Here is a 71,427-nt window from a genome sequence, read left to right as displayed (position 1 = left end):
TAATTATTTGTCATTTTTCAAGCCACGAGATGTCTTCCTACGTTTGTCATGATAAATTATGTATCAGGAATGTAGGGTTTGGGAATTATGGCAGTTTAAAAAATATATATGAATGCGAATTTCAAGCTGTCCTCCACTCTTGCTGTGACATCACACACTCTAGTTAATGTTAAAATGTGAAGAAAACCTCTAAAACAAGGTCTGAACTATGTTTAATATCTCTAAAAGTAAGAATCAGATTTAAAAGTTGTTTTACACGAATTATGTCAAAGATGTGTAACTTTTTAAAGTTGGAATGAGGTTTCTGTGAAAAGTGAAAGTATGAATGAACAGTTAGCAGTTGAAGTCGCATGAAGATTTGTTGAAGTCTGACGATTTCCTCCATTGACTTCAATGTTAAAAATGATATGTATTATGGGATGTATCTCTGGAATTATGAAAGTTATGAATGAGAAAAGTAATAGCAATCGATTCCCGACCGAGCTGAACGTTTTGATGTTTGAACGGAGTTTCTGCGATGTTCAATGCGGGATGAGAAGAGGGCCAAAATAACCCGGCGGAATAATAATAAAAATGTTGTCCGTAGAAGAACAGTTAGTTGGAATGCTGTTAACAGCATTCCCACTAAATAAAGGTTCATTTATTCGAAAGACTATTTTGTGAGACATGATGGGGATTAGGTGATCGACACGTGTACACGTCACGGGCCTCATATATACAGTCTATGGTTGGGGCAGACATTAGAATCGCGAGTTTTACCGCCATCTTGTGGCCAAAAGGTGTAACTGCAATATCCTTTCGAAAAATGTACAACTACAACGGACACATTGTGAGACATTTCACGATAGAGGCAGCTTAATAGCGCATTTCAGGACTGGGCGAACAATAACATTGGTACTGACTGATGCTCCTGAAATTATTTGCTAGCACTGTAGCATTGTTAGCTCTATAAACTGTTACTCCTGTTAGCCACCTAACTCATGTTTTATCCAACTCGTGTCGGAGGATAGAGATTTTTAATTTAAATATATTAAGTGGCAAGACGTGTAACCTCTTATTTAATTAGTTTAGTTTGTTTGCTGTTACATTACCTTTTTTATTTTATAATTAACCGGAACAGAAGTGGTTTCTATACAGTGATGAGCTTGACGAATTTTAAGTCTTGCAGTTCTAAAGTTTGACAACCCATGTGTACCAAGCAGAAAGGTTTATGAATAAAGGCATGGAAGTAGTTGAAAGCATACAAAGTTATTACGATAAAATATTAAACTGCCAAATAATCAATATGTTCTTTAAACATTTTTAAACATGCAGATTATCATAGCATACTATTTGAATACAGTAGTAGAGTATTACAGAAGGTTCTACTTGTGCTCCAATGTAATCTATAATGCATGCAGACCCTCCTTAATGGAAACAATGGCTCCCAATCTTGATATATTTTTCAAAGTTCTTGACAGAGTAGTTTTATAAACACATCACAGTATCACAGTGGCAGCTGCTACTCAAAATCCTGCTCTGTGATTAATCTCATTTTCAATATTAGTCCAACAGCAATGATTAAAGAGAGCTGAGCCTCTGCATTGAATGGGCTTCTTGATTGTCATGATGACGAACGACCCACATTGCTGAGTCCTTTGTGCTTCACATTATAAATTAAGAGAAACTTCACAGTCTTCTTACTACTTACCTTTTGTCTTCCAGTGCAGAAAGACCATCTTCCATCAGCTGCAGGAGTGTTAACTTACACCCACTATCACAATGGTAAGTTCATCTGCTTTGTTTTGTCTTTAACTACTGCCTTATGAACAGTTTGCAGCCTGTAATTGGTTGAATACAACTCTAATACTATTATGACAAACAGCCTTCTGTAATTTTCCCAATAAATTGTTTAAAACTTTAATTTCTGTGTTTCTCAGCTACTTGAAATGAAGCATCTGAGTCTGACGGACGGAGACAGGCTGAAAGTGAAGGGGATCATTCAGCATGATGCCGAGAGGTAAGCAAACCAAACACACAAAACATATTTAGTACAAATGTTAAAACTTGAATAAATTGTTTTGTTGCAACTTCAAATCAGTTGCTCTCTATAGAATGATGGGTGAACAATAAATGCACAACATATTTGTTTAGTAATCCTCTTAAGGATAAGGATCTTAAATTCTTGCAAGTATATATAGGCTCATCCTACAAGTCAGTGCCCTAGCCTAGACTGAGTAACATAGGACATTTTAAAGGGGCACTGGATGTTGTACGGATGTTGTTTTTATCACCTTCTTCTGAGTGTGGAAAACAAATACTTTTGTAAGTACGTTTTTTTTCTTCCTGTTAACTTCAGGTCAGTTATTTTCCTAAAACCCTTATCTTGCAGTGTTATAAAACATTTGATACTATACTAAAACATCTGTTTAGTATTACAATACTTCTTTAAATCTTTAAGGTTACATTTCCACACCTTTTTTAAACCACATTCATTAAAGTAGCCTTGTGATTAAATAATATTGAACCTCTGTTTATAATCTTTGATCGATCCAGATTCAAGATCGAGCTGGGCTGTGGTACGGACGACATCGCGCTGCACTTTAATCCCCGTTTTGATGACGACGCTGATGGTTCCGTTATTGTTTGCAACTCAAAGACTGGTGGGTCTTGGGGCAAAGAGGTCCGGGACACACACAACCCTCTACACCGGGGAAGAGAGGTCAAGGTGAGGAACACTGATGTTCATATCAGTATGTAGTGTCTCTACTTCATGTCTCCATGCTTAAATGTTCAACAAGCTCTTTATTTTTCTCATACTGCCTGTGCTGCAGCCCCTCTTTTCACCCTCTGTCTGAAACCAGAGCCCAGTCTGCTCTGATTGGTTAGCTGGCCAGCTCTGTTGTGATTGGTCAACCTCTTAGAGATGTCCCGCCCCTTAGCCTATCATATACAATGTGTTGGAGCACTAGCCAATAGATAATAGCTAGAGTTACATATTGACATTACTGAGTCCAATGGAGTCGTTTTCTCTTGAAGTGCATTTCCTAAACCAGATTACATCAACCATTTCAGTTTTTTTAGGAACGTTGTTAGATTTTTCTCAGATTCCTTTCTTATAATCTTTTCTATTTCAGCTGGAGTTGATGCTTGCTGGAGACATGTTTGAGGTGCTGCTTCCTGACGGACAGCAGCTGCAGTTTCCAAACCGTGAGAACGTGGACGTCATCAACTACGTCCAAATCGCAGGAGACTTCAAGCTGACTTCCTTCAAGATCTGCTAAAAGACACATGGTTAAAGATGAGACTTTGAGACAGTTATTGTAAGAAATATTGTTAAGGGGTGTAGATCTTCAATGTGAATTTGAAATATATCTTTATTGGAAAATGTCCCGTTGTGCTCAAGAAAATAAAATGTTTAAATTCGAAGGATCTTTTGTTTTTTTATTTGAGTTGTTGTAGCTTAATTCTGGGTTTGGAAACAATATTTGAACCAACTTTTCAACTAAAGAAATACAGTATCAGTGCACTCATGAGCAGCAAATGAGACAACAAATCAACACTGGCATTACTTTACTATAAAACCCATGCAAACATAGTATGAATTGATAGAAATAACTTGAAGTGTAATGAATGGGCGTCACTTCGTTAGAAAAAGTGGTAGGGACGATTTTCCAGATTCAACATCAGCATAGCAGAAGACAAAATATGTCCCTCTCCTTGATGCTGAACCTCAAGCACCTGCATGAAAAACCAAGGCATAGACCTCTGAACCACCAATGTGTTTAAAAAAAAACGCCTAACTATAGGTCTTGATTCTCTTCACCTGGTGCCCTTGGGTTTGTCCTACCCTGCCCAGCTGTGTCTTGTCCTCTGATTAGTTCTGCATGTATTTAAGTTCTGGTTTTCTGTTGGTGGATTTGGAGGGATTCTTGAGTCAGATCTGGTATTTTCCATTCAAACCATTGTCTGTCCCGCAATTGGGTCCTACCTGCTCTGCTTATCCCTGACAAATTGTTGCGGTAATTTACATACGTTACTTTTATTATTCTACAGGAAATGTTGTATTTTACTGCACCATGATATTATGTCTGCAGTGACCGAGGTATTTTAAAAAAAAAATCATATTTATGCTACATGATGTATGGTAGATAATTTACAAAATCTAAAATGAGTGTATGAAGTCTAATAGATTTGTTTTTGTAAAGCAGTATTGATTCTGTTGAAGCAATGAAGCCTCATCGGCAGAACAGCAGAGATTTGTTATTGTTCTGATTAAAATAATACTTTTACAATATGATGTTTTATTATATTTTCTCTGGCCTTCAAGAAAAGATAAGTGGAGTTACACCAGTTCATTTATTAACAATGTACAGAGGTTTATCACAAGCGTAATAACTGAAATGGTCACAAAAAAACATGTTCTGCATAGATAAATATACATGTAATATAAAGGTTTATTCTAAAGACTCTTTTGTGAGCCATGATGGGGGTTAGGTGATCGTCACGTGACCAATTGGGGTACTCGAGCTAGCAGTTTTTTCACCCTTTCGTTGGGGCAGACCGGGCAGACATTAGAATCGAGACTTTTACCGCCATCTCGTGGTCAAAAGGTGGAACTGCAATATATGAAATGAATAAAGCCAGCGGCATTACAGACATGACAGATCGCTAACACTTCCGGTGAGTACTTTCGAAAAATCGAGTGGTCGAACTGAAGCATTTCGAGACAATTATCGGTCCATATTCCCCTAATGTCCCAGTGCCAGTCTTAAATTGAAACTACAACGGACACATTGTGAGACATTTGACGATAGAGGCAGCTTAATAGCGCATTTCAGGACTGGGCTAACAATAATATTGGTACTGACTGATGCTCCTGAAATTGTTTGCTAGCACTGTAGCATTGTTAGCTCTATAAACTGTTACTCCCGTTGGCCACCTAACTCTCACGTTTTATCATAACTCGTGTCAGTGAATAGAGATTTTTGATATAAATCTATTAAGTGGCAAGACGTGTAAGTTAACCTCTTATTTAATTGCTTTAGTTTGTTTGCTGTTACATTGCCTTTTATTTTGTAATTAACCAGAAGTGGTTTCTATACAGTGACGAGCTTGAAGGATTTTAAGTCTTGCAGTTCTAATGTTTGATAACCACGTGTACCAAGCAGAACGTTTTAGGAATAAAGGGTATAGAAATAATTAAAAACATACAAAGTTATTAAAACAAAATACACGTAAACTGCCCAAACTGTCAATATGTTCTTTAAAAAAATGTAAACACGCAGATTATCATAGCAGACTATTTGATTAAAGTAGAGTGTATTGCAGTAGGTGGTGCTTGTGCTCCAATGTAATCTATAATGCATTGCAGACCCTCCTCAATGGAAACAATGGCTCCCAATCTTGATATATTTTTCAAAGTTCTTGACAGAGTAGTTTTTATAAACACATCACAGTATCACAGGGGCAGCTGCTACTCAAAATCCTCTCTGTGATTAATAAAATGTTCAATATTATTTAGTCCAACAGCAGTGCTTCACATTATAAATTAAGAGAAACTTCAGTCTTCTTACTACTTACATGTTGTCTTCCAGTGCAGAAAGACCATCTTCCATCAGCTGCAGGAGTGTTAACGAACACCCACTATCACCATGGTAAGTTCATCTGCTTTGTTTTGTCTTTAACTGTACTGTCTAATGAACAGAGTATGTGTTTGCAGCCTGTAATTGGTTGAATATAACTCTAATACTATTATGACAAAGGGCCTTCTGTAATTTGCCCAATAAATTGTTTAAAACTTTAATTTCTGTGTTTCTCAGCTACTTGAAATGAAGCATCTGAGTCTGACAGTCGGAGACAGGCTGAAAGTGAAGGGGATCATTCAGCATGATGCCGACAGGTAAGCAAACCAAACACACAAAACATATTTAGTACAACCTTTTAAACTAAATATGAGAATATGGTCATATGCATTAACAAATGTATTCTGGAAAGAAAATACTTTTAAAACTTGAATAAGTTGTTTTGTTGCAACTTAAGAGAATGATGGGTGAACAATAAATGCACAAAATATTTGTTTAGTAATCCTCTTAAGGATCTTAAATTCTTGCAAGAATGGCTCATCCTACAAGTCATTGCCCTAGACTGAGTGACATAGGACATTTTAAAGGGGTACTGGATGTTGTTCGGATGTTGTTTTTATCACCTTCTTATGAATGTGGAAAAAAAAGACTTTTGTAAGTATGTTTTTTTTCTTCCTGTTAACTTCAGGTCAGTTTTGTTATTTTCCTAAAACCCTTATCTTGCCGTGTTATAAAACATTTCATACTATACTAAAACATCTGTTTAGTATTACAATACTTCTTACTGGTGACTGATGTTGCACTCTGATCATTCCTGTGTTTTCTTTGAGAGCTCTATTTCTGTTCACAAAAATGTTCAAAAAGAGGTAACCACAAAGCGATATTTAACTGAAAATACTAGGGAAATGTTTACTCAGAAAATTTTTTCCACACTAACATCTCAGTAAAAAAGCTAGTACATCATTTGAATTCAAACATTAAAAATGTTATAGATGCCATTGCTCCAACTAGGGTAAAGGAAGTGACTGGGAAGAAAATATCTCCATGGAGAAAGGCTATGACCGTGAGAACAGAAAAAAGAGAGTGTTGAAAAGCTGTACGCAGGTGGCGAAAAACAAATCTCCAGGTGCACTTTGAAATCTATAAAGAGAGACTTGGCCTTTAAACACAGACAGTGGCAGAACTTCAGTGTTAGTATTGTTAGATCTCAGTGCTGCGTTTGACACTGTTGACCACAACATATTACTAGACCGACTGGAAAACCGGGTGGGACTTTCATCAACAGTTCTAAATTGGTTTGAATCCTACTTAAAGGACAGAAACAACTTTGTTTTTATTGGTAAATACAAATCTGAGTTGACAAATATGACATGTGGGGTTCCTCAAGGCTCCATCTTGGGGCCTCCTCTCTTTAACATCTACATGCTACCACTGACTCAGATAATGAAAAACAACAAAATAAGTTACCATAGCTATGCGGATGACAAAGACATTTACATAACCATTTCACCAGGAGACTATGCTCCAATTCAAACACTGAGTAAGTGCATTGAACAAATCAATGACTGGATGCGTCAGGACGTTCTCCAATTAATTTCATTTAATTTCAAACCTTTATTTATACAGATGAATCCCATTGAGATCATTGATCTCTTTTTCAAGGGAGACCTGCTCAAGTAGTTCCACATGAAACATAAAAACATAAATAGAACAACAAAAGGAAAATCAAACAGATAAAACTGAGGAAATGGTTTTTGGAGCCAAGGCCGAACGTACAAAAGTGCAATGTTCAAAACAACAGATAAAGCCAGAAATCTAGGTGTGGTCATGGACTCTGACCTGAGTTTCAACAGTCACATTAAAACAGTTACTAAATCAGCCTACTATCACCTAAAGAATATATCTAGTATGAAAAGATTAATGTCACAGCAGGATTTGGAAAAACTTGTCCATGCTTTTATCTTCAGTAGACTTGACTACTGTAATGGTGTCTTTGCAGGTCTCACTAAAAAATCTATTTAGAAAGCTGCAGCTGATTCAGAACGCTGCTGCTCGAGTCCTCACTAACACTAAGAAAGTGTTTCACATCACTCCTGTTCTGAAGTCTTTACACTGGCTTCCTGTGTGTCAAAGAATAGATTTCAAAATACTACTGCTGGTTTATAAAGCACTGAATGGTTTAGGCCCAAAATACATTTCTGACCTCCTGCTAAATTGTGAACCATCCAGATCTCTCAGGTCTTCAGGGACGGGTCAGCTTTCTGTCCCTAGAGTCAGAGCTAAACATGGAGAAGCAGCGTTCAGTTATTATTCTCCAAATTTCTGGAACAAACTCCCAGAAACCCGCAGGTCCGCTGCAACTCTGACTACTTTTAAATCCAGACTAAAGACTTTTCTTTTTGCCGCTGCTTTTAATTTAAACTGAGCCGTTGTGTTCATCAGTAAAGTGGAACTTTTGTGTGAACTATTCATATCTTAAACTGCACTGTAACTTTTTATTCATGTATTTTTTCTTTTAATTTTTCTTTTAATATCTTTTCTTTTTAATGACTGTTTTTAAATGCCTTTGTCTGAATGTCTTTCCTTGTTGTAAAGCACCTTGAATTGCCTTGTGTTGAAAGGTGCTATATAAATAAACTTGCCTTGCCTTTAAATCTTTAAGGTTACATTTCCACACCTTTTTAAACCACATTTCTATTAAAGTAGCCTTGTGATTATATAATATTAAACCTCTGTTTATAATCTCTGATCCATCCAGTTTCAAGATCGATCTGGGCTGTGGTACGGACGACATCGCGCTGCACTTTAATCCGCGTTATGATGACGACGCTGATGGTTCCGTTATTGTTTGCAACTCAAAGACTGGTGGGTCTTGGGGCGATGAGGTCCGGGACACACACAACCCTCCACACCGGGGAAGCGAGGTCAAGGTGAGGAACACTGAGGTTCATATCAGTATGTAGTGTCTCTACTTCATGTCTCCATGCTTAAACGTTCAAAAAGCTCTTTATTTCTCTCCTACTGCCTGTACTGCAGCACCTCTTTTCACCCTCTGTCTGAAACCAGAGCCCAGTCTGCTCTGATTGGTTAGCTGGCCGGCTCTGTTGTGATTGGTCAACCTCTTAGAGATGTCCCGCCCCTTAGCCTATCATATACAATGTGTTGGAGCACTAGCCAATAGATAATAGCCAGAGTTACATAGTGACATTGCTGAGTCCAATGGAGTCGTTTTCTCTTGAAGTGCATTTCCTAAACCAGATTACATCAACCATTTCAGTTTTTTTAGGAACGTTGTGAGATTCTTCTCAGATTCCTTTCTTATAATCTTTTCTATTTCAGCTGGAGTTGACGCTGGCTGGAGAAGTGTTTGAGGTGGTGCTTCCTGACGGACAGCAGCTGCAGTTTCCAAACCGTGAGAACGTGGACGTCATCAACTACGTCCAAATCGCAGGAGACTTCAAGCTGACTTCCTTCAAGATCTGCTAAAAGACACATGGTTGAAGATGAGACTTTGAGACAGTTATTGTAAGAAATATTGTTAAGGAGTGTAGATCTTCAATGTGAATTTGAAATGTATCTTTATTTGAAAATGTGCCGTTGTGCTCAAGAAAATAAAATGTTTAAAGGTCCCATGTCATGCTTTTCTGGTTATTACCCGTCCCCTTGTGTCATGAAGGAACTCAGCCTGAGCACACACACAAACCCCCAGCCAGGCTGCGGGTTTGTGTGTGAGCTCGGGCTGGGTTTAGCTGTGTCTCGCAGACGGCCACTGGGCTCACGGGGAGGGGGGCAGGAGCTACAATAAGCCGTTTAGGACAGAGAGAATACACATACTATACAGAGATGCTGTATGAGAAACCAATGTGAGTTTGGAAAATTGCACAATATACATTTATTTTAGTATAACAATGGAATTATGATCAGTAGAAATAGCCATGACATGGAACCTTTAAATTCAAAGGATCTTTTGTTTTTTGTCTTTGAATTGTTGAAGCTTGATTCTGGGTTTGGAAACACTAAGATGACTTTACTTTTCAACTGAAGAAATAAAGTATCCATCCTTTCATGAGCAGAAAATGAGGCAACAAATCAACACTGACATTACTTTACTCCATAGTATGAATTGTTTTACATTAATTTAACTGTAAATGAACACCCCTTTAATTACTTTACAGTAATGCATGGGCATATGTCTGCAGTTACTGCAGTAGGTGTTTTGTTGAAATCATAACAGATAATTTACAAAATCTAAAATGAGTGTATGAAATCTAATAGATTAGTTTTTGTAAAGCAGTATTGATTCTGTTGAAGAAATGAAGCCTCGTCTGCAGAACAGCAGAGATGTTTTATTGTTCGGATTAAAATAATACATTTACAGTATTTACAGTAGTGTATGTTTTCTCTGGCCTTCAAGAAAAGATAAGTGGAGTTACACCAGTTCATTTATTAACAATGTAAAGAGGTTTTTCACAAGCGTTACAAACTTTGTTCATCACATTTTATGTTCAGCTTCAGACTGATGAGTCTTAATATCTTATTTATGTAAAATACATTGTTTCGTAGTGATGACTTATATACAGTTATGAAAAAAGTATAAAAATCAGAGTTTTCCAGTGGTTTTAATCAACTCTTACAAGAATAATTAATACAGGTTGAACAAACTTCACTCACTTTCAAATGTTTATTACAGATACAACACATTTTTTTTTATTGAAGGGGCCCTATTATGCTAATGTGTTATATTGTGTCTCTACTGGGACATGTCTCCATGCTTTAATGTTCAAAGAGCTCTTTATTTTTCTCATACTGCCTGTGCTGTTTCACCCTCTGTCTGAAACCAGAGCCCAGTCTGCTCTGATTGGCTAGCTGGCTGGCTCTGTTGTGATTGGTCAACCACTTAGAGATGTCCCGCCCCTTACCCTATCACGTGAGAGCTAGCCAATAGAAGCACATAGTGATGCCACTTTGTTACAAAAATAACAAAGGAGTCCAAGAGAGAGGAAAGGGAAAACCCCAAAAAGCATAATAGGGCCTCTTTAATGATAATGAGAAGTATGATGCAAAAATGATCAATCCCTCCGATATCGTGAATCTTATAGCAATTGCAATGTCAGTCAAAACAATCGTAAATGGTTATTTTTTACAAATGGTGTTAATATGTTGTGAAAGCTCCAATATCCACCACACAATATTGTATTAAAATCAAGCTATTTGATCAGAAATATCGCCCATCTAAACTTTGATCTCTTCCTCCTCTTCAGAATCCGAATCTTTTGGTGTTATGCGTCCTTGGGAGAAAGCCGGAGAGGCGATGTTGTTGTTGTTGTTGTTGTTGTTGTTGCTTCTCATTGTTCCCTTGGTGAAGGATCCTCCACAGTAGTGACGAGACAAAACATCCGCCGCCTTCTGAAACCTCTCCGCCTCCATCGCAGGCTCCACTCTCTGAGGAGACCCGGCACACACATCTGGAGTCCTCACTGACCTCCTCTCCTCCTCTTCCTCCTCTTCCTCTCTCCATTTCCTACTGGAGCGCCTTCTGCTGCTCATGTTCCTGCTGAAGGAGCTCATGGAGGGGTTTGGGGAAGTCACCTCGGGGCTTTGCACAGGTGTTAAAGAGCCTTCTTCCTCTTCTTCTTCTTCTTCTTCTTCTTTTTCCTCGTCTGCTCCCTGGCTGTAATTGGACATCTGGAAGCAGCTGGGGTTGTCGATCCAGCTCAGGACCTCAGACATTAGAGAGGGGCCGAGGTCCACGGTGAAGGAGGCGAGGGAGTCAGATCGAGTCAGGGTGAAGCCTCCTCCGTCGGGGAGAGAGCCTCGTCGGGCGTCTCCGTCCTGAAACTGTCTGTCGAGGCGAGAGAGGCGAGGCAAGGTGACGAAACCAGACTGAAGACCTAGAAACAGACAGAAGAAAAGTCACTGCAATGATCTGAGAAATGTGCCACAACATAAGGAACTCATCCAAGGGGAAATAAGACACAGCCGTTAACTGTGCAAATGTTTCAGAGTCAAAATTCACAAACATGATAACATACAATATAAAATACATGATATAGGATACTATACGAGGATATTTTGTCTTTCTTCTCCAACAAACATTTAAAGGTGGGGTAGGTAATTTTGGAGAAACCAGCTTGAGTGCGCTAGAATTTGAAAATACACAACCGGGGAAAATCTGCCACTTCCTTACAGAGCCCCTCCCCCAACACACACGAACGCGCACATGACCAATGAGGGCACGAGATAAGTTTGTGCACAGATGGAAGGCTGACAGGCAGGTAGGCCATCCAGTTATTTTAGCCGGGCCGGCTCAGATGATTGGTCGTGCTTTTTACAGCGCTACGGCTTACACAGATGTATTTTTTGTCAAAGCACTTCAGATATTCATTGCTATCGGGATGTTAAGAGCATTCCATGGAATATAACAAAAAGTGTATCTCGAGCCGGTTTCTCAAACGTACCTACCCCACCTTTATATAGATTTTTCTCCAAAATATCCAACTTATTGGTAAAGCTCTACTCCAAGTTTTAACCTCCATCCAGAAACCTATAAACTCTCAACAAAACGACCACGAGGACAGAATTAGAAGCCAATACTTTCATCTTTATTAATCTTGTTCTCATTTGTTTAAATAAATATACTTACCTACCCCACCTTTAAGAGAAGAAACAAGGAGACAGACATTACAATCACTTTGTTTAGACAATATATGTTGGAGACCCTTTAACGTGACCAAAGCACTCAAAATAAAGCTTCTCTGGTCCAAACCCATAAGCACTAAACGGTTATGGGTTTTATTCTGAAAAGACAGCTTTTTTCAAACCAACATGGCTCAGTTCTGAACTGATTTGACACAAGATGATTTGCTACCATTATTGTTCATTGTAATGCTTGCTCAAACAGATACTGAAGTGTAATCGTTCTCTGGATTTCATAAAAACACAAGGTTTTTACCCAAGACTTGTGTTAAAAAGAAACTGACCAAGAGGAAACAATATTGACTAAAGCTGAGCTACTGGCAATTACATTATTGAACCACATGGTGGCAGTATCTAACATCCCAGTAACTCTCAGCTGAAACTCCTCAAACTGCTGAGTTTCAGTAAAAGTTACAGCTGTCAGTGACTGACAGCAGAAACCAGGAGGAGACATGGGAGTGGTATGATGACAGTGAGAGAAGAGAGGGGAATTACTAGTGTTTCATGATGGGAGTCAAAGAATACCTTTCTGATACTGATTCTGATAAGGGATGGGAGTCCTGCAAAGACCCTTAAGAAACACATTGAAAAGTGTTTTATTTGTTTTTTTTTAAGCGTATTTCTCAACATTTCAATATTATTCTTAAAATGTTTGACTTTTTCCTGCTGGAGCTTTTACCTCTTAAGGTCCTTTGTAGGATACATTACAAATAACAAGACAGGCTGTTGCACCCCCGCTGTCTCACGGAGAGATACCGCAGGTCCTTCCTTCCTGCAGCGGTCAGACTATACAACCAGCACAGCCCCTATTAGAACCCCCCCCCCCCCCCCCACACACACACACACACCACAACACAGACTATATCACCCCTCGCTGTTAAATACCAACCAACTATGTGCAATATGTGCTATATGTGCAATATATGTATATATACCGTTAACACTGTGCTATATACCTGGCTGCTAAATCCTAAGACCTGTTACAGGATCTATATCTTAATCTTTTACAGAAGAGTTGGGCTTTTTCTCTTGTTCACACCGACACTTCTTGATTTTTCACAATTTTTGCATTTATTTTCAAGACTAACATCTGGGAAGCAATGAAAAGTCAACATATGTGACAGAGTAATTTATCAAACAACAAACAAATATATCAAAAGACGGATGAAGATAATGACGTAATGGCAAACTGATAAACCCACTGATAATAGAAAACTCCCATCATGCTTCACTTCTCTGACATCAATTATTTTGGGGCAAATTCGTCATGAGCTGGCTGGGTGAGGGATCTGGAGACGGAGCGGGGATTTCCACTCTGCACCCTGCTGCACAATGCACTCTGATTGGTTAGCAGATATAATGACCGGTGTGTTTATGCTGAGCAATGACACACACACACTGATGGCAGGAAAAAGCCCATTAAGTGTCTTTCTTTCTCCCAAACCAGCTGTGTGTGTGTTTATGTTCGTAGACCTGATTGTGTACAGGTGTTACCATGGTGAATGTGGATGAGTCGGAAGAAGCCCGCATGTTTGCTGGTCGTCCTGGAGGAGAGTGTGTGTGTGTGTGTGTGTGTGTGTGTGTGTGTGTGTGTGTGTGTGTGTGTGTGTGTGTGTGTGTGTGTGTGTGTGTGTGTGTGTTCCCTGACTTTTATTTATAGTCCTGTTTGCTTCGCTGCAGAGTGAATAGTGAGAACTGTAATGATATATCATACTGTAACACACCACCAGTTTTTTTTTTTCCCTCATTCAGGGTGAGTAATGCGTTGCTGGTCTACCGCTACCACTATGACTTCTTATTTTGCCGCTAAGTTTACTGTAACGTAAAGATAAATCAACCAAAGTAAATATATATTCTTCAAACTAAATGCCTCTTCCTGTGTCTTGACATTTCACATCACAAACAAAAGCCGCCACATGTTAAAGGGATGTGGTGTACGGTGGCCAACAGGTGCAAACGCGTAACGACCATAGAATGTATAGGTTACAACGGCCAAAACATTACGAGAAACGAGCTGCAGTTTAAAAAATGTGCCAAAAAAAGATCTTCAAAAAAAAGAAGCTCAAAACTTTCGGGACTCAATAAGTTGGCCAACTGTGTCTGTTGGCACATTTAGTCTGTTTCATAATATTGTAAGTATTTTGTCAGTATATTTCAAATGACTCATTTAGCTACGTTAGCTAGTTAGCTTACAGCAGATCTGCAATAATGCCGGAAGGAATCATGCGATCACATTGTTAAAAAAAAACAATAAAACGTACATTGAAGTTACGTTTTCAGTGACAAAAGGAGAATCTATAATAATACCACTTGTGACGGTGTTGCAGCAAAGACTGTGCTGTAACTTGAGACAGCCAGCAATGACAGGAATGTGTTCTGTTTTGAATAATGTCATTTAATAAAACATCAACATATCAAAAAAGTTTTCAAAGTCCAAATGTATGTGTGATTTGACCTGTTACCGTGGTTGAAGCAACAGGTCCAGCTGAAAACTAAATTAACTTATACATTATATTCTTTCTTTGGCCAAACTTCTTCAATAGGTTTAGCTTAACATCAGCTGAGTATACCTGAAAAGTATACATTTTTCAGTTACCTGGCATGTAGCCCTCACTGCTGTTAGATGCTAATAGGATATTTCCCCCCCCCCAAACCATCCTTTCTTGAACTGTAATGCTATACAATTGGTATTTTTTTAACTATATTTAACCGGATGAAGGATTTTAGTCACGGACGTCTGGATCTTGAGTTGTCAGAGCAACAAGCTGAGCTAGCTCGGTTAGCAGCGCAGAACTGGAGAAACACATGAAACGACTTTATTCAGTGTTGTCACCTTTAAACACAGGGTCCATTTGCTTTGAAGATTTGATTGTGATTGGTGGTTTGCTGTCACTCACTCAAGTACCCTTGACATGAGAGCCGCGCAAGTTTACCTTTTGTAGCAAACAGCAAAATAATTGTAACATGACGTGTTTGAGTTAATTTGCCTACTTAATATCGCAAGTCCTAAAAAAAAGAAAAAAAAAAAAAGAATTATTTCGTCACGTCCTGCGATGTGAATATCGCGCATGCGCATATCGCGGTTATCGTCACGACACGATATATCGTGCAGCCCTATAGGATATGTAAACACACACACACACACACACACACACACACACACACACACACACACACACACACACACACACACACACACACACACACACACACACACACACACACACACACACACATTATTGTGACATAATATCATGCCCTTTTGTCTACCATGATTATACACGTGATACCCGTTCACTTTTCTGAGAGCCTTACTTTTTTTCAGCTTGATTTAAATGAAGGTGATTTTGCTGCTCAGATGCTCAACACAAACCCCCCCACCCATGAAGGCAGTGATGAACCTCATTATCTCACCATATGTGCTGCAGAGGGAGTCGTCCGTGGAGCTGACGGAGCTGGGGAACTGCACCCTCTGGTGGCAGCCGTTTGACGAGTCCATGTTGAGCTGGGGCAGCGAGATGGCGTTCTTGATGATGGGCGAAACATCTGGTGGTGGCGACGACAAATCACGGGAGCTGCCTCGAGGTCGCACAACTGAGTTTTTCCTTACATGCCGAAAAGTGCGCGTGAAGAACCCAGAAGACTTGGAGCTGGTGGAGGAGTCGGGACTTCCTGGCTCACGTGGGCCTCCATAGTTGCTGAGGAAGGAAGTGTCGCCGAAGACTTCTCCTCCGCGTCCAACGTGCATCGTGTGTCTGAAGTCGCCCATCGGCGGGCTGATCATATCCACGCAGAGTTCACTCTTGAAGCGACGTTTCCCCTGAGAGCTGGACCCAAGGCCTTTAATCCCTGGCAGTTTTCCCAGACTCATGGTGGCAGAAAGTTGCGTAATTTCCCTTTTAATTTGAATCTGAGCTCATGTCAGTCGTCCAGGGTCCACTGTAAAACCAAAGAGAGAGAAAAGAACATTTTTAAAAGCAGGGACAGTGAGAGGAAAATAAATATGTGGTTGCTAAGTCGGGAGAGAATGTGTTTATAATCCATTCTCCACACGGCTGGAGCCAGGCATTCATCCTGTGTCTGCCCCCGGTTTCTCTTTTTGATCTGCACTGAATGATGCCAGTATGCATGCAGAGTCAGTCAAGTCTCCTTCTACAGCTCCCCTCTCTCATTCTGTCTCTTTCTCTAAACGCTCAGCTTGCTTCTTTTACACAACAGCAGCTTTCAGTTATGACAAAGTAACAAAGAAGGAGAATTGATAAAGCCATACTTGGTTTCCTTTGGTTACTTAAGTGTATGCTGTTAGAGAGTTTGGGCTATCTCGACTTTTTTTAAGATTGGTTTCTGGGAAGGACTGTTACTTTTGTACGTTGCAATAATTAAAGGGGCCAGCTATTTCTCAGCTTCAGGTTCATATCAGTATGTAGTGTCTCTACTTTAAAGAGTCCTCTCCTGCTGATGTTCAGGTGTATATCAGTATGTAGTGTCTCTACTTTAAAGAGTCCTCTCCTGCTGATGTTCAGGTGTATATCAGTATGTAGTGTCACTACTGGGACATGTCTCCATGCTTTAAGGTTCAAAAAGCTCTTTATTCTTCTCATACTGCCTGTGCTGCAGCACCTCTTTTCACCCTCTGTCTGAAACCAGAGCCCAGTCTGCTCTGATTGGTTAGCTGACAGGCTCTATTGTGATTGGTCAACAGCTTAGAGATGTCCCGCCCCTTACCCTAACACGTACTATGTGTTGGAACGCTAGCCAAAATAAAGTGTTACATAGTGATGTCACTATGCTCAGGAAGTAAACAAAATAATCCAATGGAGGCGTTTCAGGCAGGGGGGGAGAGTGTGGGAGAGAAATTCTGTTTGGAAGGAACTTTGGGATTTTAGTCTTTGCAGACGATTTACACGCACAAAAAAACCTATACAGTATAACACACAACAGGAAAGGAAAACCCCCAAAAGGCATAACAGGGCTTCTTTGAGTTACATTTTGTTATTGTTACATATAAAAGTAGACTCAAAAAGTACAATATTGTCTTCCAAAATGTAGAAGTATCAAGTAGCATAAAAGGAAAGTCCAGTAGCAACTGCAAACAAACTAAACTATACAACTACACAAAAGTGATTTTGTGTACTGTCTTGAAAGATAGTATCATATATTTCAAGATGGAGAACAACTTGTTTACTTGCAAAACTAATTGGGTCATCTCACCAGAAAGCATTGCAATATTAGTGGGATTGGACCAGCAGACTACTGCCACTCAATATCACAGAGGGATTGATAACTGGGGTAAACTAGCTCCAATGACGGCGACGTTATTGCTTACGATAGCATTTATTTTAACCAAAAACAGTGTGTGCATGGCAACACGATCAAATACAGTTAGCTCATCTCAGCCCCAATCACTGCCACCTGTACTGGTGAGATCACTTATAAACCCTGTTGCACCAATACGCCATGCAGAGGTCAACATAATGACACACAACAAATAATAACACAATATAATCCTGCCACCGGGCCCCGCTTCTTTGTGCAACATGGGCACATTTCTACCATTGGATTCTCCTATTTACTATTATTTAAGTTTCAGGTTGGAGGATTAGTAAATGGGTTTACGTCTGAGGCGTCAGCTCTCCTTACTCACGCATCCCAGACACACGCACTGTTCTCAAACTGGGAATAAACCCAATGGATAAAATGGAATGGAAATAAAATGATTAATTTCACGAACATAGAGCTTTTACAATCATACACTTTTAAAGAAAAAGCTGAGATTCAAAGCAGCTGTATGTTTAGCTTACTTGCAGCGAGTCCTTTCAGATGTGTCTTCAATAGATCTTCTTGTGTGTCTGATCCGATTCTGCACTTGTCTTCCTCCAAAGTCTTGATCTTGGGGTCCACTGACATGCACCGTCTCCCCCTAAAGAGGTTTATCCATGTGTGGCTCCACACTGTCCACGGGACATCCTGTCACCGGGCCCCGCTTCTTTGTCCTCCGTCCTTTAGTCCCTCCACACCCGAGAACCCAGGGCTTTGAGAGGCAATCCGAGCCAAGGAAAAACCAGGTTACGCTTTCTTGAGAAAAAAGGGCATTAATGTAAAGTGACGTAATCCAGGGACTGTTTTGTCTGCACCACGCTCGTAGAAGAAAAAAGAAAAAAGGCTCATCCAGGATTGTCCATGCACTGGATTAGCTGCTAATCCCTTATGTCTTCCCTCCCTCTCTGACTCCCTCACTTGCTTCTTCAATCCACTTAGTTTCCCGGTGGGTTTCCAGGTAGGGGGGCTCCGGTGTTTTTATTCAGTGCAGCCAGCTAGAAGAAGAGACAGACAGAAAGAAAGGGAGAGAGATGTGAGTTACACACTGCTCCAAACACTGAAAGCAGGAGTGTTCAGGCGCACGTAAAAGTGTCGGGGAACTAAGAGTTTGGATTGATGGATGCTGGGAATCTCTTTCTCTTTCCCTCTTGCTTTCTCTTTGCGAGGAATTGGTTAGCTTGAGAAATAAAACATGAGTACAACGGGAACTTTGAAGACTCTTTTGTGTACATACTTTGTCTGACTCAAATGATTGATCACTCATTTCAGTACAAACACTTTGCATTATTCCCTTCCTGACACCCCTATCTTCAGAGATGACTGTATAGGGAACCAATCAAAAGCTGACTGTGTTTTTATTGTCGAATCCTTAGATGCAGTCAACATTCATTTCCTTATAATAAGTTAAAACATTTTTCTATTGCCATTTACATTTTGTTTTCTTTCGAGCACATATTATACACATTGGCTGTTTTTCTTATCTGGTTTGGAAATGCTGGTTCAACAAAAAAAATGTAAGGCCTATATACAGTATGTCATCTTGGATGGAGAAATAATTAGTTTGTCTTTTTAAAGACAAAAAAATTAATTATGAAAAAATAATCGAGACAATTTGGTCATAAAATGTCATAATAAAAATCTAAAATTATTATTTGATATTCGAAAAATGTGAAATAAGCATTGCACTGAGCTGCTGAGAGATCTAACTCAGATTATTAAACAACAGAAATCCAATCAGGTGTTTCCTCGGCCCCCTAAAGGCCTATCTGTTTTTTTCTGTCTACAATCTTATCAAATTATTTCTGTTTACTAAATAAATGACACCAAGGCAAAGCCAGCACTGGTAAGCTGGGAACATGTGACCTCTCCAGACTGCAGACATGTTGGATTAATGTCGTAGGAATCAAGGTGAGGCTGCCACTCTTACTGGGCACTGATTACCTTCCCTAAATCTTTAACTAATCCCACTTTTTTTAACAGGGCAAATGTTCAAGGGTGGCCTTCAACAATAGCGTCCACTGTCTGTAAACTACAATAAGGAAGGAGGGAAAATTAAAGTGAGGGTGTGGCTAATCAACATGAATTTAGGAAAGGTGGATTTTAGACGTTGCCTGACAACTCCTTTAGCTCCGTTACATTTAGCTTAAGGGAGTGATTAGTGCGGGGCACGAAGAGGTGAGAGGCAGATGAACATTAGCAACAGACGCAAACAGATCATCCAAACACCAAGCTTTAAAACAATCCCATCGGAAAGATTCATCCAGTGATTGATTAATATCTTTAGATGTCCTCTTCCCTCTAAAATCTCTAACTAGAACTCCTTCATCTGTCATTATGCTGCTGCTTTTCAGCTTTCTCAAGTTAAATTCGCAGCTTTTCATTGGGTAATTAACATGTTTCCTCCTGCTTTTAAAGCTGCCAATTTCGTTTACTCCCATATCAGCCTTTTATACGGTTTCCTTCATGGTTTCGTGAGCAATAAACGCAGCGCAACTCAAATTAAGTGTAAAAAGCAGCACAGAAATGTAATTTGGGAAGTTCATTGAGAGAAATTAGTGCGATTTAGACACCACTTAGAGGCTGCTAAACGTGTTATTTAGACGTTAATTGTACCTGCAGACATCCATAAACTGCGTGACATGCCTGCAGACCGACCAAAGGAGGGTTAAAAAGTAAAATGGGAACAGATTGCAACGAGGAGAGCCGACCTGACGCCGCCTATTATGGCCATCAAATAAAAAGGATCTAAGGACGCTGATGAGAAACACATTTTACCTCCTGGTTTTATGTGTGTTTTTCTCCCTGTCGTCTATTTTCAGCTCTTCCTTCAATAAATCATCCTGTTTTTTTTTAGGTCCCTTCTTTTCCCTGTTTCACAAACACACACACACACACATACTGTCTCTGCCACTCAAGCTTGGTGCGAGCAGATTTAGTGCGGAAGTGAAACATCTGGAGCCACAAATTGCAGAGCTGGGTTCGGATGACATTTGAGGCAGCGTTCATTCACAATTGCTCAGAGAAAGATTTGTTTGTTCGCTTGAACATGGTCTCAGTTCCTTACCAAACTACATTTACTCAAGTACTGTACTTAAAGGGGCCCTATATATGCTTTTTCTCTTTCCTGTAGTGTGTTATATCGTTTGTGTGCATGTAAATGGTCCTCCTCTGCCTAAACGCCTCAAATGGACTCCTTTGTTTACTTCAGGAACATAGTGACATCACTAAGTAACACTCACGCTTCTATTGGCTAGCGCTCCAACACATTGTACGTGATAGTCTAAGGGGCGGGACATCTCTAAGCGGTTGACCAATCACAACAGAGCTGGCCAGCTAACCAATCAGAGCAGACTGGGCTCTGGTTTCAGACAGAGGGTGAAAAGAGGTGCTGCAGCACAGGCAGTATGAGAAAAATAAAGAGCTTTTTGAACATTAAAGCATGGAGACATGTCGCAATAGAGACAAACAACACAAATATGAACCTGAAGATGAGAATTAAAGGCCCCCTTGAAGTTAAAGATCTGAACACTACTTCCACCACTATAAATGTCCCCTTCTGCCTGCATATTCAGGATAGCTAAATGCTTTTGTCATATGAAGCCCAACAAGAATGAAATAACAACGTGTCTTTTGCTTGACTTCATACATGGAGGTCATCCTGGTATATTCATTGTGACTTTACTGTATTTCATATGTACGACGGAGTATTAGGGCCACACTTAGAAAAAAAACCAGAGAGATTTCGAGAATTTAGCTATAGTTCTATCGCTCAAAGTGGAGTCGAAAGAGATGAGTTTTCAGTCTGCACCGGAAGATGTGTAAGCTTTCTGCTGTCCTGATGTCAATGGGGAGCTCATTCTGATTCCACTACAAGGCTATCGTTCGACTCCTTCTGGATCCAAAGCCTTGATTACAAGTCTCATCGTTTCTTGTGAAACAACAAACCCCCTTTGAGCAGCTCGTAGATGTAACCAACGATAGCCTTGTAGTCGGCCAGAACCAGCCATTTCCTCCTGCAGAAAGGAGACAATCTCCAAAGTCCGTTTGGTTCTTTCTTCAAAATAATAGACAGTTTCTTGCACAACCTTTTCAAAGCTCTAATACTTATGATAATCTGTTGCAGATGTGCCGAAATTAAGTATTTCGTTATTTGAGAAATCTAAGCTAAAGTACTGCTTCACAAGATGCTCCACATTCCTCATTTTATTGCAGGACGCTCCTGTTGTCTCCTTCTCAAGTCACTTATGAAACTACGACTTTATTCTCGAAATCTCTCTGTTTTTTTTTCCTAAGTGTGGCCCTAATACTCCGTCGTACCTATGGATACAGACAAGGACAGGAAAAAACACATTCAGCTACAATTACATGGAGTCACATTGTTGCAAAAGCTTCTGCACAGTCACGCACACACGCACGCACGCACGCACGCACGCACACACACACACACACACACACACACACACTGTCACAATGGGTCAGCTCTGAGGTTCTTCCTCTGCTGGACCGGAGGACCTCTCTCAGCTCACTGTGGTTGAGGTCAGAACAGCCTGACCATTACACTGGCTCCAAAACACGCCATTCACTCAGGATTTACTGCTGCGACGTGGCAACACACACCATGCTGCTTGTGTGTCTTCGCACTGCATACATTTAAATGTCTTACTCTGTATGTTATCTGGCTGCAATCACAGCTAACTGTCAAGAGATGTGAATGTAATGATATCTGATTGGGAAGTGTTATATCTGACTGATATTTGTTTGTTTATTGATTTATATCTGATACCGGGCCCAGGCTAAGTGTGTTTAGGCCCCCCTGACATTCACCTGTCACTCAAAGAGACACACAATCAAGAAGATACTGAAAATGACTTCAAAGAAACATAAAACCACTGCCAAGAGACCACACAAAGACTCAAAATGGTCGTGAATAGGGGCAAAACAACCACGAAGACACATAAATGGATTACAAAGAAACACAAAATGAACTGCAAATACACATAAATAGACCACACAAAGATTTACAACAGCTATGAAAAGGAACAAAACAACCACAAAGATACTCAAAAAGACTACAAAGAAACAGAAAATGCTTTCTTTGACGCTTTTAATGTGTTTTTTAAAGAACTTTGAATTGACTTGTTGTTCAAATGTGCTATATAGATAAACTTTCGTTGCCTAATCTCTTCATGACATTTTTGCTACTGATATTCCTATGACATGTGCTTGTTGTGTGACATTCTCAGGGTGTGATATGTGTGATAAGTTATAAATGATACAGTGTGACTCACATGTGAACTTCCTGTTACTCCCTCTCACACTTTCCTTAATGCACAACCGAGTGAACAAAAATAACTGATAGAAGAAATGTTTGAGATAAGACCGACCTCTTCAACTGGTTCAATGACTCCTTATACAGCACAAAGAAATCATTACAACAACACACACTAGCAGGCTGGGCCCTGGCCATTATTAACTATTTTTTGTTTAATGTGTGTTCAAAAGGGAAATGAGGCCAAGCGACAGTGAAGTGCAAACATGTTCACTTCAAAAGCCATGCTGAACAAAAGGCATAAGAACTGTTGCCTCTCCAAACTTCCACCTAGCAAATATAAACAGAGAGGCACAGTTAAAGTTTCCATTAAAGTCTTGTTTAGAAAGTCTGTGTAAGTGATGTGCTGCAGGGAACACTCCATGACCTTATATTTTCCACCTTCTCTCTCACGATAACTTTAGCTCATTATGATGTGTGCTCCTTCTCAGGTCCATATTTGTATTCAGTGTCTCTACTTTAAAGAGTCCTCTCCTGCTGATGTTCAGGTGTATATCAGTATGTAGTGTCTCCACTTTAAAGAGTCCTCTCCTGCTGATGTTCAGGTGTATATCAGTATGTAGTGTCTCTACTTTAAAGAGTCCTCTCCTGTTGATGTTCAGGTGTATATCAGTATGAAGTGTCTCTACTTTAAAGAGTCCTCTCCTGCTGATGTTCAGGTGTATATCAGTATGTAGTGTCTCTACTTTAAAGAGTCCTCTCCTGCTGATGTTCAGGTGTATATCAGTATGAAGTGTCTCTACTTTAAAGAGTCCTTTCCTGCTGATGTTCAGGTGTATATCAGTATGTAGTGTCTCTACTTTAAAGAGTCCTCTCCTGCTGATGTTCAGGTGTATATCAGTATGTAGTGTCTCTACTTTAAAGAGTCCTCTCCTGCTGATGTTCAGGTGTATATCAGTATGAAGTGTCTCTACTTTAAAGAGTCCTCTCCTGCTGATGTTCAGGTGTATATCAGTATGTAGTGTCTCTACTGGGACATGTCTCCATGCTTTCATGTTCAAAAAGCTCTTTATTGTTCTCATACTGCCTGTGCTGCAGCACCTCTTTTCACCCTCTGTCTGAAACCAGAGCCCAGTCTGCTCTGATTGGTTAGCTGGCCGGCTCTGTTGTGATTGGTCAACCACTTAGAGATCTCCTGCACCTTAGCCTATCACGTACAATGTGTTGGAGTGCTAGCCAATAGAAGTGTGAATGTTACATAGTGATTTCATTATGTTCCTGAAGTAAACAAAGGAGTCCAATGGAGGCCCTTCAGACAGAGAGTCCAGATGTTTGGACAGATAAAGGATAGTCTCTCTAACCATGCTAAACCCCCCAAAATAGTTTCTGATATTAGATCTAGCACAACCCCCTCGCACAGTTGTTCTTTGAGCACACTGATCAATTGATTTTTGATTGTTTCCACCTAACGTCTCGCAACATCACTCAGTAGCTGCAGCTCGTGTTATTGTAATATATGGCTTATAATACAGCACTACAGTTCATATTCAAATTGCACATTCTATTTAAAACGTGACCTTAAAACACCAATAGCCAACAGGAAGTAACTCTGCAGAAGAGGATGTAACATAAGGTGACATAATGCAAGCAGTTATCAAAGAAATATCATATCTGTAAATATGTATGCGTGTATTGAATGCAATTTGGGAAAGTTGTCCCTTTAGACAGTTGTTTTTTATATCTTGTAAGGATTCAGATAATGAAGTAAGTAAAGTACTGAAGAATCATGCACAGATCCACCTGCAAGATTATCTTTCCTTCAGAGCTGAGAAAGCAGTTTTTTGAGGCTGATAATGCAGCTCATTAGTATTCAGACACGTTTTTCAAGACAAGATGTTGAAAGTATTCTTTAGAGTTCTGCATTAACATTTTTAACATGTTACAAGTAGAAATGTTCAATTTGCAGAATGCCCCATTTTACTAGATATTATTGTATTATAATCTATAATTTGATAGATTGATGGAATGTTAATGTTAAAGCTCGTGACATTATGACATTATAATCAGAAAAATAAATATAAATAATAATAATATAAAATATCTTCTACGTTGATAATCTTTTATAAGAATCACAAAATTACTCAATTTATAAAGTACATTTGGTAGTTGGTTGGAGTTAAAAATATCAATTGCACTTTGAACTGTTCAACGTAATGCATAACGTAACATTATTTCTACTTCAGTACCACACAGTTGTACTGAATGCAGTCACTTTACACCCTTTGGGGATTTTATAACGGTGATAAAGTCTTGAGTAAATTGCACATTTAAATGTCCAACACAAAGATAAACTCACCATTTAACCAAGAGACTGCACAGCGATGTAAACACGTGGGCATTCAGAAGTTGTTTCCATAGGAGATGAAGCGACAATTAGCAAGTAGACAGCCAATAGACTGGATTAGTGTTGACTGTGTAGTAATCAACTCTAAACTACTCTTGGTGCCGATTGCACTTAAGCTATTTCCAGTACACGGCACGCAGCCTGCATCAAACAAAGTGAGTTTTTCGGAGTAGCCCTACCTTTAAATTAAGTAGTCCCCTCGCTAACACACAGCTCCCCTCCTCTGCTCTCTGTCATCCTCCTCGGTCTGCGGTCCGCACCGTGTGTTTCCGCTCGGACATGAACTCTGCAGCGCAGTGTGCAGAGACTCTGACAAGTGGAGGGAGGGAGATGGAGAGGAGGAAGAGGAAGAGGAAGAGGAGGAGGGGAGGATAGACTCCAGTGCGTTTCCAAGTCGTTTCTTCAAAAAGGCGTTCAAGTGTAACTTTTTTGGGGGTGGTTAAATATCATGATCTTCACTAAGCATACTGTACTGTCAGCATTCACACATTCACACCCATGCCATACAAGGTGCTCAGGGAGACTAACATTCACACTTTCATCACATTGTGGCCGTGGCCGCCATAGGGGGAGATTTGGGTTTAAGTATTTTAAATATTGACGTTTTGATACTTAAAATGCAAGGGAATGGGATCCGAGGCGTGTGGTGCGGTGGGTAGTGCGTTGGTGTTCGGATCAGGGGGTCACAGACTCCACTACAGTCAGCATGTCGTTGTGTCCCTGGGCAAGACACTTCACCCTAAATTGCTCCTGTGGGGATTGTCCACAGTATTGAGTATGTAAATCGCTCCGGATAAAAGCGTCTAGCAAGTGACATGTAATCTAATCCGAGGATCCCTCTGATTGGTGGATGGCTGCTTTACAGAACATGTAAACATTTGCATTTCAAGAAAAACTATGAAAATACATGAATAAAGAATAGGACAACAGAAGTTTGTCTGGGGCCATTGAAGGAGCTGATGTGTACATGATGAAGGCAGCAATAATAAACCAGTGTGACTCTTCCCACACTGTCCTGCCAGAGTGTGCTACTGTGTCTGCCTGGATATGGGAATATGAAAACTATTTCTGAGTTTTTTCTGTTGTTTCTCGGAACACTGGGCTGGGTTATACTAACTCCGGTTAATGTGTAAATTGACAAAAAATACATTTTTATTGGAGATCTTTGATCAGGTATCATTTGATTAGACATGTTTTGATACTACTGGATGGACAGAAGCCCAAATGTCCAAGCCAAGGGATTATAATGCTGATTTGACAAAGGCTGCTTGACTTAGGGATGGATGGAAGATGTGAGGGGTCAGGGTGGAATAATAAGACGGGGCTGCAGAGAAGCAAGGGGTAAAGAAAGGGGAGGTGAGAACAGACAAGATGGGAGGATTATCTTTACTCTGAGTCTTTAAGGGCGAGAAGGTCCTATTCACAACAGCTGCAAAGTATCAGACGTCTGTGATGACTAGTGAATATGAAGGCGAGAAAAAAAAACCTGGAGACAGATGGAGTGATAAAAAAAGCAAGAGAAATTAGAGGGATTTCAACTTCAGAAACTTGTAAAATCCACTTAGAAATCTTGGTCAATCACTGTGTGAACTTCTATTTGTATTGAGTCATTTACATTTAAGTTATGGTATGAATGCTCAGACAGAAACAGAGGTCCATAGGGATAAAAGAGGCTTACATGTGGAGCTCCTGGGTAGAAAGGAGGAAAGAGAAGGAGGTACAGAGGAAGGAGTATTAGTCAAACAGGATGAGGAGTCTCTGAGACAGACTTTGCTTCACAGGAAATGACTTTCTCACAATTCAGAACGAGAGCCAAGAAGCTTTCAGATGCTGCATTTAGTATTCAATGGCTCACTGTAATCACAAAAATAGGTTCATCCAGTAAAAACACTTTTATGGATTAGAGTAAAGGTGATTCCACTTCACCCAGAGCATCACTTTTAATGGTGGGTGTCCGTCAGGCTGGACGTGTTTTTTCATTTTAGTTATTTTAATATGTCTCTCATAAAACCCAGATGTGCATTAAAACAGCGTTTGAAGAAGTCCTCAGATCCTTTACTTAAGTAAAAGTACAAAAGTATTGGCGTCAACATATGCTTAAAGTACAAAAAGTAGCAGTATAAGTATAAAGTAGCAATACATGGAAATACTCAAGTAGAGTACAAATACTTCAGAAAAGTACTTAAATGGGCCGTATATATTTAAAGGTTCATATTTGTATTTTGTGCCTCGACTGTCTAGGTTCAAAAAGCTCTTTATCTTTCTCTGAACCTGCTGCAGCACCTCTTTTCACCCTCTGTCTGAAACCAGAGCCCAGTCTGCTCTGATTGGTCAACCGCTTAGAGATGTCCCGCCGCTTAGCCTATCACGTACAATGTGTTTGAGCGCTAGCCAATAGAAGCGTGAGTGTTACATAGTGATGACACTATGTTTAAGGATTAAACAAAAGAGTCCAACCTATATAGGAAAGGGCAAACCCCAAAAAGCATAATAGGGCCTCTTTAATTAGAAAACTTGCTTAGTTATACTTTCCACTACTGCATTTAAAGAACATAATTCCTGAAGTGGGACTGTTGAGTTGAAGTGAGGGGGGATGGTTGATATATGGAGGTTTGGTGTACATGAAAGGATTGGACCCCTGTGTCTCTGTGTGGACTGCGCTCTTGTTTCCGTGGATTCTTAGCGTTCAGGAAGCTGAGTGTTGGCCCAGAAACAATGGAGCATTGTAACGTCTGTCCTCAGTGCTTTCTATGGTACAATAATAAAAACAGACATGAATACTGAGCAGACAGACACTGAAACACTTAGTTCTGACTGTCATTGAACACATACTGTTCACCTTTGTTTTGAGAAACCTGGTGTAAATGTAGGTGTAAATAACGTAACAAAGTTGCCTTGATTAAAAAGAATAACACAATTAATGTCATAGTTCAATTAGATACATAAATACTTTATTTCATGTTATTCTATAATCGTTAAATATAGCATGACTTAATAAAGTTCGTTTTACATGTTAAACCGATATGCGTATTTGTTTCTTGTGCCTAGGAACTAATGTTTGTTCATGTGCTGGTACTGCGTGTTTTGTTGTTACACTGTGCAACTCAACGTGGGTTGACGTCTTTGTTTGAAGCTCTGCTGAAGTCTGTGACAAAGTTTTAATGTGACAAGAAGTCTGTGACAAAGTTATACAGAAAAGGAACTAGATTAATCTCCTTTCACGACAAGCGGCCAACAAGCTATTTGTTTTATGTTTTCATTTTCTTATTTTCATTCATATGTGTAGCACAATATGCTATGGCTTCCATCAATGGCTAAAACACTAAATGTTGAATGCGACAATGCCAAACTCCAGGATTCAAAACGGTCGTCAACAAACTAATGGGTGCTATGTCCACTTAAAGGTGGGGTAGGTAAGTTTGAGAAACCGGCTCGAGATACACTTTTTGTTATATTCCATGGAATGCTCTTAACATCCCGATAGCAATGAATATCTTAAGTGCTTTGACACAAAATCCATTAAAAATGTCATCAGTGGAAGCCGTGGCGCTGTAAAAAGCACGACCAATCATCTGAGCCGGCCCGGCTAAAGTAACTGGATGGCCTACCTGCCTGTCAGCCTTCCATCTGTGCACAAACTTATCTCGTGCCCTCATTGGTCATGTGCGCGTTCGTGTGTGTTGGAGGAGGGGCTCTGTAAGGAAGGGGCAGATTTTTTCCGGATGTGTATTTTCAAATTCTAGCCACTCGAGCTGGTTTCTCCAAAATTACCTACCCCACCTTTAAAGTAGGCAAAATCTTAAATCTTCTCAGCTTGGATGTTGCATGTGCTCAAAAACACTCAAAAACTAAATTTGTGCATTATAATGTATTTAGAAATATAAAATCACATCAATGTACAATAACAATCGTTAAGATAGTGACGCTACTAGCATTAGCTATGATGTTAGCTGAACAAGTAGATTCTCGTTCATGTGAAATTCAACAGATAGGCTAAGTGTCTATTGCAAAGTGTTTAGTAAACCAATGCAGTGTGTCTCCTGTTGCTGTAAGCTCTGAGGATAACAGAAAGCAGTTAGACATTAGCGCCAACAATAAAGTTGGAAATGCTCGCAGGGAATTAAGAATCCACCAGAAATGTAATGGTTTGGACGGAGTCACATGATTATCTGTTGTTCCTTTTTGTCTGCCCAATGGGGGAAACAAATGATGATGTCTGGTAGAGCTGGCGAGCATTATAACCAGCCATTGTACTTCCAGACAGACTGTATTTATGGTTAGAGCATACACGCAGTCGGGCATGGAAACAGAGACCATGTATGATTATATTGGGTTTATTAGCAAACAATAAATAGCTTCCTGTTGTCTTAATGAATAACAAGCATCTCCAAATTCCTGCAATAAAAGGATTGCATGTCTTTGTTGGTGGACCCTAAAAATATTATGTTTGCGAGATTAAAGACACAAACATGGTTGTAAGGCTTAAAATACACACAGACACTCCCTTGCACTCCCATGAGAAATGGCCTTCTTCCTGCTGTTGTTTTGTTGATGCCAGTTGAAGAGGGGAAGGTGCCGGTGATGCCGCAGAAGGTGAGGTACGTGCCTAACATGCAACTGTAACAGAGGACATCATATCCATCCATTTAGACACAAATAAGTACATAAACAAGCAGAAACATAACATCCAACGTACTGAAATAGGCACAAACTCAGACAAACATTGATGGTTACAGTGTTGGTCTTAGCGTGACTGATCTATTACTAGCTTTAACCCTGTTCCTGTACCGAGGCAACTACTAACATGCGGTTACCGATAACTGCATTTTAAAAACTGTTTGTGCATCGGGAGAATTGATGTGCAGTAGTGGTTGGTAAAGCTGTCTGTGTTTGCAGTTCAAATGTGTGGTGGAGCTCCGATTTAGACAGCTATGTAACACCCTGTAATTCCAAAAGTCCACTCAAACCTCACTGCGCTGGAAGGAGAGTGACAGGAAGGGGAGCGAAAGTTTTCTCTGGCACCACAAATACATGCGTGTGTCCAAAAGAGTCGACATACATTCATTTGTGATCGTCTTATATACATACTGTGGGTGTTGGGAAACAAGCTAAGATGAGGTTTCAGCTGAGTTAGCATTGTAGCACTTCTGGGTTCTCAATGTAAACATGGTTAGGGTTGAAGACCTGAAATAAGATACGTGGTTAACCCAAGCCCAAGATATCTTTATGTTTGTTCTTTAACATACAGTAAATACATCAGTAAATACCCCACTGGTGAATGTCTGAAGCTTTTAATGGTCATAAAAATGGCAGTTTCTAACAAGTGGCTAAATAAGACGATTAAATGTCAAAGCCTTTAGCTTAGCGGTGGTGAAGTCAAGTCATGTGACCGTAGTTCCTTTATAGCGTATCATTAACTTTTCACTTCAGCATTTCTGTGTGAGTATCCGCAACTTATTTTTGCTTTTTTTCTGCAAAACTCCAAAATCACATTGCTTTTTATCGAGGGGCCCTTTTAATGCTAACTTTGGTTTAGCTTACAAAAATACGTTATCACTGCACCCCTCTATGGAGGGTAGGTTAAGCATGCAAACATGTCTGTTAATGAAATCCTGTGAGGTCTGATTTGTATCACAAGGGATCAGCCACATTGTCTCCAGTGGAGCCTTCTCTCTCAGCGAAAACAAAAACATGCTTTCGTAAAATATTTCACACAGTAGGTCATGAAAATTACAAAGCTCACTTGATTCGGTGATAAATAAAATTGACCTCAGGTTTAAATGTTCTGATGTTTCTGTCCCAGTTATTGTTTGTCCAAGCTTCTTGTTGGCTCTAATACGAATTCTTCACTTGACTCTGACCCTCTGGTGTTATTGAAGTTGATTCCATGTTAAACAGGAAATTGCATGGTATTACTCTGGGATATTTACAAGATCTCATTAGGTTGCTGGTGCTGCAATATATGACAAAGTTGCAGAGCTGAAAATGAGAGGACATATTAGCTGCATTGACCATAAGTGGTTTCTATGGACATGTATCACAGCACCCTAAATATCTTATGTGTGGAGACAACCATAACTTCACTACTTACTGATGTTCATTTCACACCTATAATCACAATTTCATTACATAACATGTCATGTATTAGATGCTTTTATCCAAAGCCACTTACATACATTCAATACTGTGGGCGGTCCCCACAGGAGCAATTTGGGGTGAAGTGTCTTGCCCAGGGACACAACGACACAGCCTCCTAATTTTCGTCATATTTCGTCATATTGTGAGAAAAGAGGCACAAGTACAGTAGTAGAAAATACAAGAATACAAATGTCAGCTTAGTATAACGGAGTTCTTTGATTTAGCAGCAGCAAAAAGAAAAGTCTTAAGCCCTGATTTAAGGGGATATTGTGAGAACCACCAGCCTACTGTCCCAGTATCCTGCCTACAGAGGATAAATCACATGTCAAGATTTAAATCTGTCTGTATTACTCATGCACCCATCCCTCTCTTTCTCTGTCTCTGTTTTCCAAAAACAAAGTAAAGTCAGAAAAGACACATTCTTCCCGGAGACAAAGGGGCGATTCTGTGCAGCCGCCAGCCTTGAGTCATAGCTGGAGGGGGGGGGGGGGGGGGGAGAGCCGGGGGGGTTCTGCACCAGGCTGGATCAGAGGGGGTCAAACATAGAAATACAACCCACAGACACTGGTGCTGTTGAATCATATACATTTTGTAGGTATACATCAAGGCGTTTCGAAATTAATCCTGATATCTGATGGAGGGGTTAGGGTTTTTATCCCATTGTCTTTCTGGTAGTTTGTTCCAGATATTTGACAAGACCCCTAACCAAATTCTCACATTCCTCTACCCCTAGTTTTTCTGTGAAATTATAGTTCTTTTGACAGTTTTCTAACCATTTTATATTCATTTCATTCCTTCTCGTTCATCCGTTTTGAATCCCCAGACAACACATGTTCCCTGTTTCCCTGTTACCCGAACCCATCTTTGACCTTTAAAGCCACTGCTTACTCACTTGTTGTCTGGAGAGAGACATTAATATCAATGAATTGTAATTTATAACACGAACAATGTTGGACCAAGCTCCCTATAGACATCAGGACATCAGAAAGTGTTCTGTCGCAGACTGAAAACCCACCTGTTTTAATTGCACCAACATAATTCTCTGTAGCAAATGGTTTGGCTTATTGATAGATAATGTATTCGCAGGATTCCTGCTATGTGTTAGCTCATTGTTTTTGGTTGAATACACTTGTTTTTGTATTGCATTGACTTATCTTGAGAGACCTCAATATCAATTAATGTAATTTATAACACGAACAATGTTGGAACAAGCTCCCTATAGATATCAAGACATCAGAACGTTTACAAATGCTCTGTCGCAGAATCAGAACCCACCTGTTTTAATTGCCCAAACATAATTCTCTGTATCACTTAAACTAGATTAGCTTATTGATAGATAATGTAATTGCAGGATTCTTTCTTTTAAAAAGAAATGCGGTTCCTTATTGTTTTTGGTTGAATGCACTTGCTTTAACTCACTAAACGTAATGTTAAAAATGCAACTTCTGCACAGCCTATTTCTGTTTGTCACGACATCACACATTCCAGCATGAGCAAACTGTGGGGTTCAGAGCGGACGTCAATGGCTCCTCTGTGCAGCCGTCACCTCAGAAACAACAGGAATGCTCATCCAATGCTACCCCCCCCCCCCCCCTCCCTCTCTCTCCCTCCATCAGACCGAGGCATGGTGGACGAACTGGTCTGTTGGAAGAAGAGAAAGAGAGTACGTGAGAAACACTGATGCAACGAGACAGACACATATTGAAGTGACTGTTATTTTGTATATATTGTGCTTTTATTTAGGTCTTAAAGTGTGCACATGTATAAATGTGTCTTTTGATTGTGTGTAGGTATATACATATTTTTTACATAATATTTTTGTATTGGGGATTGTGGGAAACGGTATTTCGATCTCTCTGTCTGCACACACAAACTGAAAGACTAACAATAAAGTTGACTTTGAGAAAGAGACAAAGAAAAGAACAAGTATGCAAGAGTTATAAGAGAGGTGCAGAAAGAAAGACTTAGGAGGGGTGGGCTTCTAATATAGATATATATATATTTAACATGTTCATACAAATGCTCAACTTTTTACTGTGATATCCTGTTTCAATAGTTACTTTTTCAATTTATTTTTACTTTGTGTGAATCCTGTTTTTCATTCGGACACTCCTGCTGCCATAAACGCCTGCATTTCACCAAGGGGATAAGTTCCATCTCATCTCATCTTAATCCAGAGATGGAGGCTTCACAAGCATCTACCTTCAGGGGACGTTTACAGCGAGAGCATCCTCTCCTGGCTTCGTGTAGCGTCTAGTAGAAATGAGCTCATAATATCTCCGTCTACATGAACCTGCAGTTTCTCCAGCAGCAGCACTGAGACCCTGAAGGAGGCCTGTTTATTCAGAGGAGGCCCAGACGGAGGGCAGGCCCACATTTCCTGTCCACATGCCAAGAAAAAGACACATGCTTGTGCCGGGCACCCCATATTTCCTGTCTGCTTCATGGTGGAGCTGCAAGACATTTCACACCACACCCTCCACCCTGCACCCCCCACCCTGCACCCTCAAGAGGTAAGTAAAAATAAAACAGGAAATGACAGACAAAACACATAAACATAACTAACACATTTGACGAGACACAACAGTTATTTAGCCATTCAAAGGTGTTTTATTTGTCAGATAGTCTAGATATTTTTATATTCAACTCTTTTAGTTCTGTTTTATCTTCTATTTTGAGATTTTTGTATTTTATAATTGTTTATTTTCTACTCTATTTTATTTCTAATTATGTGCAATACTTTGTTTTACATGCTGCTGCAACAAAAACATTTCCCAATTTGGGATTAATAAAGTACATTTGATCTTATCTTAATTCTACAATAATACAAAAACACAGCATATTTGTCCTGTTTTATGAGTACTTTTACCCTGTGATGATAAAATACTTCTACTCGAGTCATATTTAAATGCAAATTATAGTGGGGTATTAATTCACTCATTAATGCATCAATCTTTATAATCCAACAATATGATACACGCTACTCTGAAATGAGCCATTGTGCATAATGAGTACTTTACTTTGATTGTATTTAATTGCAAAACTTTGACTTGTATCAGAATATAAGTACAGAACCTTATTGCTTCTTCTACCTCTGCCTGTAATCACCACAGTAATTATCATAATGCTTTTTGGCATGATGCGTTTGCCTCCAGGCTTCTCGTTTAACATCACTTTCTGCTTTCATTCCCGAACCTCGCCCAATTAGTCAGCACGATCGAATTATCTGGAAGTACTTTATATCAAACAGTTTGACTCATTGGTTCTTCTTAATCAATACAGTCATTCTTTGGGACCTGAGAGACAGCAAAACATTACTGTACAAGGAAACAAAGGACGAAACTCTGTGTCATGGATTCATCAGATCTGTCAGGTTTTCCTTGGCAGTGATGGTGATTCTCTTGAAGGTAGTTCTCACAGCACAGAGCGGTTCCTCCTGTAGGTTCAACAGGTGAGAGGCTATTCTCTCACTGCAGTCAACAGCTGTAACACTGACTCAGAGTTAATGAGTCGCATTCTCTTTAAGTCTGAATCCTTTGACAAACTTTCAAGGCATAACTCACAATTTAAGGGGCAGGTAAAATAAGATGTTCTTCTCCCTGCTCCTTTCCACCATGCGCTATAAAAAAAACAACCAGTGTACATGTTTTTTTTTTAAATAACAGCCATGTGTGGAATAAACAAATACATACATTGAAGAGGCTTAAATACCAGTATTCAGTGTTTTTTTCTTATGTCTGTCTGGGAAAATATATAATACAAGGAATAAAAAGTATTCAGTATAATGCAAGACGTTGTCACATCAAGTACAACTGTTGCTGCAGTTTAAAAGTACTCCATTACACGTAAGAGTTATGAGTTTAAGTAAAAGTAGTGTAGAAATACCCTGTTGCAAGTAGAAGTCCTGCACTCAAAGTAAATGTACAAAAGTATTGGCATGAAAACAAATACCAAAAGTAAAAGTACTCATTTTGCAGATTGGCCCCTATTGGAATAATATATGATATCAATGGATTATAAATAATGGTCCATTCATGTGAACATAATTTGAATTTTGCAGCTTTTGAAGGTGATTTTTAAACAATTTTTCCTTTGTTTATTAATATATTTTTATTAGATGGATGATAAATGGATAAATACCTCATTTATCCCAAATTGGGAAATTATTTTTGTTACAGCAGCAGTTTGTTCAGGCATTAAAATCTTTACATCTTTAAAAAAATGGTATGAAAATAGTAAAATTAAATACAATAAACAGCAGCAAGCATATACATATCTACATAGGAAAGTAGATGTGCTACAAAGAATACAAACTAGATAAGTTAGACTGTTAAAATTCCAATATATAACAGACATAATTGTGTTAAATAGCTGTTGTGCAAAATGTTCATTATGGAGAGGGAGACACTAAAACGTAAACTGAATTAATAATATGAACCAACAAAGTTATTAATGTAGCCAAAAAATGTAATGGATTAAAAAGTGTACCTCAAAAATGTATTAAAGTACAATAATGGGCGGGGTCACAGCCTTTAGTGGTCACTCATTGGTCGAAAGCGCCATCTAGTGTTTAAACATACACCCATTACACAGATGTCTTCCCATCTAACCTTTTCTGACCAATAAAACACTTTTGATAGAGGAAATCCGCCGTGACGAGGTAATAAGTGGGGCTTTTTATTCGCTCTTCCTGGCTTCTGATTGGTTGGTTGTGGTTCACCGAGGGTGGAGGAGCTGAGTGTACCAAGGTGTGCGTAAGGAAAGGAAATACCCCCAAACCAGGTGGCGTCCCCCACACTCACTGCTCAGTACTGTATCTGGAGCTGAATGGGATGTACAGGACTTTGGTCTCACTTTCAAAACACTTTTGAGGAAATTTAAGACATGAGTGGTAAGAGATATTTAATATTTCACGATTTAATGCGCTGTTTTTACTTTTAGGTTCATATTCGCTGGGAATGTGTCTCTAGGAAATTATTGACTTGCAGCTGTTTCACGAGTCAGTCATTATATAGCCTATACAACGTTAAATAATAGCAAGGCTGTGCTGTAGTCTGGTTTGTTTTCAGTATTAAGGTCCGGGTTCCAGTTAGGGTTAACAATGAATTAAACTACAACTAGACCAAGGGTAACAACTTGATTTTTAACTCGCGTTTCATTCAACGTATACGACTGGTGTGAATCTGTAAGACTACACAGCACATTTCTGGATAAAATAATTTGTAGTTAGACAAAAAAGTGCGAAAGGGTTAGATTTTGGGAGTTCATTTCAAATTTAGACCACCGTTTGTGTTAAGGGATACTCGTGGGCGGAGTAATATTTCGGTGTACTGGAGCGTGACACAACCTTTATATATACAGTCTATGGACACAACACTACCCTGGTGTTTATTCACAACTGCTTGCCGCGTTTGTCAATGGTGGAGCAACTGGATTGTGCTTTTTCTTTAGAAATAAAGTGTCCAGTCCAGTGACAGTTTAAAAAGTGCACTACTTATAAATTATGGTAGCCAGACATTTGCCTTAGGGTTTCTGTTGTTGTTGTTGTTGTTGTTGTTGTTGTTGTTGTTGTTGTTGTTGTTGCACCACATCTCAATGAATTTTGAACATTTTTCGAAAAATAATGCTATTTTTCTCAAACCAGTTAACACAACAATCCAACCCCAACTTTTTGTGAAAGATTGTAAAGTTTTGAGTCTAGTTTTAATAAGTTTGAGATGATATTTTGTATTAGACATGACTGAAATTAGTCTGTAAACTGTTACCTATACATAAACTAACTGCTTAAATGTACCTATAAATAAACCAGCTGTTTTAATATGCTGAATCATACTAATTCTTAGTAATGTCAAATACAAAATTAAGGAAGTGCTTTTTTGTATACATCATGGCAGCTAATCATTATATGTTTTACTTCGCTTCTCAATTGTTTTGGCACATTTTTCCAAAACAAAGCTCTTTTTCTCAAATCAGTCAGGGGACACAAATCTATTCAAGTCATGTCAAATACAACATTTCATTTTATATAAATAAAAGCTAGACTTAAAACGTTCCAAATGGACAAACAATGTAAACATGGCATGCATGAGAGAAATATCTGATAACAAAAGTATTTTGTTTGTAATCTGTCTGAATAATATATTATCTTATCAGCAAATATTATGTTACTATATAATATTTATGCAAAGAGGATGTTAATTTTGCAGTGCAGATATGTTCAGTTTTTCCTGAACCATAGTTTGAACTGTTTTTTTATCAATCATTTTCTGAGGAAAGATGATGCTAGCTCTAAAAGGAGAAGTTAAAATGAGTCCAACTTTACTTTGAAACACACAAATGCATTAACTCATCCCAACCTCATTTGAACGCAGTTGTCTTATTTAACTTGTTCTAACTCCACATGAAAAAAACAGAGTATATGTTGGTGTTTTTTAACTAAGATTCAGGACAGTGTTCCCATTAGTTTTCCAAGGAGGAGGAGGATCTCCTGAGAGCATGCAGACGTGCCTCGACCTGCCTCAGATCACCTGATCAGCAGCACAGAGCGCAGACACTACACTATCACTGTTGTATAGCACTGATGATACATAAATACAGGATCATCTTATTAGTGACTCACACACAGTTGGCTGCTTCTTTAATTAGTAATCAGAGCGTACGTGTTTTCATTTCTTTCTTCAGCAGATCAGCAGCCAGCGTATTACACAATAACAGATTGCAGTGAAATAAGCAACCTGTGTTTATTTCCATTATTTGTCTACAAGTTGGTTTAATTTAAAGATGTTTGGTTTACAAACATGTCTATTCCAGTTTCTTAAAGTCCAAGATGATGTCTTGTTTTGTCTCTTCGAAACCCCAAAATATTAAAGTGGACCTATCAAGCTATATTTGAATAATATAGTGTAGGGCCATACCTATATAAGGCATGTTTATACTTTTTTCAAAATACCAAACAGATCATGCATTTTAGCCATTCCTCATTTCGCTCAATTTAACACTGTCTTTGCATGGGCGCTTTCCAACGGCAATGTCTGTGGCTGTCTCCTCCTGATTGGTGGAGTTGGCCCAATAGCCGTAGCGCCACTTCTGTGACGTCACAGAAGTGTTCAAATCTGGATCAGTCTGTATCAGATCCGTTGCAGCCCCTTTTTAAGAGATTCGGGTATGGAGGGCTTCTGTTGTTATAGTGTTCCTTATTAAGCGATTCCTCTCTCGATGTGTACAATTTAAAAGCTTTCCCCCCCTTGCATGACAGTAGTTAATTTGCCAGTTTGAATATAAGTTTCATTTTCATCTAATCGTTTATTTGAATAGGGACAGTGCACATTAATGAACACTTTAGACAAATAATGCTTCAAGTGTAAATATGCCAGATTTTAGCTTTGAGCTCATTTCCCTCCGTAGTCCCTGACATACAACATATAAGAACATTACATTTGTAAACATAGCAACAGATAAATACATGATATGCAAAAGAGCAAGAGCAGCATACACAAGTATTTACCACATGGCAGTACACTATAGCAGCAGCCATATATTAAGTGCTAGATGATACAAGAGATACGTAAAGAGCAAGAGGAGATACCCCTGTGTTAAAGTGCAGTTAGCGGTGATTGCACGTCTGGTTGTTTCTCAACCATTCTTCGAGTTGACCTTTAAAACTATTGAGAGTGGTGTTAGGGAATCATTTGCTTAGGTATTCAACCTTCAACACAGTTCATAATTCTCTCCTCTCACTGTCTCCTTTCCCGTGTTTTTTGTGGATGAATTCCCCTAAGGAAGGGGGGGGGGGGGCAGTCCATGTAAACATTTATAAATAAAGCACGTACTTTTAAAAGACTTAAAATGGTCAAAACTCAAGAAATTCGATTAGATAGAGCTTTATTGTTTCCCTTAGGAGAAATTTCTCTTGGGCATCGAGATAGTACACATAAAACATTTCGGACAATCAGTCATAGATACAGAACAGACATCACATATCACATGGCAAACAAACAGACAAGAAACATACAGGTACAGAACTTTCCCTATTGCACATACATAAATCAAATATTACACTTTTCCTATTGCACCTATGCATAGTGTCTGTCAAATTGCACATATCCCTATTGTATCCATACCTATTTACACATATTGCACTTTCCCTATTTAACCTTCTCGATTGCACATACTACACTGTAAACATTGCACCTCCCAACAACTCCTAACACATCACAATTGTTTCTGACTGTTCAGCCGCTTGATTGACAGTGGAATAAAGAAAAACTTATACCTGTTCAATTTACAGTTTGGTAATCTATACCTTCAGAGGGCAGCAACTCAAACTCTCTATACATGATGTGTTTGGGGTTGTGTTTTTCAAGGAAGGCACAGTGGTTGTTTCTAGCAGACTCCTGTAGTCTCAGTGTTATTCACTTTCCCTCATTGTCTCCTCCACAGTGTGAAGTGAATGGGGTAAAGAAAACATTGGTCTGCGGGCCCCGGTGTGTTTTTAGGTGTGTGTTATGAGTCACGCTAGTATTTTCATTCCTGTGCTCTGACACACAAAATGACCTCCTCCACTTTAGTTTATGACCCTCGTAACTGCAGACTCTTTGGGAATCAAACAGTGTCTGAACCCACCGCTGCTGTATCTCACTGTGTGTGAATTATATTTTAAAAAAGCAAACACTTATTGGCTTTAAAGGTCACCTATTATGCAAAATCCCCTTCTTCATGTCTCTTCTACATCAAAATGTGTCCCCTCTGTGGAAAGAGACTCTGAAAGTTTCAGGAACAAAGATTCTCTCTCTTTTTGTCCTGATCCATTTATATAAAAACCTGTCTGAAAATGAGCTGATCAGATTTTGGCCACTTTATGATGTCATAACGATTTTTTGGCTTGTGTAATCATTAGCCAATCAGCAACCAAGGTAACCCCCCCCCTCCCCTTATCACCTGAATCTCCTCCTAGAGCACCAATAGCCGCTTTCACACTAAGTACTTTGCCGTACTTAGTGCCCAGCACTTAGTGCCAGCACTTAGTTCCCCCTTGGAACTAAGTACAGATCGCGTTCACACCGGAATAAGTTCCCTGAGGGAAGATTACGCAAATGAAGCCGCTGACGTCACTTCTTCTTCTTCTACTTTGGGTTTACTGGCAGGCCGCAAACCACTTCACGGCGTATACTGCCACCCGAAGTCCTCGACCGGAAGTCCCCGGAGTTGGGGACTGCTGCTGGGACTCCCGACACCTCGTCATCTCCACCGCTCCCATGTTTTCTTTGGTGTTGCCATAAATTATTCTCTCTCCGTTGGTGCGCGGAGCTAATGCTAATGCCAGCAAATACAATGGCGGCTTCACAAAACTTTTCAGAGTTTTACGGGGCGTGGTTTGCAATTCGCCCAGCCAATCAGAAATTGGTACTTTTTTCTCCCCAGGATAGTACCACGTCTCTAGCAGGCACTAAAAATGGGGGTAAAAGTTCTCGGAACTAAGTACTCTTTTTGGTATGAACGCAAAATTCCAGGCACTAACGGAACTAAACGGGAAAAGTGCGGGTAAAAGTACTTGGTGTGAACGTGCCCATTGTGTTCTTTTTAACCAAATCTCTCTCAGAGGGGCGTCGGGAGGGGCTCCTTATTTTCATCTAAAGTAACAGACAGAGAATCAGCACTTTGGAAACAGGACTGAAACAGAGGGGATTATGGGATGCTGTAATGGTCTCTTTGGTGTTTCAGCCAATCAGAGGCATGTTCTGTGTATATCTGAGACCTATAATATATTGATGAACAGTATAATAGGGGACCTTCAAGCTTATCATGGTGTCCTCCTTATGTGAGATTTACCACCATTTCTGCTCTACACGCTTCAGTTTAAATCTTCATCCATCAGACTTTTCTTTTGTAGGAATTTGTCGACTTTCCTTGGAACATTTCCAGTAATGAGCTCCATCTCATTCCTTCACAATGCAGCACGTAAACCCAGTAATCCTCGTAAACCGCTTCTATTATAAAGACATGTAATGTTTGAAAAAGAGGGTCATCTTGCAACAAATTGCTATTCAGAGGGATTTCCCAAGAGGTGTGTCATCTGTTTGCTTCTAAGGCAGTAAAGTAATGACTCACCCTGATTGGCTGAGAGCAGCAGATAAACTTCAGACACAACACAACATGAAATGGGACAAAATAAGCTATTACGAAGAGTGGGATTAAAAGGAATTCAAAATATGTTCTGTGTGTTTTTGTGTCTTGTGAGTATCAGACAGACGACAGGTTGTTTTTATTATATATTTATTTATCCCTTTATTTATTTATGAGTATTTTTTTTCTATAATTAATAATTGTTTTTATTTATTTAGTGTTTTTACCCTTCTGTCCTTTATTTGTATTTTTTGTCTGTCCCAAAAAATGGTTACAAAAATAATCCCTTTGCCAGAGAAAGAAAATCTTTAGACTGCGACTCGACATGAGATATATATCCTTAAATCTTTAAAGTGTGACAGTGAAAGAGACATGATTCATGGCGGCGTGTGGCGCAGTGGGCTAGTGCATTGGTGTTCGGATCAGGGGGTTCAAACCCCACTGCAGTCAGCATGTCGTTGTGGCCCTGAGACACTTCACCCCAAATTGCTCCTGTGGGGAAAGCCCACAGTATTGAGTATGTTAGTCGCTTTGGATGAAAGCGTCTAACCAGTGACATGTAATGGCGAAACATTTCTGAAATCACATTCAAGATCTTTCTTTCTTTTATTCAGAAAGTCTTCCCCTCTTGAACGTCCTGTTAATTGTCAGTGTACATTTCAGATGTGTGTATCTCACACTGCACTGTCACTTTTATTCATGTACCTTTGTTATTCCTGTGTTTTTAAATGCCATTTTACAATATGTTTCTAATGCTATTAATGTATTTTGTTTTTGTAAAGCACTCTGAATTGCCTTGTGTTGAAAGGTGGTATATAAATAAACTTGCCTTGCCTTGCAGGTGTCACAGATTGGACGGAGGAGGAGGAGGAAGATGTGGCTCAGGAGGAGGCTCGATCGCCCCCCCCCTGGTCGGAGGAGCGCTGTGAGGACCTTTGGGATCGAGTGGAGGGGGTTCGGCACAAACTGACCCGCATCCTCCACCCTGCCAAACTCACCCCGTACCTGCGGCAGTGCAAAGTCATCGACGAGCAGGACGAAGACGAGGTGCTCAACTCCACTCAGTACCCTCTGCGCATCAGCAAGGCCGGTACGACGAGAGAAATCCATTTAAAGGGGCCCTATTATGCCCTTTTTAGGTTCATTGGTGTATTTAGTGTCTCTGACATGTCTCCATGCTTTAATGTTCAAAAAGCTCTTTATTGTTCTCATACTGCCTGTGCTGCAGCACCTCTTTTCACCCTCTGTCTGAAACCAGAGCCCAGTCTGCTCTGATTGGTTAGCTGGCCAGCTCTGTTGTGATTGGTTAACCGCTTAGAGATGTCTCACACCTTAGCCCATGGTGTCAAACTCAATTTCATCGCGGGCCACATTCGCATTATGGTTGCACTCAAAGGGCCGGTTGTAACTTCAACACTATATAAAAATACATAAATGTTTAATATATAAAATAATGTATTATATTCCATTATTGCTTCATAATTAACTACGTCTGAAAGCAGAAGTCTAGGGCAAATAATTGCAAGTCTCTTAAGTGAGAATGTCACAAAATGATTTAAAGAGGAAAAGCAAAATTCTGGAAAAAAAGTCAGAATTAAAAAAAAGAAGTGACATTTGTAAAAGAAAGTAAAATTTTGAGGTAAAAAAAGTCAAATTCTGAGAAAGAATACAAGTTTGAGATGCATTGTGGGACATGTAGTTTATGGGCAGCGTGCTTCTGTAAATCGGCATGTCACCGTATAATAAAGTATTATATTTTTTGCAAGCTCTTGTGGGGCCACATGAAGTGAATTCACGGGCCGGATTTGGCCCCCGGGCCTTGAGTTTGACACCCCTGCCTTAGCCTATCACGTACAATGTGTTGGAGCACTAGCCAATAGAAGCAGAGTGTTATAGTGATGTCACTATGTTACTGTTACTCAGGGAACACAGGGATTTTAGCCTTTGCCGACCATTTACATGCACAGAAATCTTTATAACACACGACAGGAAAGGGAAAACCCCAAGAACCATAACAGGACATCTTTAAGAGTTTAGGCCCACAATCAAGGAGTGAATGGATGTTAAGGTAGTCCTCTTGACATAGAAGACAAAGAATTACACTAACATGAAGATCATTAGAGCAAAAAATGATGTGAATTTCTTGCATTTCGGACACATAACGTAGAATAGAGCTGGGAAGAAAACAGTGGGACATTATGGTCCTTATGGGGATAAATGAATACAATTGCTGCCTATAAGAAATAATATAATCCGCAGAACAGTATGCAGTATACTTGTTTTGTAAAACTTCCCAAAAATACATATTTGTGCAGCAGGTTGTCAGGGGGAACAGGTGGCTTCAGATAAATGTAGCTGTGTGAGAAACAAACAGAGAACGATGAAAGGGGAGTGTGAGGCAGACAGAGTGAAAAAAGATAAGGGCAGATGTCTCAAGGAAAGACGGGATGAAGACAAGTTGCTATCACTGTTTCACTGCTCACATAATGCCAGTCATTCATCATGTTTGAAACAGCTATGCTAACCACGGTGTGATTTACACTCGCATCAAAGAGTGAGCATTTTTGTGGCTTCATCTTTGATAGTTTACAGAACAAGAATGCTGTTTACATTGTGCCTGGGATGGTGATTAAATCCACTTTTTCCCACACCTTTCTCTCTCCTTTCTCAGGCCGTTTGCTGGACATCCTGCGAGGTCAGGGCCCACGAGGTCTCCAGGCCTTCATGGAGTCGCTGGAGTTTTACCACCCGGACCAGTTCACCCAGCTGACCGGACAGCAGCCCACACAGAGATGCTCCCTCATACTGGGTAAACAGGGATTACTCTCAACTGGCAGTGGTGTGAACTCACCGCCTACAGACTTGAGTTTGCCTCCAGGCTGAACACAAATCAACCCAAATACTTAAAAGTCACCTATTGTGCAAAATCCACTTCTTCATGTCTCTTCTACATCAACATGTGTCCCCTCTTCTTCATGTCTCTTCTACATCAATATGTGTCCCCTCTTCTTCATGTCTCTTCTACATCAACATGTGTCCCCTCTGTGGAAAGAGACTCTGAAAGTTTCAGGCAAAAATATTCTCTCTCTTTTTGTCCTGATCCATTTATATAAAAACCTGTCTGAAAATGAGCTGATCAGATTTTGGCCACTTTATGATGTCATAATGATTTTGTTGGCTTGAGTAACCATTAGCCAATCAGCAACCAACCAAGGTAACAGTATAATAGGGGACCTTTAAATCCAAAATGCATAAAGTTCCACTTCCAAGGGTAAATACGGGAAAAAACATGCACAATATCCTCTGTGCGGGATTTTATAAAAAGCCATTTTTAAAGCAAGAATTCAAAAGCTTTATTTGACAAAAGCTACAGTGTATTTGTTGACAATGAAAAGCCCCAAATCCAAAGTGAAACACAACAAGACTAACCATTTTGAAAAACAATACGACTGCTGGTAATTTAAAAAAGGTACTACTGCGGTTTCATTCTGAAATACTACATTTAATTGTATTAAAAACATTTCAGTCCCAAGACGCCGAGTTTAGGCCTCTAGCCTTCAGAGTAGTCTTGAGACTCAAATCTGACTTTCAGATAAAGACTTGGCCCCACTTGTGTTTGCTGACCTGTGTTTCTGCATGGTGAGATGTGTTAAAAGGCTCTTAATCCACACATAGTAAACACACTAAGAGCTGAAACATTCGGACAAAAGAGTTCAACAAGTTTATATTTGAAAAAGAAATGGCCAGCAAATAGACCTGAGAGAAAAGCACTTTAAAATGGTTTGAAGGTTAACTTCAGGATTGGGGAATGTTAAACAATAAAAATAATGAAACGCTTTGGGGTATTTGGCACTCATGGTCCATAAAGTGGCTGTTTACTTATACAATGCACCAAGTTCCCATGCCACTTATCTGCAAGGATATCATTGATCTAAATCACGTTCAATTACATTTTTCTATAGGTTGCAGGTTATTTCCACCAAATTGCACCTCGGCTGGTCCTCTCCCAACTGGGTTCAACAGTGTGATGTAACACTTACTAGCAATCTTTCAACTACGATCCACGTTACGATACCATACGATAAGATATGATAGGAAACAAAAATTATAAGATGCAATACGAAGAGATACGGTGCTAAAGGTGCGAAACGATACATAGCGATACAATACAAAACAATACGATACAATTTAATACAATATTAAACTAAATTATGCTATACATCAGTGGTTCTCAAATGGGGGCACGCTGACCCCTAGGGGTACTTTGGAGTACTGCAGGGGGTACGTGAGATTTATTTTATGTTAATGAAAAAAACCCACATAATTAATGCATATAAACAAACTACTAATAGTAGATTAACTACTTTATTCAAAAGTTTACAGTAATTCTGGATAGTAAAATGGGAAAAACAAACGGGGTGCTCTCTTTTCCTCTCCCTCTCCTGACAGCCCGTCCCTCTCGTGCAACTTGCTGAACCTGTAATAAATGACCCGTCAGTAAAGAATACATGTATAACTAGTTTAGCTAGTTCCAGAGTAGATAAACTAGCTAAGTGTGTTAGGTCTTACTCTGTATTTTGCTACGCTCACCGGTCCGTCACAGCGGGGGAGCTTTGATCCGGAAGAGCTGCGTGTTCTCCGTCAGCAGCAGCTGATCCGATCTCTCTCTCGCGTCCGCGGCCTATTTTGAAACGGCCCTCAGTTAATTAAAAACGGGTGTACAAAGAGCGGATACAGATTCCATCCGAACTGACGTAATATTGGCGGCGGACCCACAGATAGTTGCTATCAGAAACAATGCGTGTTTTGGACGTAATCTCGTCTTTGTTTACATTCGCAAATCTCGCTAACACTCAGAGCTAACCTGTACTGGAGAGCACATGTGTTTTAAAAAGCAGGAAATAAAAAAAGGAACTCCCCTTGTGATAAACCCGCAAGAGAAAAGGTATTTGAGCTCCATACTGTTTCAGAAATAATCCTTGATGTGGTTTAAACAGGATGGCGTTTTATCACAACCGAATTAGCTCCGCCTCCTCTTCTTCTTCTTTTTCAAGCTAAGGACCCAAGATCCGCGTTTCTCTAACAGGGCTGCAAAAGAGGGGTATGAGCAGTATGAGGCATGGCTACAATGGGTGAACTGTTTGGGATTTTAAGCACAAAACTTCACAGACATGTTTTGTGTAGGTATGGCCCTACAATATATTTTTCAAATATAGCATGATACGTCCACTTTAAAGCATTTTCAAGTATCAAGCATCATTTATTTGATTGGTTTTGCTAACTTTACTGTTAAGGCGATAGAACTCACCTCTAGTGAAAACAGTTTGGACACCCCTGACCTGTAGCCTCCACCTGTCCCTCTCCCCCCCAGATGAGGAGGGTCCGGAGGGTCTGACCCAGTTTCTGCTCCTGGAGGTGCGTAAGCTGAGAGAACAGCTGAGGAACAGCCGGCTGTGTGAGCGCCGCCTCTCTCAACGCTGTCGCATGGCGGAGGACGAGCGAAGCCGAGCCGAACGTAAAGCTCAGGAGCTGCGTCAGCACCGGCTGCAGCTGGAGAGGTAGCCTACCACTCACCTCGAAGATATACCATTTAGTGATTTGAGTTTGCTCAATGCTATTGGGCACATGGGTTTCAAATAATATCTTGAATGATGTTGGCCAACTTCATGGGTAAGAAAAATAGTTGAACAATGAAATTGCTCCTGCGTCAAATTGGCCGTGATGCAAAGTTTGAACTTCGATATCCAGTTGTTAAAATTGTTCCTTATCAGCTGCTCTATGACTGTTTTATACAAAATGCTTTTAAAGGGATGAGGAAGGGAAAATATAAAAGTGAAGGTTTTTTGTTCCTACAATTTATAGACTGAGATTCCAAACCCAAGTTTCAATCTATTGGTTTATGATAATAATATTTACTCTGCGTGAGTAAATTTAAACTAGAATGAATACGTGATTGAGTGAGTTGTATGGTGTTCCTCGTATCGCTCAATGAGAACATGATTTATCTGGATGATTTGTGGTGTGAAGGTTGCGTCAGGACTGGGAGTCGGCATGTCGAGAGCTGGGGAAGCTGAAGGACCAGCACCTGGAGCAGGCAGTGAAGTACTCCAGAGCTCTGGAGGAGCAGGGCAAGGCCTCGAGCCGCGAGAGAGAACTGCTGGGGCAGGTGAGAGTGGCCGAAGCAAAAACTGAACACAGTTTTTAATTTGTCTTTAAAACATGAAGATCCTTTCTAGAGCTGGTGGGTGCGTTCCAATACCTGTGCAACCTGCTAGAAGAGAGTCAGTATTAGGGATGCCAGAAACTGACTATGATCAAATTCGAAAATCGGACAGCCCTGGCGAATATTAATCGATTATTCGCCGCCTCGGTGTGTAGCCTGCGCTGCTGGCTTCCTCCAAGTTTACAGTAAAACAAACTGGTGGTGTGACCAATGGCCATTTACAAGTATTAATACTATTACTATTATTAGCATTAGTCTATATTTTGGTTGAAACTAAGCCAGGAAAAAAAAGAACAACATAAATAATAATAAAAATATATATAAATAAAATCGAATTTTAAAAAAAAAGAAATTTGATTATGGAGACTGTAACGAATATTCGAAAAATCGAATAATCGCTGGCATCCCTAGTGAGTATGTCCCAATACAGTATTTAAAATGCAGGATGCCAGAAACACCAGGTGGTCCTTCTGCATCCGTTCCCTTTTTGCAGTATACCCACAATCCTCTGCGCAGCAAAGATACGTCGCATCAACACAAATGAGCTCAGAGAAATTGAAAGCTACAGACTTTTTTTTAACTCAACAATAATTTAACCTTGTGTAAATGAGGTATTTGAAGCATGAATCCCCCCCCCCGAAAAAGAGTAAAAATGATTGAATTTGATTTCAACTAATTGCACAGGGAAGACATCACAAAGGTTAATTTATCTTAGAAGCGTTAAGGACAGAGCCTGCTTTTCTTCCTCATAATCTGGTTTTAAAATCATGGAGGTCACAGATATTGTTGAGTTTTCAAACACAACAAGCCTTTTACTACAAAACTCCTGCAGCCGACAGAGGACCCTCAGAGAATGAGTCCTTCCCTAAACTCCCACCACATTCCTCAGTTAATCCTGACTCTAAAACCAGCTGTGTATTTCCAGCAGAAACTGTGAATTCCCTAATTACGGTCATCATCTCGTCACAAGTCACACATCTTGTTTTTCCCTGTTTTAAGTTTTAGTTGAAGGTGTCGGTACGGAGAGGCACGACAGGCAGAAACCTGTTTCCATGCATGGTCAATTTGAGGCTATTTTGCTTCTATATCATGTCTTCATGATATAGAAGAACACTAGACACAAAATAAAGAGGTATGTAATTTATTTCAGAAAAACTTTTTGTTATATTCCATGGAATGCTCTTAACATCCCGATAGCAATGAATATCTGAAGTGCTTTGACAATAAATACATAAAAAATTTCATCTGTGGAAGCCGTAGAACTGTAAAAAGCACGACCAATCATCTGAGCCGGCCCGGCTAACAAGAAGTCTGTGACAAAGTTATACAGAAAAGGAACTAGATTAATCTCCTCTCACGACAAGCGGCCAACAAGCTATTTGTTTTATGTTTTCATTTTCTTATTTTCATTCATATGTGTAGCACAATATGCTATGGCTTCCATCAATGGCTAAAAAACTAAATGTTGAATGCGACAATGCCAAACTCCAGGATTCAAAACGGTCGTCAACAAACTAATGGGTGCTATGTCCACTTAAAGGTGGGGTAGGTAAGTTTGAGAAACCGGCTCGAGATACACTTTTTGTTATATTCCATGGAATGCTCTTAACATCCCGATAGCAATGAATATCTGAAGGGCTTTGACAAATAATCCATAACAAAATGTCATCAGTGGAAGCCGTGGTTCTGTAAAAAGCACGACCAATCTTCTGAGCCGGCCCGGCTAAAGTAACTGGATGGCCTACCTGCCTGTCAGCCTTCCATCTGTGCACAAACTTATCTCGTGCCCTCATTGGTCACCTTTGTGTGTGTTGGAGGAGGGGCTCTGTAAGGAAGTGGCAGATTTTTTCCGGTTGAGTATTTTCAAATTCTAGCGCACTCGAGCTGGTTTCTCCGAAATGACCTACCCCACCTTTAATGTAAGAAACCAATTTGGGAAGTTTGAAGATACCTCTTCTATTTACATGCAAGGGTCCATAAGGGTCTGTTTCCTAGAAAGGTTGCAAAACCTTGCATGCAGAGACTTAGCATAAGAAAAACATGTTGATGCTTTGTTGGCAGCAAATGGCAGCGCCCACAGCACTTATTATCTCAGCACACAGCTGTAACATAGGAATGAAGTTATCAAAGAGGAGATGGTATCAGCCTCTCCTTTATTTAGTCTGTGCCCTGTCACAACTTGTCCTCCATTCAATAGAGGTAGGATTCACATTCTGGTAAATGCCTGGAAACATATGTGGGTATTTCTTCCATTAAGTTTATAAACAACTGCATAATTCCCGCTGTGGTCTTGTGACCTCAGGTGCCCGCTGACAGGAATGTGCTGCGATTAATAAACACTTTTGTGAACCTTTTGTTTACACCCACCTGCAAAGGTTCTTTGTACCACATAGCTTTACTCCTGCACAGACCTGTTGTTGTTAGCAGTCAAAATCATGTTATCTATTTCACAAAATTACCTTTTAATCATAATAATTAAAATAGTATTCATTTTGGTAATTATGATAATATCAAAATGAAAAAATAAATAATACAAATAAATGAATAATAATGCAAATAATACAAAACACAGTAAAACACTAAAATAAATTATAATAAATACATTAAAATAATATATACAAAAGTTATAACAATTTAAATAATAATAAAGACCAATAGACCAATTAAAGAAGGATATTTCTATCAGGGCGACTGTGGCTGCGAGGGAGTGTGGTCGTCTTTAACCAGAAGGTTGTGGGTTCGATCCCAGCCCATGCAGTCAACATGTCGATGTGTCCTTAACCCTGAGTTGCTCCTGATGGCATGGCCAACGGTGTGTGAGTGTGTATGAATGTTAGTTCCTAGAGTAAGGAACACTGCTGGGTGAACTACATGTAGTATGTAAAGCGCTTTGAGGGGTCTTAAGACTGGATAAAGTGCTATATAAGTACAGTCCATTTACCATTTCTATTTTAAATCCAAATTAAAAAGGATGTTGAATGACCTCGGTCGATTTCTTGGTAGGGCGCTCTACAGTTTGGGAGCATAGTGGATAAAAGCTGCTTCTACTAATTTAATTTAGGGGGATGTTTTGAATATTCAAAAACCCTGCTGCTTAAGACCTGGGCTCGCCTAGGGACATAACACAATGGAGTGCTTCTCAAAGTTTGTTCAGTAATGTACCCTCTTTGAAACATTTTCTCAGCCAAGTACCCCCTGACCGACCCCGGACATCTTTGATAGAAAAAGGCTATATAAATAATTACAATACAGTGATGTTCCATCAGTGTGTGATTTATGAACTCCTTCATCAAACTAATGACTCCTTTGCTTGTTCTCTCTACAGGTGGAGGAGCTGAAGTCCAGGTTGACGGAGGCAGAGAAACAAACCAACGATCCATCAGGGAATAACACACTCTCCAAAAGAAACAGTTTGCTCTTCAATGGACTAAATGGTTCCCCCCCTGCTCTACCAGAGAAGCCACTGCACCGCATCGGAGTTCAGAAATCTGAAAATAAAGAGACCAGGATGAGGGGCTCAGTTCCTGCCACTGGGGTCAAAGTACGTCTCATCTCAATCACCTGGAAACATTTACTCTGTATTCCTGTCTCAATCAACAACAGCTCTTTCTCCTCTTGATTGTCTCAAGACAAAGATCTAAGTCAGGGGTGTCCAAACTTTTTCACTGAGGGCCACATACATTGGGTGAAGTGTCTCAGGGACACAACGACATGCTGACTGCAGTGGGGTTTGAACCTGTGACCCCCTGATCCCAACACCAGCGCACAACCCACTGCCCCACACGCCCCCGTGATAACATACAGACAAATATAAGTAGGGCTGGGCGGCTCACTAGAGGTATATCGCCTTATCAGTTAATTTACAAGTTAGCTAAATCAATCAAATGTTCGTATAGTTATCCTTGATACTGAAAGAAACAGCTTAAATCACAGCTCTCCATACGGTTTAATTAATCTTTTTGGGCAGCTCATTCCTTAAAATGGAAGCCTCAGATTGCTAATAAGGGGAAGTATGAAGGATTAATTTCAAGCTTGTTATGTAAATAAGTTATTGGGCTTTTTCTCATCAACTTAGATTTGTTAGAAAGTGTTATTTTTGTTATTAACACATGAATACCGTGATATATATTTGTACATATTAACCCTTAGATGCATAAGTGGGTCTTTTTGGACCCGGTGAGGTGGTTTTCTTGAAGTATCTTTGTAATTACATTTTTTTATCATTTCATATTCCAGCTATTCCTCAAAAAACATGTTTTGAATATCATGCCATTCAAATTTTAAATTTAAATTTAATAAATGTTAAGAAATTGTAGTTTTTGTATTGCAACCCCAAGCTTCCATAAGTGGGTCAAAAATGACCCGCATGCATTTCCAATGGAATTTCGTTTTTTTGTCAAAATGTAAAAATAATGTCTAAAATTATATAAATAGTGAAAAATTTGATATAGAATATTTCTAGTGTGAACCGAAATATAATACTAATTATTACACAAGTGATTTTTCTTAACCAAAATGACAAAAATGGCATAAAAAGTAAAACATATTATTCTAATACGGGTCCTTTTTGACCCACTTATGAAAGAGTGTAGGGTCCAGTCACTCCTGCATCTAAGGGTTAAGATGTACAATATAAAACAAGCACAAGGCTAATTTGTGGGCCATATTTCATTATACTTTTTGAATTAGCTGAGGGCTGTTGTTCGGACACCCCCAGTGTATTGTTGTCTTGTGAAGTTTCTAGTGTTTCTTGGTTTAAATAAGAGCTTTGTGTTGTTTCCCTCAGGCTCTGATGGACATCCTGCAGCAGGACCGGCGGGAGGCTGTAGAGCAGAGGGAGGAGCTCTGTGACATCATCAGCAGACTGCAGGGGGAGCTGCAGGGCACAGAGGAGGACTGGGACAAGGTGAGCAACGACTCACTCAGTATCCTTAACATGATGTGTTCCCCACCAGGCCTAAGCTTCGAGGAGGTAATGCATCTGAATCTGCCAATGCTAACCTCACACACACTACAGGATCCATCAGGCTCATATTTCTTGTGGACATGTATCACCGTATGCTCAAATACCTCTTTCGGTTTGGGGTTATTGATAATTGTTTTAAGGAAATAAAATGTATTGACTCTTTTAAACGGTTATTGACTCTTCCTCACTCCCTAATGTCTATCCACAAGTGATCAAAAGCTGCTCAATCAGATCCAGATCCTTACCTTGCCTGTTGCTCACAGAACTAACATCCATAAAAAAGAAAAGGAAAAATGTGGTCGAATTTTGAACCAGATACATTCCATACCCAATATTTCATGATCCACTCAAGTGTAGGCATGACACAAGATAAAACAAGACCGTCTCTTATTGTCGTAATAGGATTTTGACTCTAAGGGAGACTGTGAGTGAGATTAAACTCTTTTTTTTACTTCAAAATCATGTCTAAAAATAAATGTCGTTCTGCCAAAGTTTGTGTTTCTCTCCTGCTTTTGAATAGAGGTTTTAAAGTTATCTGTGTTTGTAGCTGGTGTCGCAGTGTGAGCATCTGAAGCTGAAGGAGAGAACCCTGCAGCTGGACTGGGAGACGGAGCAGAAGAGGAGTGTATCTTACTTCAACCAGATCATGGAGCTGGAGAAGGAGAGAGACCAGGTCAGTGGCTTTTATTGTGATGTGTACCCAGCTACAGAGTAGATATGTGAATGAAGATATGAGGTCACAGGCTCGTCCAACGGTGCAACACAATAAAACTGGTAAAATAGTTAAAATAGTGCAAGTAATACAAATAAAATACAATATAAATAGTGCAAGTGTTTCAAAAGTTCAGGTTGCAGTTTAATTTCCCTCGAATTAGCTTCACTGCACAATAAACATGTCTACACACGATGGAAAAGATGACAGCAAGTCTACAAATGAGAATGGACTCCTTCATCAAAAGATAGAACGGTGTTAAAAGATACCTGGATGTCTAGCTAGTTGAAAAGGTTTGTTTTAACTTAAAGTGGACCTATCATGCTATATTTGAATAATATAGTGTAGGACCATACCTATATAAAGGCATATTTATACTTTTTATTTTTCAAAATACCAAACAGATCATGCATTTTAGCCATTCCTCATTTCTCTCAATTTAACACTGTCTTTGCCTGGGCTGATTCTGTGAGAACAGCACCATCTACAGGCCTGGCATATGTACTACAGCGTCTCCAGCGCATTCCAACGGCAATGTCCGTGGCTGCCTCCTCCTGATTGGTGGAGTTGGCCCAATAGCCGTAGCGCCACTTCTGTGACGTCATAGAAGTGTTCAAATCTGGATCAGTCTGTATCAGATCCGTTGCAGCCCCTTTTTAAGAGATTTGGGTATGGAGGGAAATAGAGAGAGTTGTGTTTTCTGACACTTGGTGAGTTCCCTGGAACACCGGGGACACATATTCATGTAGAAAAGACGTACAAAAGTGCATTTTGCATGATAGGTCCCCTTTAATTAAACGAGTTTCAAAAGAACATGATGGAAACTGTCCCTGTGTGACTGGCTTTGCTAAAGATGTCACTCCTTGTGTAAAATGCTTTTATTTGTTTGTATTTACTTTACTATTATCCATTAATTTTTTTATAATTATCTTATTTATTTCCTTATTTAATTTTTTACTTTATTTACTTACTATTCTACGGACGAAATTCTTTATTATTATTCCGCCGGGTTATTTTGCTGCTCTTCTTCTCCCGCATTGAACATCGCAGAAACTCCCTTCAAACATCAAAACGTTCAGCTCGGTCGGGAATCGATTGCTATTACTTTTCTCATTCATAACTTTCATAATTCCAGAGATACATCCCATAATACATCCAATTTTTTACATTGAAGTCAATGGAGAAAATCTTCAGACTTCAACAATCTTCATGCAACTTCAACTGCTAACTGCTCCTTCATACTTTCACTCAGAAACCTCATTCCAACTTTAAAATGTTACACATCTTTCTGACATTATTCGTGTAACACAACTTTTAAATCAGATTTATACTTTTAGAGATATTTAACATTGTTCAGACCTTGGTACAGAGGCCTTCTTCAGATTTTAACATTAGTGTGAATTGCGTAAAGAAATAAATTAGCTTCACTGACTCTTTTACAGTTGTTACACCATGCAAGTTATTCCCTCTCTCTTCTTCAGGCTCTGCGCAGTCGAGACAGCCTGCAGCTGGAGTACACCGACTGTCTGCTGGATAAGAACCGTCTGCGCAAACGCACCGCAGAGCTGCAGACCAACCTGGAGCAGCAGGAGAGAGAGCAGGAGAGAGAGAGGGAGAGGAGCCGGGAGCAGGTGGAGCAGAGCAGCCCCGGCCTGCACTGTGTGAGTACAGATACATATTTTTATATATATTTGTATTGGGGATTGTGGGAAACGGTATTTTTCAATCTCTCTGTCTGTACACACAAACTGAAAGATTGACAATAAAGTTGACTTTGAAACTGAGCATTGCAGCACCGTCTTCCCACTGCAACCACATAGCCTTTACATGGGTTTTTTAGCTTTTAAGGTTATTTGTGTACTTCAATTTAAATTTGGTGTAAATACTTATCTTTAGCATCCTTTTTTAATGCTTAATTGTTTCTTTAAAATACTTTTTTTTAATTATCCTTAACCAAAATTGAATTAACCAGTTCAAGAGGAAATACAGAGAAATTATTTTCTTGAGGTACAGGGATGGGGATGGTGTTTGACTATGTGTATATGTGTGTATATGCATATCACTGTATGTGTGTATGTACATATGTGTATTATGTATATATGTCAATCAACAGGTAAAGCAGATTAATAATAATAATAATAATAACAATAATTATTATTAATAATGATAATTATTGAAGATTATAGATTATAAATAAATCATTTAGGGACAAGGGGTGAGATTAAATAAATTATACTTCTCACTCCTTTTCATGTGGGACTGTTTATGTTGCTAATGCTGTTGTTGTTGTTGTTGTTGTTGTAAATGTCATTTTTTTGTTTTGATTTCTCTTAAATGACTATGCACTGCAACATTTGTTTTGTTTTGTAATTATTTATTTTACTTGTTCGAAATAAAATGTATCAATCAATCAATCCTTATATATATATCTCTTTTTTACCTACTTTGCAACTCAAGCAAATTTCTTGTATGTGTAAACGTACCTGGCAATAAACTTACGATACAATACGATAATACTTTAATGGTTATATCAAGTCTGAAGTTTGACTTATCACAGCAGCTCCATTTGTAACATCAACAGACAAATATCAAGACACAATACATGAAAAACAAACATTTAACATGACAGCACAATCAGTGAGAGAAAACCTGCTCAAAGAGCCTTCAGCGTGCATCTGATCTGGGATCAGCTCTGTGTTTACTGAGAGGGTTGACTGGAGCACAAAGGATGCTTCAGTCTCACTTTATTGAATCGTGGGACCCTGTATCTCCGATTAGATGGTAGCAGTTGAATTCTGATTCTGATATAATTCCCCATTTCCCTCCCCAGTCCCATCTCTCCCTGTGCAACGAGGACCAGTGCTACGGCCCCTGCTGCTCCCTCGGCCTCGACCTCCGACCCCAGGCCAACAGCAGCCGCCTGCGCAAGGTCAGGGCTAGCTACGTTAGCGTTTTGTTACTTACATTTATAATTAAGGGTGCAGGGATGATGTATTTTTGTTGGCCATCCCGAAATGTATCATCAGAAAGGCGCCCTCAACAAAATGCAATGGGATATTTACATTAGATTTTGTATTGCTGAGAATAAGACAATAATTTAAAGACATTAACACCACTTTTATGATTTCAAAGCGTAAATGCAATCAACAAAAAACCAACTACATAACTGTTGCATGACTTCACGCTTAGCTAACGTTTGTCTTGCTTACGTTTAGTCATCTCATTCATCACTTGTTAGCAACCACAGTTTTTTGTATCACTTAAAGGGACAGGTGCTAAAACAGAGTGTTTCAGACAGAGGCTGAATACAGAGATATTCAGACTGACATCGTGAGAGAAATAATGTTTTTTTCAGCTTTAAAGCATGTTAACATGTTTTAGAAGAAGCCTAGAACACAATTAAGAACCTGAAAATGAACATCCTATGTCACCTTTAATGAACGAATGAGTAGGCATGTGTCCTGTTTAAGTAGTATAACTCCATGGGACACAACGTTTTTTATACTGCAACATGTTTTCTCACATTTTTAGAAGGGTATGCAAGGAATGTTTTGGACCGCAAACACTAGGCTCTTATTATTATCTTGATAATGAGACTTTGTAGTAGATTCTCATGCAACTCTTAGCGTGTGAAGACCTGCACAATACCTCTCTTAGCCTCTCTTAATACCTACCTTCTCTGTGCTACAGACGCCCTCAAGTGGCCAAACCAATGAAAACTCAGAGGGTAAGTTGTCGTGAAGTCTTGCACAGTATACAGAACTGTATCTACTTCATATACTGTTGATATCCTTTATTTAGAAATGTTTGTTCTGCTCTTACAGGTTCCAGTTTCAACTCGGAGGAGAATCTCTTGTCATCTGTGAGTATCGAGGCTCTGAAAATCACAGGAAGGAAAGTATTACAAATATCTGAATCTGATTTATTCACCTCTCTACCCTCAGACTGAAGACGAAAAAGAGATCAACCGTCTCTCCACGTTCCCCTTTCCTCCGTGTATGAACTCCATCAACCGGCGATGCAACATAGAGTGAGCCTCACATATCAATCGTATTTTCCAACCGTATTAATGACCTTTTTCACCTTTTTTTAATCAACATCTCTTTTGTTCTGCTCCCAAAAGGTTTGACTTGGAATCGTGGGGCAGTGATGAGAATGATAACATCACAGGTATATTTGATTCTGTCTTGTTTCGGAAACCAGAAAGGTGTTTGCTCCAGTTCTTGTTTTGCTTTTGTGCTTATTTTGGGAGAATAATTGACTGGTGTTTTCAGGTGAGCCGAGTGAACCGTCTCTGTGTGATTCCTGGAACTCCCTTCACTCTCACCTCTTCCCTCCGGACCTCGTCAACCTGCCGGCCGTCTCTCCACACCAGCACAACCTCAGCGTTGCCAGGTACCATCACTGGCCTGTCAATGAAAGCCGCTAAAAACATTGTTAAAGCATTAGCATAGCAACTATGACACAGTGACACTGCTCACAGCAACATTTGACACCGTCTAAGATAAGTGTAAGGGAAACTTCTGTGTAGCAATGCAGTGGGACTCACCGACTCAGGAAAGAGACACGGGAAGAGCTTTGATGTCAAGCACTGATGGTTTATTTGGAGCTTCGGCCGGAGAATTCTAATCACAAGTCCAAGAGCCAGAGGTTCTGACTTCACGTTAGAGTTGCCACGTCAAATCTGAAGAACTCTACCCCAGACCCATGTATTTAGCTAGTTCAGAGAGAATAATCAACATGCTGCATAACAAGATATAATCATAACACCTCTATCAGCTGACGCCAACAGGCAGGAACAAAACACTGAGAGCACAGCAGCCAAGGTTACAGGTGCGTGTGCTCAGTCAGGACAGTTTGAACTGATACACTGGGTCAAAGTTATTGACGTTGGAAAATATTTCCCCAACAAAAAGAATAAATGCAACTTTTTATTTATTGACTTGGTTTGTCCATACATGTGCTTTGCTGAAAGGACAACATCATTCTTTACAGGCAGTATAAGTAAAACAAGACAAAGAAACATGTCATACTGTTTGACTCAAAACCAAAAGCAGTTATTATTTTTATTTATTTTTGATGTGAATAAAAGACGAAAAGGTAGAAAAGAAAACACATTAAAAAAGCTAGAAAATAAATAAATAAAAAATAAAACATCAATAAACATTTATTTTTAAATAAAAAAATAAGAAAGTAATTATTGTTTTAACCAACCACAGTATTACTTATTTTGAAGGATTTAATTGTCAAGGGTACGCTGTGAGCTATGGCCCATTAACTTTTATGAATGTTACACAACTGCATGATCCTAATCTTGTTTGTTGGAGCTTTGTTATGCAACCAACAATTCCTTTCCAGCTGATATATGTGATAAACATCTCATTAATGTTTGAACAGGAAGTGGGTGTAGTCTCTCCTGCACACCTGCCAACTAATGAAAGTCTTAGAAAACACATCAAGCCTTTTTTATAATTGATCACACAGTGTGGGTGGTTGACTCATTATATGGTGAATAGACTCGTGCTTTACTTCTCTTTGCCAAATCTTGGTCTCATGTCCGACCATTGTTGTTTCTCAGGATTCCCTCCCGCTCCCCGTCCTCCAGCCCCCCCGTCTCCCCGAGGAAGAGGAAAGCCGGTCTGGCGGACGACATCACGATCGTGGGAGGAAACCAAACGGGGATCTTCGTCAGCCGCGTGAGAGCCGGCTCCCCCGCGGAGCTGTGTGGACTGAAGGAGGGCAGTGAGCTGCTGGAGGTGTGTGTGTCTGATTAAATCTCGAATGAGGAATGTGTGTATAATGTTTCATGAAAAGACGGTTAGATTGCACACTCGTATTCACAGATCTGCCTTCAGATGTTTCAATGTGTAGAAGCTAAGCCAACGCGCTAAGCCGCTGATGTGCAGCTTTTAAGTAAATTAATCAGATAAAAACGTTTCTCATTATTACTTATACTTCCAAATGTCCTATTTTCCTTCTTACACAGGTAGTGGTAGTGATTGTTCTCGGACACAAACAGAATATTTTCAAGTTTTAGATGCAGTTTGAAGTTAATTGAAGTTGTTGGACATCACCAGGTGTTGTTCAAATCAAATCAAGTTTTATTTATATAGCAAATTTTTAAACGATTTTTGGTCGAGCCAAAGTGCTGTACATATAATAAAAATACCCTACAGTAAAGACACTTTACAGCAAATACAACAGCACAGTTTGTACAGAATATCAGTTTGTTGTTGGTCAGTTGGTCTGCAGGTCTGGTCAAAACTGAGCGCTCTGTCAAGCTGTACACTTTGTCCCCATATGTACATCCCTGTGCTAGTTTCCAATCAGTCCATTTTATTTCCAGTTACTTTTGGCCATTAAACTCAAATCTGCTTTCAATCAGCATACACAACATGACACTCTAAAACAAACCGTGGTTCCTACTTATCGTACCCTGCACAGTGTATTGATCACAAAATGTAAACGGCATTAAATAAAATCACCTAAACATAAGAAAATAAGGCTGAAACATAACATGATTTCTCTCTTGTCGTCCAGCTGGAGCGGGTCTTGTTTGGGGGGGGCACTGTCTCGCTGGGTCAGTGCACCGCTGAGGTCGCACACTTCTCTCTGCAGTGGTGGGCCGACCCTTCGTCTCTCAAACACCGGATCAACGCAGAGGGTGAGTCCGTGTTTTTCTGTATTCTTGAAACCTCAGTGTTATGTTCTGTGAGACTAATCCATCTCCGTTTCTGGTCCCTGTCCTCAGGATACTCCGAGCTGCGCTCCCAGCTCTCCTCGCCTTCTTTCAAAGGCGTCGACTCCTTCTACGTGCGGGTCAATCTCAACATGGAGCCTCACGGGGACCCTCCGTCTCTGGGTGTGTCCTGTGATGATATCGTACACGTCAGAGACACAAGACACAATGAGAAGTATAATTGGCACTGTTCCCTGGTGGATCCGCGCACAACCAAGGCCCTGCAGGCAGGAACCATGCCCAACTACAACAGGTACGCCAAGACATCTTCATTTCACTGCTTATTTTGTTTATTTAGTATTTTAGAATTCTAGCAGGAGTGGATTTTGTTATCAATACTGTAGTTTGTATAGTGTAGGGCTGCACAATTTGGAAAAAGTAAGTCATTGAGATTGTTTTGACCGATATTGCAATGGGATTCAAGATATTGGAGATATTGACCATTTTGCATATTTATTCTCATTCTCATTTAATTATTTTAACGTGATCGTAGTGTACTTTCTTGAGAGGATCTGTAGTATACACATATGCTTGTAAAATATTTTGAATACTATCTGTAGGTCATGATATCTCTTCAGCAGTTCGACAACACTTCATTCAAAATAGTATTTCTAACACATATTGTGATTTGCGCATTGCACCAGTCCATATGGAGAATTTGATGTGGTATGTTAAAAATAAGAAAATATGACTGTATTTAAACTATGCAGAACTTTGAGTATGTGTAAATAACAATTATATATGTTCCATCTCAGGGCACAACAGTTGTTGCTTGTAAGGTTACGAAAAATGGCGCTGGAGCAAAAAGACTTCAAGAGGAAGGTAAATCTGCTCGTTTTACAATGACGTGAACATAAACGTAGAAATGCTAATTAATCTTGGAAAGATGGCCCAACTGGTGCTTTTTATGTCAAATGTATATTATCTGTTTTCCTTTGTTTATCCATGTGTACAGTGCCAAACCAGACTATTACAGCACTGCTATCATACAGCTAACACATGTTCACTTATCTTACATTTTCTCACATGTAGTTCCTGAGGAAAGCGCCTTGTCGTGTACGATTAGTCAAGGCAGTGGATCCCGGTGGGCGTGGGAATGGTTCCACAAAGCAGGTCCTTTACACACTCAGCAAACGTAAGATCCCGCCAACATTTTCCCCAAAACACAAAACTAAATCTGTGTGATAACAAGTCATATTTTTGTAATTATTACATTTAGTTTAATATGTGTGTGTATGTGTGCCCCTCAGGTCACGAGGAGCACTTGATCCCGTACAGCTTGGTGCAGCCGGTGCAGGTTCAGACGAAGAGGCCGGTTATCTTCTCCCCCTCTCTTCTCTCTCGGGGTCTCATCGAGAGGCTGCTGCAACCTGCCGAGTCTGGTCTGAAGTTCAACACCTGCCCACCCGGTACGTAGACACACACACATACACACACATACACACACACACACACACACACATACACACACACACACACACACACACACACACACACACACACACACACACACACACACACACACACACACACACACACACACACACACACACACACACACACACACACACACACACACACACGATGCCTTCAATGGCAGTTCTTATACTTCCCGATGTCCTCTTTCCCTTCTTACAAAGGTAGGTGGTAGTGATCGTACTCAGACACAAACTTAATATTTTCCAGTTGTTAGATGCATTTTGAAGTTAACTGAAGTTATTGTACATCACCAATTCTGCAAGAGAGTGGTGTTCAGGTTAATGTAGCTCTGGTTGTCTGCAGGTCTGATAAAAACTGTGCCCTCCTTTCCTGTAATTGTTGGCCTCCATAATGACACCCCTTTGCATCTAATCACCACCAAGTGTTATAAACCCTTCAAAAATAATGAGATGCAAACAACAAACACAAATGGCTCCTGCTGTTGCCCAAACACTAAACAAAAAGGTTGATGATTCTTCCTTTGACCTTCATCACTCTCCTCCTGCTTCCTGTGGTCTGCAGAACCTATCCAGGCTTCAGAGAAACGAGACAAGAAAGTGTTCCTGTTGGATTCCAGCATTCCCGAGCAGGCTCTGGGAATACGGCTGCAGTCGATACAGGAAGTCATCAGCCAGGTAAGGAAATAAAAACATTCAAAAAAAGTCATTTCAAGGCACCAACATCCCATGTCTCTCGAGCTAAAGTAAGAAGCATGCTTGTGGTTAAAAATCAACAACAAGTAATTGCTAGTTCAAATGTTCAATTTATGAAAAGAGGTGATTATGGTATAATAATGAATGTATTTTGTCAAACATTATTCAAATCTCCCTTTTTATCCCAGGACAAGCACTGTCTGCTGGAGCTGGGGCTGCACAGTGTTGAAGGCTTATTGAGACAGGGGATCTACCCCATCGTCATCCATATCCGCCCTAAGAACAAAAAGCACAAGACGCTGAGGTAAGGGTGAATTCATTAGCTTGCAAGTATAGCGAATTAAGTGCTATAGTAAGTAAGCATTGGATTGTAAACGCATCACTTGGCACCATACACACCGATGTGCAAATGTTCATACCTTACAGATATACATTTTTTTGAAGAGCTCAAAGTATTTTCCTTTAACTTGCTGCATCTCCAATTGATAATAGGAAGTTGTTCCCGCGGTGTGGGGAGGACAGCGTGATGGAGGAGGTGTGCCAGGCGGAGGAGCTGCAGCTGGAGACCCTTCCTCTGCTCTACTTCAGCCTGGAGCCGAGCGCCTGGAGCTGCACGGACGAGCTGCTGGCCGCCATCCGCAACACCATCCACAGCCAGCAGAGGGCGGTGGCCTGGATCGAGCTGGATAGACTGCAGTAGAGGGGAGAGGAATCAGAATCAGAATACCTTTATTAGTCCCACAGAGGGGAAATGTACATTGTTCCAGCAGAAAAGAGCCAAAGACAGGATATGGAGAGGTGCAGGAATGAGTCCTAAAACCTGGGAATAAGTTAGCATGTTGACACTTCTGGCTCCCTCGTCGTGAAGTCAATGGTTTTTTTATTAGATTTGTGAAAAAATATCTGTGGTTAACACAAGATGAAGAGTTTTTTTCTATGATATAAAACAGTTCAGTCAACTAAATACCCGACAAGTGAATTTTAAAATGGCGGCTGCTAACAATTGTCTAAATGAGACAGGTTTCCCTTAGACACTTAAACTATGGTGTTGGATCATTCTGCTATTCGAAGAGAGGGACCAAGATCAATGTATGTGTTGTCTCAGAGGAAGCCCCATTTGTACATTCATACAAACATATATATATTTTTAATATTCATCTATATAGCCAAGCTGGACTGGCTACAATGTGAACAAATGTAAAACAGAAACTTGACCAACACAAGGAAAGAACATCATTCATAATGCCATTTCACTTGTTTCCATTCAGACAGATAACTACACACTTTAGGAGGAATGCTCAAGGGGTCACAGAAGATGCCCACTGTTTGGGCATTTGAGGACATGGGGGGGGGGGGGGGGAACATATTACATTACACTACATTGCATTTAGCTGTCGCTTTTATCCAAAGCAACTTACAATAAGTGCATTCGACCAAGAAGACAAAAACTTCAGGAAAACAGAATCATATAACTACATCAGGTTTCATAGAGCCAAAACATTTCAAGTGCTACTCAACTGGCTTTAGATAAGCTAGTCCTTTGTTCGTATATAAGTGCTTTGTTAGTCATTTTGTGGAGTCGAAGGAGATGAGTTTTCAGTCTGCGCCGGAAGATGTGCAAGCTTTCTGCTGTCCTGATTTCAATGGGGAGCTCATTCCACCATTTTGGAGCCAGGATAGCAAACCCACGTGTTTTTGCTGATGGGAACTTGGGTCCCCCTCGCAGTGCGGGTGCAGCGAGCTGTTTGGCTGATGCAGAGCTGAGTGCACGTGCTGGGGTGTACGGTTTAACCATGTCCTGGATGTAGGAAGGGTCAAATCCATTCACATATAAATTGGGATTGTATTCTGTTGTAAGCGGCATGTAGCGAAGGGTGCACATCAGGTGCAAAACTGCTTATCCACATTTTGTATTCGCAGTAAATTAAGTGTTCTTCTTGGTCTGAAATAATGCTTACTTAAAATACTTAAAAGTATCAAACTGATAAAGCTGTTTTGGTAAAAACACACATTTCTTAAAAGAAAGGAAAATCATTTCTGAGTATGACTGAAAGTCAGCAAATGCTGCATTTGTATTAACACTAAACTGTACAACAGGAGCCGTAGCACACAATGACAAAATGGTCTGTTGGTTTCTATTGCAAATTTTTTGTAACCAGTTTCAATATTAAATGAATACAAAAATATGGGTTTTTAATTCATGTTTGTGCTCAAATATTTCAGACTTGGTCTAATTGTTAATGTTTTTATTTAACTATGGCAGCAGTGACGCAATGCATGAGCATTTCATAAGGAAATAATACTTGAAACACAACCAGAAGTTCTATGTTCTCATTAAACAAATCCTATCCCTTTTTATTATATTTTTTTAATGCAACAAAATATGAAACTTTAAGGTTGCAACTTTTTTGCTGTTTATTTATTATCAAAAACATTTTACAGAGTTCTGTCGGACTTATTTTTAAGAGCGTTTAGCAACATCCTTTTCAAGATGGAAATTATATCTGAAAACATGATCAAGGATAACAAAAACAAATATTCAAATGTGTTATGCTTGAGTTTAAATTTGAAAAGGCAGGGTGGGGGAATTTAAATAATATATAATAACTTAATGCTAAAGGCACTAAAGAATGGCTTCTTTTCTAATAAACTTATACCTTTATTTGTCCCACAGAGGGGAACTTTACATTGTTACCTCAAAAGTGGAGATAGGGACAACAAATAAAAACACTATTAGAAAGGGCATGCACATAATATTTAAAATGCATTTTACAATTTACATATTGCACACAAGTGTTATTGCACAACAGAGGTGTCGTAGTCTTTGTTTATATGGATATGGAGTTTAGCAATTCTCATAAAAGGATTAATCATTTACATCTTCCGTAGCAGACTGAAAACACACCTGTTTCAACTGCACCTCGGCTAATTAAAATAATACAATGAAATAAAAATAATATTTGAGAGGTGTAGCTTAATTGAAGCCATTCAACTAGCACTTACAATGTTTGTCGCTTTGAATGAAAGCAAATGCTAAATTAAATGTAATGACATTTATTGTCATGAAATATAATGTTTTTCTGATTATTATTTTCCAAGGACAAACCCAAACGCAAGATACACTGTACAATGAATCACCTCTGGCTGGAAGAGAACTCTCTGCTCCATAGTTTCTCTTGAAATAAAACCACGTTGTACATTTTACACATATATAATCTGTTCAATATTTAATATTTAATATTCCATATGTCATATTTTTGAATATATATATTTGTATATATAATATCTACATGTATATTTTCTATTCTCTTTTCTTTTCTTTCTATTCTTGTTTATTTGTAGTTTTGTTTTAGTGTAAAATGCCTTGTCTTTTATGCTGCTGCAACAAAAACAATTTCCCAAATTGGGATCAATAAAGTACCATCGTATCTTATATTATCTTATCTTAAACGTCTCTACAATATTGTCATTAATGGGAGCACAAAGGTTTAGCTCAAAAAACAAATTTACAGTTTGGTTATTCCAAAAAGAAATGCTCAATAGAGTCTCTACACACCCACAGCAGAAATGTTTGTTTACTTATTTGCACCGTGCACCCGCGTGTATGACGTCGTGTTTACAGTGTCAGCACGCCCCCTGGTGGCGCGTGCCCGCTCCTCCTCCTCCCCTCTCTGATCAACATCCAGCCTGGTGATATCATTTGCTGCTAAAGCCTCCACACAGAAGCAAAATGGCCGATAGCAAACTAACCGATCACACAGCGTCTGACAGTCATCAAGGGGTTATGCATGTTTTGTTTACAGCGTGAGAACTACAGTCGCTCACAAAAAGGAATACTCGCCTTTTCCTCGTTTTTTTTCTACGATTATCCTTTCGGTGATGTCATTTCTTATTCAATTTAGCCTTGAACGCCTCGAAGAACTAGCTCGCTAGGCTAGCTACCTTTGCTAGCCTGCTAGCGGTGGGTCTGCAAGAATTTTTGCACAGAAGCACTTTATGTCCTATGTGATTCCCGAGGTGAGTATTTTAACATTAACGTAGCTTTCATATTGTATTTGCTTCTTAATCACGTTGGATATTTCGCGTTTAAACAGGTAGTAACATTAGTGTTTCTCAGTTTATGTAGCTTGTTGCAATGCTGAAGAAACGTCACTGAAGTTCGTCGTTTGATTTGGCCCTGTCGACCGTTATCGTTATGAACCAGCTTCCCTTGTTTTACTATAAAGTTACGAATAATTACCGTAAAGTATGTAAATTAAATGATATCTGTTCCACTGTAGACGAATAATTACCGTGAAGAATGTAAATGAAATCAGAATCGAGTTTATTGCCAGGTCCGTTAACACAACATTTTTCTTAAGTACAGTACTCGAGTAAATCTACTTAATTACTTTACAGCACTGCGAATAATTACCCTAAAGTAGGCTAATTAAATTATATCTGTTCGACTATAGACGAATAATTACCTTAAATTAAATTATCTCTGTTCTACTATACACCAGTGGTGTAAAGTAACTAAGTACATCAAGTACAGAACTTAAGTACAAGTTTGAGATACTACTTCTACCCCCTCTAATTCAGAAGTAGTTCGTGTACTTTTACTCAACTACATTTATTTAATACCTTTTTAGTAATTTTACAGATATGGATTAATGATGTGAAATCTGTAATCAACACTTAAATCAGACTTTAGTTATTCCTGGAGTAAATTAACAAGCTACCCTGCAGTATATAAAGTCATTAAAACTAGCTGCACCTCTACCAGCTTTGATAACACTTTAATAATCAATCATTATAAAACATATCACATTATTCTGGAATGGGCCAATCTGGACAATGAGTACTTTTACTTTTTGTACTTTAAGTATATTTAGGTGCTAATTATTTTACTTAATAAATATTTTGAATGCAGGACTTGTAACAGAGAATTCCTGCTCTTTGGTACTTCTACTTTTACTACTACACAATTTTAGTACTTTTTCCACCTCTGGCATAAAGTATGTACATGGGATTATCTCTGTTTGACTATATATGGGGACATATCTTTAAATAACACGACGTGCTTTTTGTTTGTAGTCAACTGCGTAGAGGTTAGTTTTTAGTCCCACGGAGGCACCAGGCTTTGGGGCAAAGTACTCCCTCTAGCCCCCGGCTCTCAGGTCACTGCACACGGCCCCTCAGCTGCTTTGAAGTCGGTTAGCATTAGCTAGTTGCTAACTCGAGTGAAGCTCTGTTAGCTGCTCCTTAATGGCCTATTATTTACATAACATTCTCACTGGTTGCTCCTAAAGTGGTTGTAAACATCCGCTTTTTTAGGGGATACATGCAATACATAAACTGACCATTTAAGGTCATGCCAGGTGTGAATCTGTTTCGGATACAGTGACGGGTTAGAGGAGCCATACGTTGTCCAGCTAGCTTACGTTAGCGTTGAGTGACATGATGCTAATTATGTGCAGCTTAGCTAACAGAAACACAGGGCCCAGTTGCATTTACAGCACTCAGGTTTCTAATATCTGTTTACATTTACACATTAAAATAATATACATAATTTACATTAATGAAAGCTCCTATGGTTTGTTTTGCTTTATACCAAATAGGCTTACATGACTTGAGTTGTGTAATCGCATGTTGTATAGGTATACTAGTCTGTCATAACACTGGACAGATCCAATTATATACTCACAATAAAGCTAGTATTCTGTGGATCATGCTGCTATTGTAATCTATACTGTAATGCAGGAGAGCTGGTCTTTATCAGAAATGTTGGAGAGTTTAGAGTGACTTGTTTGGCCGCTGCCTGCGTTGTCTGTTGGTTGGTATTGCAATCGTTTGCTGGTTAATGAATTATGCAGTGAGAAGCTAGGCTACCAAGGGCTGTTGTCAAGCTGGTTAACATTACAGTCCTTTACATATTTGACCATGTAGTAAATGACTTGGCTGTCATCAGATGAAATCTCTATTCATTTGGCGTGAGAGTTTATATATACATGTGTGGATGTGTCTGTGTGAAAAGATGTGCTTTTGTGAGCTTAACATTACTATCAGTGTGCCTCTGTGTGTGTTTACATACATAATTGAACGTGTACATTGCTCTTCACAGACAGGAGAATCAGGAAAGGGAACAGTAGTTCATGGAAGACAAGAAAAAGAAAAAAGAAGATAAAAAGAAAAGGGAAACCTCTCAGAAGGTAAACAAGTTAACAGAACATTCCCAGCTGACTTTGCCTGGTTTTGCACATGATATTCTGGCTTACATATCGTTACCACTTTTCTTGGCGAGGACTGTGTTTGTTGAATTGGAATATTTGATTAGGTTTGATGGACTAGCATCTTCAGAAGGATGTTTTCATGCTTGGAAATTGTAAAAATGAGCATTCAATGCCATGTGATGTTTGCTCGGATATTGCCTTGCTAGCATATGTCCTGGTGTATCATATTTATTTGCCACCAACAAATTATGTTCTGCCTTTTTGATCTTACTCACTTATTCTTTGTTTTTTAGGTGCCAGAACAGAACATCAAAGGTATGTTTATTTTTAATATGATCATGTCAGTGGCAGTCTTTTATATCTTGTTGTTAAATATGCTTTAATAAGTAGTATCCTGTTTTTAAAGCACAACTGTGATGACCACCAGTATTAATTCTTAGGATTATGCACAAATAAGCTCACATTTTAGAAACTTGCCACCCTCTTCCATATAGTATCTTCACTTATCTGCATTTTGTTTACATCTTGTCAGAATTGAAGTACCCAAACTGTCTTTCTCTCCTTTATCATGTTCAAGTCATTGGTTAATATCCATAACATTCATCTGTTTGCAACTTATATATTTCAATATTCCAATTACTTGTATATAGACAATTCTGCACTATTTCTACTGTATTATATTTTATTTTATTTACTTGCACTATTATCTGTTTTATTGTGTTGCACTGTTGGAGGTGCCTGTAACCTAAGAGTTTCATTGTCATAACTACACTAGCTATGCACAAATGACAATAAAAGCCTTGAATCCTTGAATATGTTTTATGTTCTGTGTATTTCAGTGCCAGAATCAGCCAAACCCTCCTGTTCCCAGGCTCTAGCCACCCCAGGCTCAGTGTCCCCCAGCCCTGGCCCTGTTGCCCCCTCGTCTCCCAGTCCTGGTGCAGCCGGGGTTTCTGCACAAGTTCCTCCTGGTGGCGGGAACAATGCAAAGCAGCGGACTGCTGTGGCCAACGGACAGCCCACCTCCTCCCCCTCTGGAAGCCAGACCTCCCAACAGCAGCGATACATGTCCAGAGAGGTTCCGCCGAGATTTCGCTGCCAGCAGGACCATAAAGTGCTACTGAAGAGGGGCCAGCCGCCGCTGTCCTCCATGCTACTGGGGGGAGGCGCAGGGGACGGGGGTGTTGGAGGAGGCAGTGGCTGGGCAGGCGCCCCATCGCTCTCCTCCCAGGGAGCCGATGCAAACACAGCTGGAGGCGCAGGTGGGTTAATGTCTCGGAAGAAGACAGGGCTGCTCGATTATGGCAAAAATCATAATCACGATTATGTTGGTCCATATCTATATCACGATTATTAAATACGATTATTCATTGACTTTGAAAACATCCATTTATTGAACTTTTACATTTTTTTTATAATGCAGCAAAATAATGTTTTTATTTCAATTACGTTGTTTTCGTAATCGTTGCAAGCCAGAATCGTAATCTGGATTAAAATACGATTAATTGCACAGCCCTAGAAGAAGATGATCGAGCTTGATATGAAGTCCACTGAACAATACATTTTTAGAAAGGCCACTTTGCACTTTACAGTTTATCAAACAGCAATATAACATCTGCACAGCTCTCCACTTTCTCTCCACAACTTTTTCAGATTTGTCTGTATTTATATTTTGTGTAGATATTTATCTTTTTTTAAATCTTGTTTTCTTTCTTACTGTGCTTATGTATGTACTATTTACACCAAAGCGTGCTAACCTTTCTTTAAAATAAAACTGATTCTGATTCCTAACATCATTTTACAACAGCATCAGTTGACATTAGAGAGATTAATAAGGGTAGGATAGAGGGGATGACATGCGTAAAAGGACCCTAGGCTGGATTTGAACCTGGGTCTGTTGCAGCAGGGACACTGGTCACCAAAAATCCCTACAATTTTAGATATATAAAGTTTTAAGTGGCAACAATAATATGTACTCACTGAACTGACTAATAATTGTTAGTAATAGAGTGCCACAGTGACGCGTCCTAAAACCCGTAAAGTAAGTTAGCATTTTACCACTTCCGGTTCCTTCGACAAAAAGCAATGCAATTTCTCCATAGTTTAGGAAAATAGCTGGAAATAAGGTCTGTGGTTGAGACACATTGAAGAGACGGATCACGTTTTGTTCTACAACATTAAATCCATCAGCAGTGACCCCACTGGGGATTTCTGAAGAGTTTACGTGTCTGAAAAACGATGGTTGTTACCAAGTGGCTGAATAGGACTACAGAAGTTGTCGAGGCCGTTATACGTCATTACTCCGAACACGTAAACACTCCCGCTAAGCTTGTTGGCCCTGTTCTGCTTGAAATCAAGTACCTGCCTCCTGCAATCTGTTCAAACAAACGCTTCAACTTGTACAATTTTGAATCTGTAGTTTTGAATATGGATCTTAAGTCGGCGTGACGTTGAAGCAGCGACCCTGCTGTAGTTCGTTTATAGCATAGCGTTAGCATTTTGCTTCTGGCGACTAGATTTATGATTTAGAAAATGATAAAAGTAGGGTAGACATGTGGAGATTATCCGGCTGAACAAAACGTGATCCATCTCTTAAATGTGTCTCAACCACAGACCTTATTTCCAGCTATTTTACAAAATCCTATGGAGAGATTGCATTGCGTTTTTGTCGAAGGAACCGGAAGGAGTTTACTTCCTGGTTTTAGGACGCGTCACTGTGGCACTCTGTAGGAGAACCATCTGCTACCTATTTGGTGTTGAAAATGCTTAAATTGTCAATCAAATAAATGTTCTCCACTTTGTCTCCATAGATTCCAACCTGGGTTCATCCTCCACTTCACCCCCCAACTCATCCTCATCATGCGTCGCTGCTTCTACTACTACTACTTCAACTTATGCAAATTCCACTTGGGGGGCGGGCTCGGGCAGCCA

The 71,427-nt window shown here is 39.6% G+C and overlaps 5 protein-coding genes across 8 annotated transcripts in view; 4 read left to right on the top strand and 1 right to left on the bottom strand.

The window, feature by feature from the left end:
- The window catches only part of LOC307014400 (galectin-2-like), a 6,541-nt gene extending 3,133 nt beyond the window's left edge, over positions 1-3,408 (top strand). For both annotated transcript variants that reach the window (XM_079642263.1, XM_079642262.1), the window contains exons 2-5: positions 1,705-1,764; positions 1,920-1,999; positions 2,536-2,707; positions 3,117-3,408. In XM_079642263.1, the coding sequence (XP_079498389.1) occupies positions 1,762-1,764; positions 1,920-1,999; positions 2,536-2,707; positions 3,117-3,263 (402 nt within the window). In that variant the 5' untranslated portion in view covers positions 1,705-1,761 and the 3' untranslated portion in view covers positions 3,264-3,408. The remainder of the gene's footprint in view (positions 1-1,704; positions 1,765-1,919; positions 2,000-2,535; positions 2,708-3,116) is intronic.
- Positions 3,409-4,601: 1,193 nt separating this feature from the next.
- Positions 4,602-9,193, top strand: LOC307014401 (galectin-2-like). Of its 2 annotated transcripts, none has more exons than XM_079642265.1 (5): positions 4,602-4,662; positions 5,577-5,636; positions 5,802-5,881; positions 8,323-8,494; positions 8,904-9,193. In XM_079642265.1, exons 2-5 carry the CDS (start codon positions 5,634-5,636, stop codon positions 9,048-9,050), a joined length of 402 nt encoding a protein of 133 aa, XP_079498391.1. In that variant the 5' UTR covers positions 4,602-4,662; positions 5,577-5,633; the 3' UTR covers positions 9,051-9,193. The 2 variants fall into 2 exon arrangements, with proteins under 2 accessions (XP_079498391.1, XP_079498390.1); XM_079642264.1 differs by lacking the exon at positions 4,602-4,662 and adding an exon at positions 4,680-4,842.
- Positions 9,194-10,738: 1,545 nt separating this feature from the next.
- Positions 10,739-25,579, bottom strand: cdc42ep1b (CDC42 effector protein (Rho GTPase binding) 1b). 2 transcript variants are annotated; one of them, XM_079642257.1, is made up of 4 exons: positions 25,432-25,579; positions 18,062-18,574; positions 15,675-16,199; positions 10,739-11,455 (listed from the first exon to the last, which is right to left on the bottom strand). In XM_079642257.1, the coding sequence occupies exons 3-4, from the start codon at positions 16,129-16,131 to the stop codon at positions 10,797-10,799; spliced, it is 1,116 nt and encodes a 371-aa protein (XP_079498383.1). In that variant the 5' UTR covers positions 16,132-16,199; positions 18,062-18,574; positions 25,432-25,579; the 3' UTR covers positions 10,739-10,796. The 2 variants fall into 2 exon arrangements, with proteins under 2 accessions (XP_079498383.1, XP_079498382.1); XM_079642256.1 differs by having other exon boundaries at positions 25,205-25,537.
- Positions 25,580-36,181: 10,602 nt separating this feature from the next.
- Positions 36,182-63,248, top strand: LOC307014388 (caspase recruitment domain-containing protein 10). Its single transcript, XM_079642243.1, has 24 exons — positions 36,182-36,281; positions 42,354-42,602; positions 44,184-44,321; positions 46,884-47,070; positions 47,540-47,678; positions 51,061-51,276; positions 52,522-52,641; positions 53,249-53,374; positions 54,895-55,074; positions 56,244-56,342; positions 57,104-57,140; positions 57,238-57,275; positions 57,358-57,443; positions 57,537-57,583; positions 57,688-57,808; positions 58,992-59,169; positions 59,954-60,077; positions 60,165-60,405; positions 60,908-60,974; positions 61,185-61,287; positions 61,403-61,561; positions 62,154-62,266; positions 62,473-62,588; positions 62,777-63,248. The coding sequence occupies exons 1-24, from the start codon at positions 36,275-36,277 to the stop codon at positions 62,982-62,984; spliced, it is 3,099 nt and encodes a 1,032-aa protein (XP_079498369.1). The 5' UTR covers positions 36,182-36,274; the 3' UTR covers positions 62,985-63,248.
- Positions 63,249-65,975: 2,727 nt separating this feature from the next.
- LOC307017017 (trinucleotide repeat-containing gene 6B protein-like) overlaps positions 65,976-71,427 on the top strand; it is a 22,071-nt gene continuing 16,619 nt past the window's right edge. Inside the window, exons 1-5 of the mRNA XM_079646440.1 lie at positions 65,976-66,301; positions 68,388-68,475; positions 68,790-68,811; positions 69,336-69,758; positions 71,307-71,427. The exon at positions 71,307-71,427 is cut by the window's right edge and continues 2,849 nt beyond it. Coding sequence (XP_079502566.1) covers positions 68,419-68,475; positions 68,790-68,811; positions 69,336-69,758; positions 71,307-71,427 — 623 coding nt within the window. The 5' untranslated portion in view covers positions 65,976-66,301; positions 68,388-68,418. The remainder of the gene's footprint in view (positions 66,302-68,387; positions 68,476-68,789; positions 68,812-69,335; positions 69,759-71,306) is intronic.

This window comes from Notothenia rossii (assembly GCF_949606895.1).
Source record: "Notothenia rossii genome assembly, chromosome: 8".
NCBI classification, from domain to species: Eukaryota; Metazoa; Chordata; class Actinopteri; order Perciformes; family Nototheniidae; genus Notothenia; species Notothenia rossii.
This window is presented reverse-complemented; position numbering and strand designations above follow the sequence as displayed.

Excerpts from the sequence above, each read along its gene's own strand:
- cdc42ep1b (XM_079642257.1), bottom strand. The coding sequence starts at position 16,131 with ATGAGTCTGGGAAAACTGCCAGGGATTAAAGGCCTTGGGTCCAGCTCT. Across the intron at positions 11,456-15,674 it reads CTCCCTCTGCAGCACATATG|GTCTTCAGTCTGGTTTCGTC; the intron begins GTGAGATAATGA and ends GTCTGTTTCTAG.
- LOC307014401 (XM_079642265.1), top strand. Across the intron at positions 5,882-8,322 it reads ATTCAGCATGATGCCGACAG|TTTCAAGATCGATCTGGGCT; the intron begins GTAAGCAAACCA and ends TGATCCATCCAG. Across the intron at positions 8,495-8,903 it reads ACCGGGGAAGCGAGGTCAAG|CTGGAGTTGACGCTGGCTGG; the intron begins GTGAGGAACACT and ends TTTCTATTTCAG.
- LOC307014388 (XM_079642243.1), top strand. Across the intron at positions 51,277-52,521 it reads TTCCTGCCACTGGGGTCAAA|GCTCTGATGGACATCCTGCA; the intron begins GTACGTCTCATC and ends TGTTTCCCTCAG. Across the intron at positions 55,075-56,243 it reads GCAGCCCCGGCCTGCACTGT|TCCCATCTCTCCCTGTGCAA; the intron begins GTGAGTACAGAT and ends TTCCCTCCCCAG.